The 72,089-nt window shown below is 38.6% G+C and overlaps 5 protein-coding genes across 5 annotated transcripts; 3 read left to right on the top strand and 2 right to left on the bottom strand.

Moving 5' to 3' along the window:
- Nucleotides 1-51,551: 51,551 nt before the first annotated feature.
- LOC149005307 (pectinesterase inhibitor 10-like) lies at nucleotides 51,552-52,061 on the top strand. The gene has a single exon (XM_089135843.1). The coding sequence runs from the start codon at nucleotides 51,552-51,554 to the stop codon at nucleotides 52,059-52,061; it is 510 nt and encodes a 169-aa protein (XP_088991969.1).
- Nucleotides 52,062-54,504: 2,443 nt separating this feature from the next.
- On the top strand, nucleotides 54,505-55,014 carry LOC149005306 (pectinesterase inhibitor 10-like). The gene has a single exon (XM_089135841.1). It carries the CDS (start codon nucleotides 54,505-54,507, stop codon nucleotides 55,012-55,014), a length of 510 nt encoding a protein of 169 aa, XP_088991967.1.
- Nucleotides 55,015-59,468: 4,454 nt separating this feature from the next.
- LOC149005305 (pectinesterase inhibitor 10-like) lies at nucleotides 59,469-59,969 on the top strand. The gene has a single exon (XM_089135840.1). The coding sequence runs from the start codon at nucleotides 59,469-59,471 to the stop codon at nucleotides 59,967-59,969; it is 501 nt and encodes a 166-aa protein (XP_088991966.1).
- A 4,979-nt stretch (nucleotides 59,970-64,948) lies between these two features.
- LOC149005304 (pectinesterase inhibitor 4-like) lies at nucleotides 64,949-65,458 on the bottom strand. The gene has a single exon (XM_089135839.1). It carries the CDS (start codon nucleotides 65,456-65,458, stop codon nucleotides 64,949-64,951), a length of 510 nt encoding a protein of 169 aa, XP_088991965.1.
- A 2,723-nt stretch (nucleotides 65,459-68,181) lies between these two features.
- LOC149005303 (21 kDa protein-like) lies at nucleotides 68,182-68,691 on the bottom strand. Its single transcript, XM_089135838.1, has one exon. It carries the CDS (start codon nucleotides 68,689-68,691, stop codon nucleotides 68,182-68,184), a length of 510 nt encoding a protein of 169 aa, XP_088991964.1.
- Between the last annotated feature and the right edge of the window lie 3,398 nt (nucleotides 68,692-72,089).

The raw sequence follows: 72,089 nt of genomic DNA, 5'->3' as shown, positions 1-72,089 counted from the left end.
GCAGTTCGTGACGATAGAAACGTTCGTGAAGGATGAGCTGTTCGTGATGATCGAGTAGCACGTGATGATCGTGTTAATCGAGGTCGTGATCGTATTGCTGAAGATCACCCGACCCAGATTGGTCAAGAATTGGCCAACATCAATGAGAAGTTAGGGCAATTGGCTAAGGGAAGGATAACTGAGGATATATACTCAGTCATTCGGAAGACTCCTTTTGCTGAGCCAATCGCGGGATATCGATTTCCCCATAACTTCCGTTTGCCTACCTTCTCAACATTCGATGGCTCCGGAGATCCAATAGCTCACATTGGCTATTACCAACAGACCATGGCGTTTCGTGGGTAATTTCGATGAAATTTTATGCGGGGTTTTTGGATCATCTCTAACTGGAGCGGCACAAAAGTGGTTTTCTAACCTCCCCTCTGGAAGGATCGTAAACTTTGACGAATTGGCACGCCAATTCATAGGGCGATTCCAGAGTGGGATACAGGTCAAGAAAACGGAAGAAACCTTGTTTCTTGTCAGACAGGGAAAGGACGAATCGATCAGAGAGTTTCTGAAAAGATTCAACAAGGTGACGATGGAGATAGAAAACTTGGATGAACAGGTAGCCAGAACCGCTCTATTCACGGGACTCACAAATCGGAAACTCCTGGAGTTATTACTACATGATATACCCACGACTTATGCTGAGTTGGTACAGAGATGCCGGAAGCGAGGCTGAAGTCATGGAGATTCTAGATGCGCGCCAAGGAGATAATAAAGTCTCCAATAAGGAACAAAAGGCTCCTGATCAGAAGCAGAAGCCAAGGAAGAATGTTCGTGATCGGGTTGGAAGATCCCAACCTTGGCGCCAAAGATCCCCCGGCAGAAGTGAGTACACTCCATTGAATGCTCCTTGGGCCGATATTCTGAATATCCTCAAAAGAAAAAATATTTTGAAGTGGCCGCCTAAAATTCTTTTGAAACCCGGAGAGCAGCAGGATCGGGAAAAGTATTGCCGATTCCACAAAGACTATGGTCATTACACTAATGACTGTCGTCACCTGAAGGCAGATATTGAGAGATTGATATCTCAGGGACATCTGTCCAGTTTTGTTAGCAGGAGAAGGGAGGAGCCAAGTGGGCCACGTGCGGCTGCCCCTAAAAGGAATCGTTCGGTCAGTTCAGAACGATCAAGGGAGGCCCCGAAGTCCAAAAAAGGTAAGGAGGTGATTGAAGCTGCTACTCGGTCACCGATCCTTACCATCTTCGGGGGTCCAGAGCCTGAATCATTCCTGAGTTTAAAATCCAAATCCAAACTTGTTGGAGCCGGAGAGGCGCAGAAGCGGAAGAAGCTGAATGGTGAAGATTCTATCACCTTTAGCGAAGAAGACGAGAGAGATGTTTGTTTACCTCACGATGGTGCTATAGTCATCAAGGTAGAGATTGCATGGAGAGAAATGTTTGCCTTTCTTCAAGGCACTTAAAGACCTGAAGGGCAGTAAGGAAGCAAAGTGGACTGAAGAGTGCCAGAAAGCTTTTGAGGAATTAAAAGCTGCACTTGGACAACCACCGATCTTGTCCAGGCCAGAGAAGGGGGAAATATTACAGCTATATCTAGCGACATCCCTTTCCGCGATCAGTGCAGTACTTGTTCGGGAGAAAGATAAGAAACAGTGGCCGATTTACTATGTAAGCCACGTGTTGCTGGATGCGGAGACGAGATATTCGCAGATTGAGAAGCAGGCTCTGGCTCTCATGATGGCCGCCAGGAAGCTAAGGCCATATTTTCGGGCTCATCCAATTGAGGTATTTACAACTTTTCCTCTTAGTAAAGTTCTTAACAAACCCGATTTGTCCGGAAGGATGGTATCCTGGTCGGTTGAGCTAAGTGAGTTCCAAGTGAGCTTTAAGCCCAGGACTGCAATAAAGGCTCAAGCATTAGCCGACTTTGTAGTAGAAACTACTGCACCAATGGAACCCACTATTGAAGATCCCATTATACCAACCACTTGGGAGGTATATGTCGATGGTTCGAGTAATAAAGATGGAGCAGGCGCTGGAATTCTATTAAAAAGTCCGGCAGATTCATTATTCGATATGCTTTGAGATTCGCATTTGATGCGAGTAATAACGAAGCGGAGTACGAGGCCCTAATAGCAGGACTTCGGTTGTCAAAGACATTAGCTATTGCAGATGTTACTATTTATAGTGACTCTTAGCTTATAGTCAACCAAGTCCAGGGGGAGTATGGCATTAAAGAACCACGCTTGCAAAAATATCGGGAGATAGTGCGGGCATTTCATAACCAATTTCGAATTTGAAGATATCTCGATTTCGAGGAATGAAAATTCAGTGGCAGATGAGCTATCCCGACTAGCCAATGCCAAGGAAAAGAATCTAGACCCTTCGGTCTATATTGAAGAGGTAACTTTTCCAAGTTATCATGAGAAAGAAATTTCTTATATTGAAGCGGAACGTTCTTTGGATGGATCCAATAATTGAATATCTAAGAGATGACAAGTTACCCGAGGATCCAATAGAAGCAAGGTTGATCAAGATTCGATCAGCTAGATTTGTCATTCGGAATGGGAGACTATATAAAAGATCTTATGCTGGACCCCTTATGAGATGTATAGGCCCCGAAGGAGCAAACTCAGCTTTGGCTGAGGTTCATGAAGGAATTTGTGGCGCTCACATGGGTGGCAGAGCCCTGGCCCACAAAATTCTAAGATTGGGGTTATATTGGCCTAAGATCCAAGAAGCTGCTATGGACTACGTTCGTCGATGTAGTAATCTGTCAAATTCATGCTACAAGATCGAAGCGCCCGGCGGAGATTATGACTTCAATTCTAAATCCCATTCCCTTTGCAATGTGGGGAATTGATATCATGGGCAAATTCACCAAGGCATCGGGCGGACGAGAATATCTGATAGTAGTAATTGATTACTTCACGAAATGGGTAGAAGCGATTAATCGGCGACAATTATCGAGAAAAAAAGTGGAGAAATTTTTGCTTGAATCAATCATATATCGCTTTGGGATTCCAAAGATAATTGTCATCGACCATGGTACTCGGTTCGACTGTCCACAATTTGAGCAATTCTGTGGAACATATATGATCGAGCATCGTATGTCCTCAGTGGCATACCCCCAAAGCAATGGCCAAGTAGAGGTTACTAACCGAACGCTACTGGAAGGAATAAAGAGAAGACTCGAAGTCGACAAAGCTTCTTGGGTCGAAGAACTATATAATGTACTTGTGGGCTTATAGAACTACGGTTCGAACACCTACAGGAGAAACTCCATTCAGGTTGGCATATGGATCCGAAGCATTGGCACCTGTGGAGATAATGGCAGGGACGTTAAGGGATCGTGAGTTCGAGGAAAAAGCAAATGAACAAGGACTGCTTGATAGTCTTGATTTGTTGGATGAAGTTCGGGCAAAGGCAATAGCACGAACTCAACATTATCAAAGAAGGATAGCGTCTCATTATAATACTCGAGTGAAGAATCGTCGGTACTTAGCCGGAGATTTGGTGTTAAGAAACACCCTAGCTTCCGACCCGCGTCAACAAAGAAAGTTGGACCCTTCCTGGGAAGGACCTTATATGGTTGTGAAACCGGTCGGTTCGGGAGCTTACAAGCTGAAGAACATTGATTCCCAGAAAGAATTGGATCGTTCGTGGAATGCTAGGCATCTCAAAAAGTTTTATCCTTGAAGATGATTTCAATTTTCAACTCAATCAATGCAATTTTTGGTTTTCAACAAACTATCTTTTGATTGGGGGGCATCATACACCACATTCAAGAACAAGATCCAACTATAAGGCATCGGATGAAAATTCATGTGGGTCCTTCAACACTTCAACACTTATGGAAAATCTTTCAAACTTTCTTAAGTCGGGGCATCGGATGAAAATCCGAGTGAGTTCCTTTTGCAAGGCGTCGGTTTAATACCCAAGTAAGTTCCTTCGAGACTTATTGAATTTTTGAATTATCCTTAAGTATAAGGCATCGGTTTAAAACCCGAGTGAGTTCCTTCTCAGACTTATTGTATTTCTCCGGAAATCCTTAAGTATAAGGCATCGGTTTAAAACCCGAGTGAGTTCCTTCTCAGACTTATTGTATTTCTCCGGAAATCCTTAAGTATAAGGCATCGGTTTAAAACCCGAGTGAGTTCCTTCTCAGACTTATTGTATTTCTCTGGAAATCCTTAAGTATAAGGCATCGGTTTAAAACCCGAGTGAGTTCCTTCTCAGACTTATTTATTTCTCCGGAAATCCTTAAGTAAAGGCATTGTTTCAGACAACTAAGACCTAATACAACGACGATTCAAGTGACTAGCAAAGTTCAAGATAAAGTAATTTCTTATTTCTCCGAAGATCCAAAGAGGCCAGCATCAAAACAATTACAAGAGCTGGATACAATCTCTCGATCAAAGAAGAAGGTCATTACGAGTGTTGTTAACAAGTTATACAAGATCGATGCGACTTTGCTAGAACAAACATATGAGTCAACCATTGAGAAGAGTCAAGGAAAAGAAGAGAAGCAATGAGGATTACAAAAATATTCCAATATTCAGAAAATCCTCTGCAATTTCATACTCTTTGCCCAGCTTGTCCAGGAGAAGAATGGTCCTCGACCAAACTCACATTCGGCACAAGCTCATCATAATTGACTTCTTCCAACGGAGAATAAACAGGAGAATCTTCCAGATATTGCATAATATCTAGATCGGAAGGTGGAGGATCAATCTTATCCTTGATCCAGTCAGGAGGAGGAATATCCAGGTTGGTAAATACTTCAGGATGGCAAACAAGACCGTAGGGAGTCGTATCAAAATGAGGATCTTTCCTTAGTATTGATTCCCATACTTCGTTCTCACCATCCCGGATCGCCTGCAAGTTGTAAGCATTCAACATATCAACAAAAGGCTTACTTGTGTAAATACTTGAAGACACAAAGCTCTGCGAACATCAGTTGGAAGGGATTCGGGCAAAGGAACGACGGCTTGCCTTTCGGGTAATGTTTCGGATCCTTTAGCTCCCGACTTTCCAACTGTCTGTTCCAGTCGCCGGATCTTCTCCTTGGCATCATCCAAATCTGACCGAAGACAACCAATCATCGAATTCTTTTCTCCTGCCACCTCCCAAGCTAGATTCGGAAGGCGAGCAATCTCAACATCTTTAGCTTCAGAGATTCCCCGAAGCCTAGAAACTTCATTGCCCAACCTACCGAGTCTAGTAACTGCTTCCACTTGGTTGTGGAAGTTACAGAGAAGACTCTTGCAAACAACTTTCGAGTTAGCAAGGAGCAGAAAAGTAATTTTTCCAAATCGGAGGAAAATGAAGAAAGACTTACATCACTAGTGACTTCGTAAAGACTTCATCCGGAAGTTTGGAAAGAACTGCGCTCTCGAAGTCATTCGAGCAGCAAGACACCATTCCAACGCTCTGTCAAACTCGTTTGACACTAATTCAGGCGAAGGATGAGAAGGATGAGCTGCATCACTTGTCATCCGACGGCGCTTCCTGGTGGCAAAATCCTCCAACTCAGAAGGAGAGGAGGAGGATGCCAAACAAGCATTGGAGTTAGAAATAGGAGCAGCACCTGCTGGGGCCACACCTTCATCAGACGCCAACATAGTTGCCTCAGATGCCCGAAGAGTCTCCTTCAGGGGTGCACCGACAGGCTCACCAACAGGCTCACCAGCAAGATTGCCGCCAGCACCATCGGCAACGGAGTGATCAGATCTTCCTGGGAAAGACAAGCGGTCACTTCGGGCAAAGAAGGCACAGGGACGGCATCAACAGAAGCTGCAGGAATCTGACTGGAAGATTCACCGCCAGCAGTCGCCTTATGCTTGGAGGATTCACTAGCTGAAACCACCGTACTGGCCCCAATCACCACCGACGGAACACTATTCTTGCGAGATTTTGCTCTGATAAAGTCTGGGTTGATCTTTGGAGCCACTATACAAAAAAACAAACAGCCGTATCGATGTAAATAAAACGACAAAGAACAATGGGGAAACCCTAGTTTTCTAAAGCTTCTGACAGACCAACAAACTAAACCCCAAGTATAACTACTGTGCAGTTTACTTCGGGGGGAAGAGGGGAAAGAGATGAGAAATCAAAAAACTCACTTGTTCAGAAATGGATAGAGCTGTCGTTGAAGTACGAGGAATACGGAGGCAGGCAAAAGGACGAAAGGTTGCTTTGGCACTTTAGCAAATCTATCTTGCAGAAGTCAGGATAGATGGAGGGTACCCACGAAGGCTTTAAATAGCCTCAGGTATAAGACGACGGTTGAAGGCTAAGGACAACCGACGACCCAGATCGAAACGACGCTTCGAAATCCGTAGAAAGCAAGATCAGCGGTGGAAGGGATGCCACATGGAAACATGTGGAAGCGAGCACCTGATGCAGAGAAACCTTCAATCGTTGCACTGCCATTAAAATAATGGAGGTATTTCCGATTCATTGGAAACAGTGAATGGAACACAAAACCAGGAAAACGTTTGAACTTCGCAGAAGGGAAATGTGCGGACTTTGCAATAAATGAAGTAGTGGGGAAGATTAACGCATCTTCCCGAAACGTATCTTCACAATATTTCTACAAGATCATTTTTCGGCGTGGAATGAAGAGTTAAGTGATAAGTTTTATCATTAATACTTTGATATTCAAGGCAATACTTCGGCAAGAGATGGGGAAATTTTGAGACCAATATGAGTAAAGAAATATCTATTCATTAAAATAAGGGTACATCTTTACAAAAGGACAACGCCCTAAGCCTTTTCTTCATTGTTGCCCGAAGGACCCTGGTCGGGATGACTTTTCTCAGGATCCTGAGAAGAGCCTTCCTCAAGAATGTCATCGGCTGAATCCTCTACAGCAACAACTTGAGACTCGGCTTGTGATTTCTCCTCTGGAAGTGCCGGCTCGTCATCTAGATATGCCTCATATTGAGGGTCAGCTGGAAAAGGATCTTCTACTCCCTGGGCCCAGTCTGGGAGATCCATACCAACTTTCCCGAAGACCTCTGGGTGGCATACCTCACGAAAAGGAGCAGTGTCGAAGTCAGGGATCGTTCCAAGGATCTGCTCCCAAACGTCATTACGCCCCCATGCGGTAAGCTCCGAATGTTGTAGAAACCTAGCAATTCGGAGAAAGGTACGCTGTTCAGGTATTTCCGGATGCACTCCTTCCGAAGGTTTGGCTTGATATGCTCAGGCTTGCTAGGGATTGCCAACTTCAGATGATCTTCGAGATCCCTACTCTTAACTTCAAGGCGGTCACCAAACAACGTGGCAGCTGCCTTTTGCTTCCTGGCCTCGCGCTCGGCAGCAGAGACGCGAATTCTTGAAGCTTCAAGGACTTCCTTGAGGGAAGTCACTTCTTCCTCATGCTTTTTCTGCAACTCTACAGTAACTGCAGTTAGCTGGTCTATTTCAGAATTGGCCTTGGCCAAATTCTCTTCACAAGTTTGCAGCAAGGAGCTGGTGCGACCAACATGGCTCAAAGCTTCCATGTGTTGATAAAAGCTCAACACAGCATTCCTGGGAAGACAGAAGATATCAGAAGAAGTCATAAGAAATTATGAGAACATAAATAAGCGAGAAGACCGTTACCTTGTAGATTGACTCACAAGAGAAGTGTCATCCAGGGCTTCAAACTCCTGGCGATCGGAAGGAGCAAGACTGAGAGAGCTCCACTCAGCAGCTTTCTCAGGATCCCGAGTGACCCTGTCGGTCATCTTCAGGGTCCACTGAGGGAGGAAGACTTCCTCACTATCCGTCGAAGCTTTGGATTTTTTGTTGGAGGGAGCATCAATTGTGTCATGCCTCCTCTTGGTTCGGACGGAGGAGGAGACGGTGGCCCTCTCCACCATTGGTTTCTTCCCTTTACCCGAAGCGTCGCCTACATGCCCGATATTCCCCGATACCCCCCGTAAGAGGGGTCGGGAGAGGGAAGAGAAGCCTCTTGATCTGCAGTCAAGACCCTGGGCGATCGTTGTTCAGCTGTCACAACGGCTCTAGCGGCCTTCACCCGCAGACTTTCAGGGTTCGTTCTGGGAGGCACTGCAAAGAAGAAGGACAAGAATCAGAATTCAAGACATTTCACTTCAGTCAAATCAAAGGATGATGGTTAGAAGCTCACAATGAGCCAAGCCCCAGTACTGAAGAATGGAGTTATACTCCATTTCATATCCATGTATCTCTTGATACCACGGAATGGATTTGATCTTCCTGATGGCCGCCTCGTCTTCTTTGGATAAGGGAAGGCCCCGGTTACTTTCGGACGAAGAAGTAAACCTCCTCCAGGTGGTCGGGAAGTTAAGATCTAATGGAGGCGCTCGACAGAAAAAATATCGTTCACGCCATCTTTTGTGGTTAGAAGGGCAAGTTCCTTTGGCGAGGATGCTGCCCCTCCAATCAAGTTCAGCCCTATTGCGTTTGGAAAGAAAGACCCATCCGGGAGGATGGGAGATAGAAAGAACATGAAAATGTACAAAAAGAGAAAGAGATGGCGTTATGCCAAGCTCAAAACACAAACCCAAGAAGCCGACGATGAGACGCCAGCTATTGGGGAGGAGCATTCCGGGACAAATGTTCCAGTGATTCAAAACTGCGGAAAATAAAGGATTAAAAAAGGGAAAGCGAACCCCGCTTTCCAGTGTATCTATATACAGGGAAAATTCACCCGGAAGGGATGAATCAACTCTCTCATCAGGGTGGGGAGCCCTAACCTGATATGAGGAAGGAAGGTCAAAATCTTGAACAGCAGAAAGAAGAGTTTCTCCATTATAAATGGAGGGAACAGAGCCAGGCCCACTATTTGACCCGGAGGTTTGAGGTTGCCTAGAGGAATCAACGATCTTGGAAGATCCAGACTCTACAAAGACAGGAGAAGTTTCGGTTTTTCTTTCAAAACCTTTTTGAGAAACTTCAGCGAACTCCTGCCAGAGGACGGTTAGGGTTTTGTTATCACTATCCGACTGTTCGGGGGCAGGAGAAGCAAAAGCATCACTGCTATCACCAGCATGGGGTACTAAAGAAGCCCTATCGTCCGCCATTACTCGTTTCAAGTAAACTACAAAAAGAAAAGATCAAGTAAACTTACCGATTCGGTGAGACGGAAGCTTGAGAGCAGGAAGGCGCGAAGCAGACGACAAAGGTTCAAATTCCAGACAGGAAGAATGAAACCTACGAAGACAACAAACCGCTTTTAAAACTCCCGCACGAGTGTTCGGGAATCTGAACGATCGAGATTGATTCAAAATTGACGATCAAGATTGCAAGACGTTTTGAAAGTTTGAACTCACGAATCCGAAATAGGCGTTCGGAAACCGTCGCTTGGATGACGTGAGCCACGACAGATCAACTGCAACGGAGACATGTGGCCTTACACTCACAACGCTCGAGGAAAAGTGACCACCGCATTAAATGTGATATGACATTTAATGAAGCACGCAGAGATCATCACTCGACGACGAACCCAGTTAAAAACCAAACCCTCGGGATCAACCGAACGCTTGGTATGGGGGGCTCGTGATATGGAGAGTTTATGATCAGACCGGGTTCACACCTGGTCCAACCCTCGACCCCGGTCGAGACGGAGAAAATCGAATCGCTCCCGAGCGAACCGGATCCAGAAGATGGCTTGCTGAAGAAGAAAGATTATTCTGCTGCAAGCGTGCCCTAATCTTACTTATGGATTAGGGTAATCACCCTGATGACAGCAGACTCAAACTGACGGCTGCGGATAATCATCATCAAAGGGATAACTATCGCATAACCTAACGGTTATCTCAGGAGTCCTCTACTAGCCCAAACTAGTAGAAGTCTATCGCTCAACGGGTCTTATTGATAAGATCCAACTAACTACCCGAAGAAGGCTCGAGTGCATCCAACAAAGGAGATTCGAAGGTACACTCTATATAAACCTCACTACTATACATGGTGAGAGACGGATCAATTGATCAAGGAGAATACTATCTGAAACTCAGGTTCAGATACATACTGATAGACCTCAACTATCAGCGTCCTGCTATCTAGATCACCTTTCCCGTTTCTTCATTCATTAGCTCTGTACTTCTAGCAGAGCCGTTTGTGATTAAGTTCATCAACTGACTTAGCCTTCGGAGGTGGACTCCCGACCCCAGCGGTCGGGCCACATCTGACGTTTTTGTTTTGCAGGACATTACGTGGAGATCCAAGGGCTGAGCAGATTTTGGACGCATCAAAACCATACCACTACCACGGGTCATTAGGTCTCAATACCCTTCCGATTCGGGTATGATACAACAGGGACATCCTAACCATACATCTAGACAAGTCCTATGTATGTCATCCAATAATTTGGGAAAGCATCGATGGACACCTTTGGAGAACATCCCATACTATTCCCTCCAATGTCCAAGGACAAAAACGTCAATAGGACATTCCTCAATCCCAAATCATACTTAAGCAATCACATGCTCAATTTCATCACATCATACTTGATTGACATATCATCATATAAAAAGATATACAATGTAACATGATTGATCACATATGTCATTATCAAAATAAGTAAGCATGGTAACTCAAAATGATATATAGCATGGTACTACTGTTACGAAAGGTATACAACAATCATATGATGTCTAACACATTACTAGGAAAAAATCTACCACAATTCAAAAATAGCGGTGAGATTCACATAATTCATGTAATTATGATCATAACCGTCCTTACCTTAATCGAATTGAAAATAAGAGCAAGTACCACTTAGAATAGTCTCCAACATAGTGCTTGAACCCTAGACAACATATATGCAACATTAGAGAAGGAAACAATCAAGTCGGAGATCAAACGGAGCAAAATGAGCAAGTATAGAGTTGCTGTCCTCATCTGGTCGACTGGCTGGTTGACTGACTCAGTCAACCAAGATGAACAGTAACGGACTGAATATTGAATTTGGCTCGAAATCGATCTTCTGGAGCTCGGATCAATCCGAAACTTGGAGGGAATGATTGTAACAGTATAAGGGCACTATACAACAAGTATTAACATGATCTAATGGTCGAATTAGGAATACCCAAATTGAAACCCTATGCTCTATATGCTAAACATCAAGAATTGAATTGTAAATTGTTGCAATGGCAAGGAATGATGGGGAATTAACTAAGGAAATGATAAGAACTAGATTAGAATCATAAACCAATAGTAAATCAGACCTAGCATACATCTACATATCAGTTTAGATCAAAGAATTAATTGAAATGAAAGGAATCAAGGAATTGCAATGCTAGTCATTGTAATGGAAGCATAACATAGCAAGAATGGAAGGAAAACAATGGAAATGAAAGGGGAAACACATGACCAAGTGTTTGCAAGGTTGTAGCACTTTAGCCATGGTCTCAATAGCAAGAAATAGTAGAGGAATGAGTAGAATAGAGGATGAGAGAGAGAAATCATACCTTGAGGAAGCAATGGAGATGGAATGCAATGATTGAGATCAAGGATCTTCACCAACTTCAAGGAATGGCTTTGGGAAGGTCACTCCTCATTCTATGGAGTCCCAATGATTAGAATAGGGTTCTATTCATGAGGTCCCAATAAGTAGGCTTAAAATAATCAAGAATTTGTGATTTTTGCATTTATTAATCTACTAGTCAACTGACTGGTCGACTGGGTCAGTCGACCAAGCCTGAACAACAACTTCAGACAAGGAATTGGAAGGCTAGACAGATCCAAATTGTGTTGGGTTTTCTCCTACAAGTCAATCAACAAGTCTAGATTATAGAAATACCTTCGGAACGAGATCGGAAACGCATCATGAACTTCAACTAAGCTTTCCCCTTTCTAGGTGCAGTTTCTCACTGAAAATTGACAGTGCATCCAAGTAAGGTGCATCATTGTCAATGTCCATAGGCTCTGAGTCATACACCGAATCTTCAACTATAAGGGCCCACAAGTCTCTTCTTCCACTACTCCGGGTCTTCGGACCTACAAACAACAAGGGATCCGGGTCGGGTCAGGGTTAGGATAGGGCTGGATTTCACATTAAGTCTTTGAGTGAATCTCCATTCACTCTATTCTTTCCGTGAGTATCACAATGTGATTTCGATAAAAGCCTAGCATGACTATCATGATTGTTTTCCCTTTTGATCTTATTGATTTCTAATCCATGCTAGGATCTATTCCTAGGTTATTTTCTTACCATGGTCTAATGTTTTCTTATTCCTAGAGTGAATTTCCATTCACTTTAGTCTATTTGTGAAATCTGCAGACTGATTTCAGATTAAGCCTATTATATGATCCATTTGATTTCTATTCCAATGACCATGTTAGATGCTTACATCATGATATATAGTTTCTTTATACTATTTTAGAATTTTTCCTATTAATTTTGGAGTGTTTCGAAGCCTGAACGATAAGTTTCCAATCAAAAATAGGGTTTTCTATCCGTACATAGAACACTTGGTCTCCCCATTCAACCAGCCCAAGCGACCAAAGGGTACAATGGCAGCAATTGTCCCTGTTTTGGTCATGTTTCATCTCCGATCCTTTAGGGTTTGTTCCTAATACTTAATCCTTGTGTGATTAGGATTTCTTTGGTACTTTGGACCTACCCTTTGATCTATTCTCTAGAGTTTTCGAATCAAGCTTAAGGTGAGTACGTTGACTTACAATTAACATTATTAGATTCTTCATTATGTTAAAACTTGTATGCATGATTTAACTATTGTCTTAGGACTTATTCATTATTGTTATATCTCTGTAATTTCAGAATGTGATTCATTTGTTGATTTGCATACTTGTAAGAATGTGATTGATTCTATTGTGAATGGACCACGACATGTGTTTCAGAATCATATTATGATCTGATTGCCTAGGTTGTAATTGTGGAATGGGGAATGCCACTTGGGTGTTTCTATCTTGGGACACCAATGGAGGTGGTATGGAATGCACTACTATGGTGCCCTTTAGCGCTTTTTGCGATTACTGAATGTCATACCTAAGACTTGAATAGATGTGTTTGGCTAGGAAAAATCCCATCATATCTCACCCTATCAGCGTGGGTATTGAGGCCGAGTGATACGTGGAAGTAATGGGGATTGTTGGATCTCAAGACCGGTATCTAATCTGTGAGTGGACGAAACCACATTGTGGAGGCCACTCATTGGTAGGTCACACATAATATGCTTGGGCTTATGGGTGCTCAAGACCGGTAGACAACGTGTGAGAGGAAATGAGAGATTCTCGTTCATTATATGTGGATGACCAATAGGGTTAAGAATCTATAGTCCAAGTTGGTTGGAGCCACATGATACAATGACTTTAGGGAGAAAGATACTGGAATGGACAGCCTAGGGTATGGAAGGGACGTATCCAACTCCAAGATTGATATGACTTAGTCGATGATGTGCATTGGGCTAGGTATAACCCTATCATGCGCCAATACTCATATAAATGGTGGAGTGAGAGAGTGGTGACCTAAATCCCAGCCATGGAAGGTCTAAGATGGATGCCCTGACCTAACTATCAAGGAGAACCCAAGATATAAAGATTGTTGAGGGAGAGTGACTGAGACTACCCAGAGGAGTATGGTGTTCTATCTTAATGCGTGTCTGCCACTTGAGACTAGCATCTATAGAGTTAGAAGCATACTTGCATTATTGTCTCATGTTATATTGCATCATGCTTGTTCCGAACTGTTTGTAATTGTTATTTGTGATTGAACTACTTGTTGAGTTTTTTTAAGCTTGCCCTTTGGGGACAATGTTTGTTAGATGACTTTATAGGTGAGGAAGAGATCCCCAGCTCTTGTGGTGAGGACTCTTCCCTATATGATGCAGCTACGGAAACAGTGGGAGAAGATAGTGGGTCATGTTATGTCCCGAGTACAAGTCTAGACTACTATGATTGCACCCATTAATAATTATAGACATCGTCTTGTTCGCCATTGGGAACGTGAATTGGATGTAGATCCTCAAATGCAAGTATTCAAGCCCAAGGAGAAAAAGGTGAAGGTCGAAGTAAAAGAAGATTGATTCTTAGATTTCTTTATTCCTTTATTTCAAACAGTTGTAATACATTACAGTTTGGACCTACCTTTCTGCATTTGATTTTAGAGTTTATTTCCGCTATACTCTTTCAGTGATTTATTATTGGTATCATTTATTCTGCGCTCTAATATTTGTTGTGATATTTCTTAAGATCCATACTTGATTGTTTCTTTAGTGATATTTATACAATGATTATTCTTTACTCTTAATTATACTGCTATGCTATGTGGGAGGATGATTGTAGAGAATTGATCTTTGGGGCTATGGATCACACCTTCGGGTATTGCAATTAGGGTACCGGATGGGGGGATGTGACAAGGGTTAGGTCAGTTTGGTGTCCCTTTCTAGGAAGAATATTCAGCTCAATGATGTGGCTGACAATCTTAGGTTGATGCTGGAACATGGTTTGCTTAATGTTTTTGGTTGGAGGCCAATTGTCAAGAATCACAATGTAATTAGACTTCATTCATGTCTATGTCTTGGGGTGGCTCTTCTTCGTAGGTCCAGAATTTGAGGTCATCTTCAAAGAAAATGCCAAAAAGGGTAGTAATGACAGGGATGGTCAAACAAATCATCTTCCCTTTCACATAGGAGGCGAGGGTTAGGTTATTTCCCTTCTCTTAATGCCTTAAGTTGGCAAAGAAGTGTTTGACTAGCCTGGATTTTCGGCCTTAAGGGTGCGATGCCACCCCATGTCCTAAAACAACGTCTAAATAGAAAGCTGAGCAAATGTAGCATGGTCAACGGTCTTACCACACTCCACATTTCTATGCTCGATTTTATCATAAAATTGTCGGGCTTAGTCATCCCTAAACCACTTGGTCCTTCATTGTTCAGTTGGAGGAGCCTTAGGTGGTGACTGGTCTGCAAACTCAGCAGGAGGAGGAGCTTTGGATGTAGAAGCACATGTACCTTGACCTCTAAAAGAAGGATTTTTGACCCGAGGAGTCATTATAACCTGTCAAACACATGAACGAATTACAAAGGTATGAGTAGTATGAAAATTACTGATATCAAAGGATAATTAGAACAATAGATGGGATTCCTAGAAGAGTGAATTAAACCTTGATTTCAAAAATCAGGACCCTCGAAATTAAATCATAAAGGTTACATCTAGGCTTTTGTTGAACAACAGAAAAGTTGATAGGGTGAAAAATATAGTCAAGAGAAACAAATTCAAGAATGAATGTGAAAATCTCCAGAATTTGTAGCCCTAAAATGTGAAACAGGTTTGGTTGTTTAGGTTAAAATCAGAAATGTGAAGAAGGAAAACAATCCAATTCGGTTTTGGGTTGTTGAAGAATCCAAAAAAAACCAACAATTATGGTTCCAAGAGTTGCAGCAATGGGTTGTAAGAACTCAAAACAAATGATTTTTCACCCAACCAACTAAGATTCCTAGATTGAGATTGAAGGGAAATAGGAGAGATTAGATCTGGGTACGGGTTTTAACAAAATCCAGAATTCAGTTTAGGCTACTGAGAATTGAAAGCAAATGGAGTTCATGAGTTTCTAAAGAGACAATAATAGAGTTGTAGAGATTAAATGCATATGATTTATCTTCAAATGCCTAAGATTTTCAGGTATTGAATCAAGAAAAAGGAGAAGCCAGCTTTGGTAGGCTTTTACAAAGAAGAAAAAAGAAATTAAATGTTACCGTGGAAGACAAACCAAGGATGAGACGATTTTGATCTTCTATTTGCAGAGGACTTTCGCCAATCGAAGATTTGAGAGGAACGATGTGGGGCTTGGGAAGATCCGACAAAACCATAGAGAAGGAAGAAGATGAAGTTTGAATGAAGAAATGGATTCTATTTCGTTCAAATCCCTTGATGGATCACCGTCTGGCTTGCTGAATTTCCTTTTGGCTCTAAACTAAGTACAAACAGGTGATGTTTAAGAAGTCTAGCTTATTCAAGGAGATCAATGAGCCCAAGTTCCCTTTTAAATTCAACAAATCTATCATCACTTAGGGGTTTGGTAAGTATGTCCACAAATTGATGCTTTATATCAATGAATTCAAGAACAACTTCACCCTTTTGGATACAATATTTAAGAAAGTGATGTCTTATGTCAATGTGCTTGGCTCTTGAGTGAAGCACAGGGATTTTTGTTGAGTATCAATAGTATTATCACATTTTATAACACATTCTTAAGATGACCTTGTAATCTAATAAAGTTTGTTTCATCCATAACACTTGAGTGCAACACTTCTCAGCCGCTATGTATTCCTCCTTGGTTGTAAAAAAAAACAACACAATTTTGTTTCTTGTTAAACCATGACACTAGGCATCGTCCAAGAAAATAACATGTTCCACTTGTGCTCTTCTAGTTAACATGACAACCGGTGAAATCGGCATTGGAAAAACTTAATAAGTTAAATTCTTGACCCTTAGGGTACCATAAACCAAAGTTTGATGTGCCTTTTAAATATTTGAATATTTTCTTTACGTCACAAGCATTGGATTGTTTAGGATCGGCTTGATATCTTGCTCAAGCGCAAGTACTAAACAATATATCTGGACTACTAGCCGTCAAATATAGAAGGCTTCGAATCATACCTCTATACTTGGCATCAAAAGGGTCCCTGTCCTAATCCTTTGATAATTTAAGGAGTTCCATTAGCTTTTTGAGAGGACATGTCAAATTTCTTTATAAGTTCCTTAATATACTTGGTTTGACTAATGAGTATTTAATTTTACATTGTTTAATTTGCAAACCAAAAAAAAAATTCAATTCACCCATCATGATCATTTTAATTCATTTCTCATACAAGTGCTAAAATCATAATATATAGATTCATTTGTAGCACTAAAGATAATATCATTCACATATATTTGCACAAAAGTAATATCATTAGTTTTATACTTTACCAACAATGTGGTGTCAAGCTTACCCATTATGAACCTTTTTTGGACAAAGAATTTACTTAACATTTCATACTAAGCCCTTGAAGTTTGTTTAAGTACATATAAAGCGTTTTTAAGTTTGAATACATGGTTAGAGAAGGTAAAATCTTCAAATCTTGGAGGTTGTATGATATACACCTCCTCTATAATGAATTCATTCAAGAATGCAATTTTCTCGTCCATGTGATATAGTTTGAAGTATTTATGACATACAAAAGCCAATAACATTCTTATGGATTCTAATTGGGTTACGAGTGCATAGTTTCATCAAATTCAATCCCCTCTTGCTGGTTTGCCCTTGAGTGACCAACTTAGCCTTATTTCTAACAATTTGCTCACTCTCATCAAGTTTATTCCTAAATTTTGTTCCTATGATGGTATAGTCTCAAGGTCAAGGAATAAGTTCCCAAACATTATTTCTTTGGAAATGATTCATCCCCTCTTGCATGGCTATAATCCAATAACTATCAGCTAAGGCCTCTTTGGCTATTTTGGGATCTATAGTTGACAAGAATGCAGCATAGTTGCAAATGTCATTTATGATTTGCTCAAGAGGATGGTCTTTCCATAGGATTATCCCTTTACAAAATTCTTAAGAAGTGCTCCCACTAGTCTCAAGATCATTTCTAGGTTCTTCTAAAACCATGTTATTCACCTTATCTCTAATTATTTATTCAACCCCCCCCCCCCCCATTATTATCATTATCAATTAGAAGTTTATATTTATCTTTAAGTGGAGACACATCACATTTTATATTCATGGATTCTTCCATAACCAAAATTCTTTTATTGAACACCCTATATGCATGCCTTACTATTTTGGAATATCCCAAAAATATGTTTTTATCTACTTTTTCATCAAATTTTTCCTTAGGATCCTTAGTGTTCAATATGGTGCATTTCTTAGAGTGATCTATTCTCTCTCTCTCTCTCTCTCTCTCTCTCTCTCTCTCTCTCTCTCTCTCTCTCTCTCTCTCTCTCTCTCTCCTATCATTCCATTTGATTGGGGGGGGGGTCCTAGAGACGAAGAAATTATGGGTTATCCATTCTATATCATAATACTTTGCAAAATTGTTATTATTATTAAATTCTTTTCCATGGTCACTTTGAATGGTGGTTGAGTTATCTCTTTTTGTTTTGAATTTTTCTAATAAGGACAGTAGATACTTCACAAGCACTATCTTTATGTTTTAGAAATAAAGTCAATGTGTATCTTGAATAGTCATCTACGATAACAAATGTATAACATTTACCATCAAAGTTAGTTATGAAAATAGGTTCAAATAAATCTATATGAAGAAGTTCTAGTAGTTTACTAGTTGATACTATATTCTTGGATTTATAAGACATTTTTGTTTGTTTTCCCTTTTGGCATGCAACACAAAAATAGCTTTTAACAAATTTCATTTTAGGAAGATTTCTAACTAAGTTCTTTGATGCAATAATCTCAATTAATTTCATGTTAATGTGACTTAATTTTCAATGTCAAACAAGAGATTCTTCATGTGACATAAGACAAATCATGTTAGTAGACCATTTATAAAAAACACAAGTATAAATCTTATCTCTCTAAATGCCTCTTAAGATCACTTTTTCATTTATATTTTTCACATAACATGAAACATCAAATATCACTTGATATCTTATGCTCTACAATTAACTTACACCAAGCAAATTATATATATATATTGTTATTTATCTCGAAGCTTTGTGAAGAGCTTTGGATTGAACGTCATGTGCTTAGAATAACCGCTATCAATGTATCATTCATTTGTTTGGGTGTTTATCAAGCAAACCTATGTAAGAAAGAAAAATACATGCATTAATTCCCACGCTTATGTGGGTCCACTTTTGTTAGATTTTATGGGTTCTTTAGGATACCATGTGAGTTGATATCTCTTGAGCTTTTGGAATCTAGTGTCACAAATGTCATAGGATTCTTTAACTTGAGGTTTTTTTATTACTTTGCCCTTAAAAATTTTGATTTCTTTGGTTTCCATTGTTCTTATTTTGATAGAAGTTTTGATTTGTTTTAGGTCTTTATTGATTAGACATTTTTGACCTAATACATGGTTGAGGCATGCACTCAAAATGAACATAGTAGGGATATTACCAAATATAATTGAACATCATATGATTTAGATTTGGCCTAAATTGGTGAAAATATTGATTTATGTTAGAAGTAATATTGATTGTGGCTATCCATCACCCCCAAATAGACAATACTTCCAATTGAAGATCTCAACCACCTCAACATGCAATCTTGGTGATTCACATTCCCATCTTAATTGTAGATTACAATGATCTCAACACACAATGTTGGCAGTCAATATTTTCATTCTATGCACCTTCTATCTTGAGCAGCAATCTATCCTTCCATATCAAGATTATCTTATTGTGTGTGAGAATCACATATTGTATTTCTTTGTAGACTCTGATATTACCATATCAAAGAAGATGCTAGTTCCATTATAAATATGTAATAACCAACTTAGTAGATGAGTTGAACTTATCTTGTCTTTCTTATTTGTATTCAATATATCTCATTTATTTTATAACACGTTATCAGCACAATTCCGCTTAAAGTAATTGTATTTTTTAGCACAATTCTGCCGAAGTAATTATGAACGACTTCGCTCAAAGTATTGCATTTTGAAAAAAAAAAAAGATAACAGACTATGTATCATTATGTTTTCTCTTTTAAGGTGAAAAGGACAATCTACCTCCTTGTGTTTGCTTTCTAAAACTAATAGAGTTTGTCTTACTATCTTGCAAGGTAAGTATATCATGATTATCATCTGTGATTTATTGAATCTTAGAATCAAACACATGATAAGATATTAGATCATTAAGTTTTATTGATACGATATGATTTATTTGAGAATTTTATCAATATTTGAACATGCTAAAAATAAATAAATAAATACTATAATACTTGTATGAATCATTTCTTCTTTTTTTTTTTTTTCTAATTAGTTTGACAATTGCCAGTATTTTTTTTTATTTAATATTTTATCGATAATATGTTTGGAAATTCAATTTTTATGAAAAGCTGAAAATATATGAATCTTCGATGTGACAATAGAAAATTCATTCGATGTGACAATAGAAAATTCATTAGATATGACTTATGATTCTAAGGTTTCAATTTTAAATTTTTCTGTAGCAAATAATGGCGTGCTATTTTTCTTTCTTACATTTTCTTTTATGTTTATAGACACTTGGGTTAATAATTACGTTAAGTGTCATAATAATTGTTAGTTGTGTATATGTGTGCACTTTTTGTCAAATAATTTATATATCGTGTTTTGTTTTATTATTTATTGATTCTATCATATTAAGTATGTATTAGCATGATATTTAATTTTTATTGGCATGGAATCTATATTGTTTATAGGTGTAATCATAACATTATAATGTTGTATTACTTATAGTAGTTTAGGTGTAACCATAACACTTTGGGTTGCTTTGACAATTGTTGTTTATCATTAATCAATTTCACATTATGGTTTTATTTATTATATATTGTGGTTGTGAATTTTGTATCACAAATGTTGTTGGATGTACCTGAAGTTGCAAGATTTAAAAATATAAATGAGTATAGTTTTGTAGTTTTTTAAATTAAATATCTATTGGAATTATGTGGAAAAAATATTATTGATGAAGATTTGCTAGCAAATTTTTAAGCCTCAAATGTGTTACTACAATAGCAATATCATGAAAAAGAGTTTTAAGAAATACTCTGAATAATATCATGCCTATTTGTGGCTGAGTAAAATAATAGATTATTAATGAAAAGTCATGAAGCTCGTCTTATTGGTTCCGCTCGATTCCCTAAAGTGAATGCAACAATTTATGATACGCCTGAAAGAAGACAAAGTTATAATTATGGTCATGACTATGGAAATGGACGAGGAAAAAGATAGAATAATTACCGTTATTATTATTGTAAATAAAAGAATAATAAAAATTCTCAATGTAACTCTTCAAGGAGTAAAGATAATATATGTCATTGACGTGGTATAAAATGTTATTGGGCACGAATCCATTATACTCCACATTATTTTGTTAAGTTCTGTCAAGCTTCAATTAAAGAAATGAAGATAATGTGGAGATGAATATGATTTTTCAAAATAATGACATTGAAGCAAATTTTGCCCATAACGTTGATGATTTTGATGGCCTTATAGATACTACAAATCTAGATGTTGCAGATTCATTTGAATATAATAATTGAATATTTGGTTATATTATTGGAATACAAATAAAAATAAGATTGATATTATGTTACTTTGTAATTCTTTTTCCCTCAAATCTCATCACATACGTTAATTTATCTAAAATTTAATCTTTTTGTTTTCTAATTTTTTTTACTAATTTCTATATATCTTTTAATGTATTTTGTTACATTTTGATAAAGAATATGAATATTCTCTAATATGCTACGACGCATAGTATAATAAGAGGAAAAAAATTTATCTTCTAACACGGAAGTCAATGTTCATCCAAAAATTGATAGTACAACATTGCTTGAAGGCTCTGGAATAGCTAATCTATCATTACCTAGGAGATCAATTGGCTATAGATAATGCATTATTTTGTAATAAGTCTCAAAGAAACTTATTAAATTTCGAAGAAATATGCCAAAATGATTGAAACTACAAATGATAGTAAAAGTAAATATTTATGCATTACTACAAAAGTGTTAGACATTTTCTCCCAATTTGTACTACACGAATATTCGCATGGTTGAAATACATGTTTGAAGAAATCCAAAGAACATTGATTCCTATAGTTTTATTATTTGGCATGACCGGTTTAACCATCGCGTATCAAGTATGATGTAAAAAATTATTGAAAATTCATTTGTCATCCATTGAAGAACCAAAAGATTCTTCAATTAAATGAATTTTTTTATGCTACTTGTTCTTAAGGGAAATCTATTATTAGATATTCACCAGCTAAAGTTGAGATTGAACATTCTGTGTTTTTGAAACATATACAGGGTGAAATATATGGGTCCATTCATCTATCATGTGGATCATTAAGATTATATATTATTTTAGTAGATGCATCTATAAAATGATCACATGTATGTTCATTATGAACTCGCAATTTGGTATTTGCGAGATTTTTTGTTTTAATAATTAGATTAAGAACACAATTTATGGATTATATACTAAAGACAGTTTGCCTTGATAATACTGGTGAATTTACATCTTAGGCTTTATGATTATTGCATAACAATTGAGATCATAATTGAATAGCCTGTTGCTTATGTTTATATCCAAAATGGTTTGGCAAAATTATTTATTAAATGTCTCTAAATAATAGTTAAACCATTGTTTATGAGAACAAAACATCATTTGTATGTATCAGGCCAACAAGTTATCATAATTTTTTCCCATTACAATTGGCTTATGGTTAGAAGTCAAATGTTTCTCATCTTAGAATTTTTTGTTGCGCGGCTTATGTTCCAATTGATCAACCATAACGCACAAAGATGAGTCCTTAAAAAAGTTGGGAATATATGTTGGATATGAATTTCCTTATATAATTCAATATCTTGCCAATGATAGGAGATTTATTTAAAGCAAGACTTGCTGATTATTATTTGGATGAATTAGTTTTCTAACATGAGGGAAAGAGAATAAACAATAGGAAAAAGATATTGATTAAAATACATTATCATTATCTTATTTAGATCCTCGATTGAGCAATGTGAACTTAAAGTTCAAAAGATAATGCATTTACGAATATTATGAATAAACTGCCAGATGTGTTAAACTACTAAGAGTTACTAAATCTCATATTGTAGTTGTAAATGCTCCAATTATGATTGATGTCCCAGCAAGACAATCTATCAATGCAAATGAAATTAAACCACGTTTAAAACGTGGAGATAAATCGGTTCTAAGGATAAAATCCTAGAAAAATAAAAGGAGCATATGATCAAGATGGTCATAATATGGAGACAATTAATTATGAAAATCTTGAAAACATAACTTTCTATAAAACCTCAAAAGAGATTCAGATACCTGAAAATAATGAAAAGATCTCGATTAGGTATGTAATTGCAGGAAAAATATGGAACCAACAACAACAACAACAACAACAACAATAAGCCTTGTCCCAACTAAATGGGGTCGGCTACATGGATTCTTGCCCTCCAATCATTTCTGTTCGAGGCCATGCTAGATACAAGGCCTAAGCTATACATATCCTTTCTCACCACTTCTCCTAAGGTTATCTTAGGTCTACCCCTAGCTCTTCTAGTTCCTTCAATATGGATTATATCACTTCTCCGTACAGGAGCATTTATAGGTCTCCGTTGAACGTGGCCGTGCCACCTCAAATGACTTTCTCTAAGCTTATCACTTATGGGAGCAACTCCTAGACCAACTCTAATATGATCGTTTCTTATCTTATCCATCCTAGTTTTGCCACTCATCCATCTTAGCATCCTCATTTCTGCTACACTGAGTTTATCTATATGATTCTTTTTAACAGCCCAACACTCTGCACCATACATCATAGCTGGTCGAACAACAGTCCTATAAAATTTTCCTTTAAGCTTTAATGGAATACGCCGATCACATAAAACCCCGGACGCACCTCTCCACTTCATCCACCCTATTTTAATTCTTTGGGAAACCTCATCTTCTAAATCACCTCTTTTACTTATGATTGAACCTAGGTACCTAAAACAATCACTCTGAGGAATCTCTTTATCGTCAAGTATCACCACCTCATCATCTGCCCGATCATGACTAAAGTTACAAACTAAATATTCTGTCTTCGATCTACTAAGTTTAAAGCCTTTTGATTCCAAAGCTAATCTCCATGATTCTAATTTGGTATTAATCCCCACTTGGGTCTCATCAATCAACACAATATCATCCGCAAAAAGCATACACCAGGGGACCTCATCTTGAATGTCTTTGGTTAATTCATCCATTACCAGTTCAAATAGATATGGGCTTAAAGTTGACCCTTGTTGTAGCCCAACTGTTATCGGGAATTCATTACTTTGTCCCCCCACTGTTCTAACACTAGTCACCGAACCATCATACATATCCTTAACTATATCTATATATTTACTTGCAACACTTCTTTTCTCTAGTACTTGCCAAATTAACGCTCTAGGGACTCTATCATAAGCTTTTTCTAGGTCAATAAATACCATATGAAGATCTTTCCTACATTCTCTATACCTTTCCATAAGTCTCCTAATTAAGTAAATAGCCTCCGTTGTAGATCTTCCCGGCATAAACCCAAATTGGTTCTCCGTAACTGTAGTTAAGTATCTCAAACGGGTTTCAATTATTCTCTCCCATAATTTCATCGTATGGCTCATCAATTTAATGCCTCTATAGTTATTACAACTTTGAATATCTCCTTTATTTTTGTAAATTGGAACCACAACACTTCTCCTCCAATCATCTGGCATTTTCCCTGTGCTCATAATCTTATTAAACAACTTAGTCAACCAAACTAGTCCATGGGTTCCTAAGCTCTTCCATACTTCAATTGGGATTTCATCAGGACCTTGTGTCTTGCCGAGTTTCATCCTCCTTAAAGCTTCTTTTACTTCGGACATCGAAATTCTACGTATATAAGTTCGGACATTGGTGCCTTGGTGAAAAGTGTAATCGTCCGAAACATAAGTGTTTGAAGAATGCTCATTTAGTAAACTAGAGAAATAGGTTTCCCATCTTTTCTTAATATCCTCCTCACAAACTAAAACTTTACCATCTCCATTTTTAATACATCTAACATGGTCAAGATCTCTACTCTTCCTATCCCTCATCTTAGCTATCTTATAAATAGATTTTTCCCCTTCCTTTGTGCCCAACTTATTGTATAACTCCTCATACTTCCTTTCCTTTGCTTTTCCCGCAATTTTCTTAGCTTCGTTTCTATCCAACCTATACCTTTGAAGATCCTCAACATCCTTAGTTCTTTGCCATGTCTTAAAACTAGCTTTTTTATTCCTAATGGCAGCTTGAACCTCACTATCCCACCACCACATCTCTCTATAAGAATGGATCTTTCCTTTTGATTCACCTAGAACATCTTTAGCCACCTTCTTAATACACATAGCCATCTCATTCCACATTGCATTGGTATCCCCTTTAAAATCCCATTTTCCTTGTTTGACTACTTCATTAACGAAGGATTTAGAGTACTCTCCTTTCAAATTCCACCATCTTATCCTGGGATAGTTTACCTTGGACCTTTTATGTGTTCTTGGGACTAAGCACATATCCAAGACCACAAGTCTATGTTGTGCAGTTAAGCTTTCCCCTGGTATCACCTTGCAATCCTTGCACAACAATCTATCAGTCCTTCTAGTTAGGAAGAAATCTATTTGGCTTCTATGCTGTCCACTTTTGAAAGTAAAAATGTTCATCTCTCTTTTTGAAGTAAGTATTTATAATAGATAGATCAAAAGCAATAGCAAAATCCAAAATTGAAATCCCCTCCTCATTCCTTTCTCCAAAACCATATCCTCCATGAACACTCTCATATCCCCTTTGATCTTTTCCAATATGTCCATTTAAATCACCTCCTATGATAATCTTTTCTCCTTGACGAATTCCTTGCATTAATCCATCCATATTTTCCCAAAATTCTAGATAAAATTGTCGACAACATTTTGTATATTGTATTATTGTTGAAATAATGCAATAAGAAGAGGATCTTGAATATAAATTTGTTGATGAATATAAATGAAGAAATGATTGGCCAAATGTAAAGACGTAATTCAAGCAGAATTGAATTTGCTTGAAAAAGTAAAGTTTTTGGACCTACAGTCCAACATCTGAAGATATAAAGCCAGTGGGGTACAAATGAGTTTTCATGCGAAAATGAAATGAGAAAAAGAATGAAATCGTGATATATAAAGCATGAACTATGGTATAAAAATTTTCGCAAAAGCCTGGCATTAATGATATGAAAATATATTCTCTTATGGTGAATGGAATCACCTTCAGATATCTTATTATTCTGGCAGTACATTAAAATTTTGACATGTGTCTAATGGATATTATTATAACCTATTATATGGCTCACTCGAGTGTGAAATTTATAAGAAAATCCTTGAAGGATTAAAAATGCTTGAAGCACATAAAAATTCCTAAGAAGATTGTTTAATAAAGTTTAAAAAATGATCAGTGCATATATGGTATAATCTCCTTAGTGGATATTTACCAAATGAAAGATATAAAAATGATCCTGATGCGTCCAAAATCTGCTCAGCCCTTAGATCTCCTGAGAATGACCTGTAAAACAAAGCGTCAGATGTGGCCCGACCGCTGGGGTCGGGAGTCCACCTCCGAAGGCTAAGTCAGTTGATGAACTTAATCACAAATAGCTCTACTATAAGCACAGAGCTAAGGAATCAATAACTGGAATACGATTTAGATAATAAGCATCTGAGTGTTCATGTCCAAGTGTGTGTGTCCTTCCCTTGTGGGGAGGTGATGTTTATATAGAGTGTACCTTCGAATCTTCTTCGTTGGATATATTTGAGCCTTCTTCGGATAATCGTTGGATCTTAATAGATAGATCCGTTGAGTGATAGACTTCTACTAGTTCAGACTAGTAGAGGACTCCTAGGATAACCCGATCGCTATTTGGTGGTTATCCTTTTGATAACGATAAGTGACAGCTGCCAAATTCTGCCTGCCGTCATTAGGTTAATTAACCTCCTCCAAAAGTATTGGATTAGGGCGTGCTTGTGGCTGATTTAGTTTTCTTCCTCAGCAAGCTACCTCCTGAACCTGGCTTGCTCGAAAACAAGTCGATTCCCTTCTTCTCGATCGGAGTCTAGGGTCGAACCAAGAATGAACCAAGTTCGATCATATTTTCTCCGTATCACGAGCCCCCCAGACCATGCGTTCGGTAGATCCCGAGGGCTTGGTTTTTAATTGGGTTCTTCGTCAAGTAATAGTCTTTGCACAACTCATTAAATGTCATTTCACATTTAATGCGGTTGTGTCGCTTTTTCCTCGAGCTTTGTGAGGGTGCCACTACGCATCCTCCAGCAGTTGAAACTATCGTGGCTCATGCAATCAAAACGACGATTTTTGAACACCTGTTTTGGATTCGTGAGTTCAAACTTTCGAACCGTCTTCAAATCTCGATCGTTGATGCCGAATTAATCTCGATCATTCACGTCCTCGAACACTCGTGCGGGTGCTTAAAAGCGGTTCGTTGTCTTCGTAGGTTTCATTCTTCTTGTCTGGAATTTTGAAACCTCGTCGTCTTCTTCGCGCCTTTACGATTCTTTCTTTCTCGAGCTCTCTGGCCTCAATGAATCGGAAGTCTACTGATCTTTTTGCAAAGTTTACTTTCTGTCTCCAGGTTTCTTTTTCTCTAGAAACCGCAATCAGACCTTTTAGTAATGGAAGATAGTAGGGTTTCCTCTGAGACTTCCCCTGTGCCAAGCGCCGGTAAAATCGATAGTGGCAATGAGGCCTTTGTTTCTCTCCCCTCCGAACAGTCGGATAGTGACAACAAAACCCTAACTGCTCTTTGGCGTGACTTCGCAGAAGTTAGCCAACAAGAGTAGAAGAAAAAACTGAGACATCTTCCGCCCTTCCTGGGTCTAGACCATCCATGACCCCTAAGGTGACTGCCGAGTCTTCTGGGCAGTCAAGACCACCTACCAAATCTGTTGGTGGACCTGATTCTGTTGCTTTATCCTATAACAAGGAAAATCTTCCCTTAGCCGTCCAGGGTTTTGACTTTCCCTCTTCGTACCATCTTAGGGCTCCCAAATTTGATGAGAGAGTCGACTCAACCCTTCCGGGTGAGTTTTCTCTATATATAGATACTCTGGAAAGCGGGGTTCGCTTTCCTTTCTTTAATCCATTGTTTGCAGCCATTCTGAATCATTGGGACATTTGTCCCAGAATTTTTCTCCCCAATAGCTGGCGTCTCATCGTCGGCTTCTTGGGTTTGTGCTTCGAACTTGGCATCATGCCTTCTCTTCCTCTTTTTGTAATTTTCATGTTCTTTCTATTTCCCATCCTCCCGGTTGGGTTGTACATTCCAAGCACAATAAAGTGGAGCTTAACTAGACGGGTAGCATTCTTGCCAAAGGAACCTGCCCTTCCAATCATAAAGGATGGCGCAAGCGGTATTTTTTCTGCTGAGTGCCTCAGTCAAATCTTAACTTCCCTGACCGTCTGGAAACAGTATACTTCATACTCTGAGGGTGGCCGGGTCCTTCCCTTATCCAAAGAAGACCGAATGGCCATCAGGAAGATCAAGTCAATTCCATGGTATCAAGAGATAGACGGATATGAGATGGAATACAACTCCATACTTCAGTATTGGGGGTTGGCTCAACATGAGCTTCCTAACCACCAAGTTTTACTTTCTTGATGATACTGTGAATTCTTTCAATTCTGACTCTCGTCCTTCTTTGCAGTGCCTCCAACAATGAATCCCGAAAGTCTTCAGGTAAAGGCTGCCAGGGCTGTTGTGACTGCTGAACAACGGTCCCCTCGAGCCTTAACAGCTGAACAGGTAACTTCTGTACCTCCTCCAGACCCTTCCTACAAGGGTATCAGGAATCTAAAGCCAGTGGTTGAGGCTTCAGGGAGAGGGAAGAAACCAATGGAATAGGTAGATATCCCCTCTCCCGCTCGAACTAAGAGGAAGCATGACTCAGCAGACGCTTCCACCCCGAAGAAATCCAAAAAGAATAACGACTCCGAGGAGATCTTTATGCCTCAATGGACGCTGACGCGTACTGATAGGGCAACACAGGATCCTGAGAAGGCCGCGAAATGGAGCTCTCTCAGTCTTTTGCCTGCCGATCGCCAGGCCTTTGAAGCCCTGGAGGATGACATTCTCGTTCGTCATTCCACCAGGTATTGTTTCTTTGATCTTCCATCAATTGCTTTGTAATCTTTTCATGAGCATTTCTGATAATCTCCCTGTCCTTCCAGGAATGCTGTGTTGAGCTTTTATCAACACATGGAGGCATTGAGCCGAGTTGGTCGCAATGGCTCCTTGCTGCAAACCTGTGAAGAGAATTTGGCAAAGGCCAATTCTGAAGTAGACCGGCTGAAGAAAGCAGCCGAAGAGCTGAAGGCAAAACATGACGAGGAGCTGAATTCCTTAAGGAATGAACTTGACTCGTCAATTACTCGTGCTCATGCTGCTGAACGTGAGGCCAGGAAGCATAAAAAGGAGGCTATTGCCTTTGGGGAGAGCCTTGAGCTTAAGTCCTTGGATAATGAACGTCTATCGAAAATGGCAGTTCCCGGCGAACCCGAACATATCAAGCCAGATCTTCGGAGGAAATGCATTCGGAAGTACCTGAATAGCGTTCCTTTCTCCAAGTTGTTGGGCTCCTTCAACCCTTAAGCTTACTGAGTGGGCCAAAATGACGTCTGGGAGAAAATTCATGCATTTAACCCCTCCTTCGACACAGCTCCCTTTAGAGAAGTGTGTCACAAGGAAATTTGCAAAAAGCTTAAGTTGGAATTTCCCGACTGGCCCTTGGAAGAGGAGGATCCCTTTCCAAAAGACCCGAAAATTGAGATATATCTTGCCGATTCATCGCCTCTTCTCGAAGAACCTCCACAACCTGCTTCAGAGAAGACCCTGATAAGGACTCCTCAGCTGATAATGAGGAAGAATCCTAGGAAATCATATTTTTCTTTCTCTTTGTAAGGGTTGGCCCTCCACGATCTTAATCAAATATTAATCGTCTTCTTTATCTCGAATTTTTTCAATGACTGCCTTAATACTTCCTTATCTCATATTCGTGAGATTGTTCTGGGAACAAAACGTAAATGATACAAGTTATCACGTAGATTAACTTGTGCCTTAATGGGGGATAACGTTCGGGATATCATGAAGATGCGTCTAGCCTCTGACTACCCCCAACCATTCCTTCATTTATTGCGAAGTCCAAATGTTTCCCTGCATTCCTATATCCATCACTCCTCCCAATACATTATTTAATGGTGGTGCGATGATTGGCAGTATCCTCGTATCAGATGCATATTATTCTTGTCACATCCCGCCCTAAATCCACCAAGGGGATACCCTATTTGGATTACCCGCCAATCAAGTTTAGGAACGATCATAGTCACTTAGCACAATAATATAATCAAAAGCAAGAACAATTCCTTGTTTCCAAATAATTTAATAATAAAAGTCGAGAAAGTACCTCAGAAGGATTCACAAATAACATCAGAGTGCGGAAAGGATTTCATTAGTATAAACAATCAAGTGTGAAAAGGAGGGAGGAAACCCATCCTATAATATTAACGGAAGATGAAACGACTAAAAGTAAAGGTTACAACCGATTCACCAAATAACAAGTGAAACAACTAAGCTATAGTCCCGACAATTCAAATAAAAAGGTTAAAAAGGGAATGAGGTGACATCCCATCCCTAACACACAAATATAAAACTGAACTGCTACAAACAAGTCCCGATCTTGGTCTACTCGTCTTTATCAACTGGTTCATCGCCACCAGTATGATACAAGTCTTCAACTCGGCCTCCAGAGGGTTGACTACCACAGTCAACAGTGGTAGTACCTACAGAAAAGTCTAACAAAATATGTTGCAAAAGGAGTGAGTTCGAAAGAACTCAGCAAGGTAGTCATTCCATAAAATATAAACCATATGATACAAGCCATAACATGATGCAATATGATATGGAACACATGATGCAAGTATGGTTCTAACTCTATGAATGCTGGTCTCTAAGGTATACATGCTTTAAGTCATAGCACCATACTTCTCTGGGTCGTCTGTCACTCTCTCGTTCCATATCTTGGGAATGCCCGGGGAAGATCGGTAAAGTCATAAAAAAAAACCGTGGTAAGGGGATCGGTCACCGCTCTCTCACATCACCATTTGGTCAAGTACTGGCGCATGTCACAGTAAAGCCTAGCCCAATGCAAGTCATCTACTCGGATCGGTCAAGTCGGATTCAGATACGTCCATTCCTCGCCCCCGGCGATCCTTTCCGGTATCCTTCACACTAGAGTCAGCGAAATCCCGGATTTCGGACTCATCAACCCTATTGGTCATCCACATATAGTAAATGGAAAGCTTTCACGTCCTCTCACGGATTGGTTACCAGTCTTGAGCGCCCATGAACCCAAGTCTATCCATATGCAACTCTACCAATAAATGGCCCCTTTCAGGTATCCGTAGCATTGTTTATGTCCCCTACCGGATTGGTTACCCGCCTAGAGCGCCCATCCAACCATACACTACCACGGGTTGTTCGGTCTCAATGCCCTTCCGATTCGGGTCTGACACGACAAGGATAAACCTAGCCACCCAACTAGACAGTCCTATGTATGTCATCCAATAACCCGGGAAAGAGTCGATAGGCACCTTCGGAGAACATCCCATACTATTCCCTCCGGTGCCCAAGGACAGAAGTGTCAGTAGGACACCCCCCAATCCCAAGTCATACGTAAGCAATCACATATCCAATCTCATCATTTCTCATGCATCCAATGCATATCCATAATAGTAATCAAATCATGATATTGAAATGAATCATTATAAACAAAAGCAAATCAAAATGATAAAGTAACACAACAAGAGTATAAAGATTTTAAATGCTATTGTTCTAACACATATGTAACAGTCTCATAATGATTGAAAGAAAATCAAGAGATTTCATTCTTTAAATAAAACACAATTCAATATTTGATGACTTATATGTTTATGGAGATAACCATCCTTACCTTAGGTTGAGTTGATGATGAATTGAGAATACCAAGAGTTAGTCCAAAAGAATTGTTAAGACCCTAAACAAACATCAATAATAAGTTAGAGAAGAAGTCGGGAAGATCGGATGTCAAACGGATCAAAACGGAGCAAGGTTGCTATCAGCAACAACTTTGGTCGATGGTCTTGGTCGATGGTATCGACCAAAATTGTCTTCGGGACAGAATAGTGGATTTTGGTCCAAAATGGGTCTTTCGGGGTTCGGATCGATTCGAAACTTGGAGGGATGATTAATAACAATGTAAGAACACTACCTAGCAAGTATTATCACAATCCAATGGTCCAAATGAAAACCCCCAAATTGAGGTCCTATGTTCTAAAGACAAGAATCCTAGCATTCATGAGAAATTGATGTAATTGAAAGGGAAGCTAAAGAATTAGTTGGGGAATAGGTTAGGAACATGATTACAATCATTTGCAAGCCAGAGATTAGACTAATCATACTCCACATCTCAGTTTAGTATAAAAAATCAAGTTGTTAAGCAAAGAATCATGGTAATGTATATGTAAGGATCAAGATGCAAGTGAAGCATAGCAAGAATGAAGGAAAAGCAAGTATAAATGGGAAGAGACGTTCATGGCAAGGTGTTTGCAAGGTTGCAGCACCTTGGCCATGGTCTCATCAGTAAAATAAGAAGGGAAGTGAGTAGAATAGAGAGCAAGAGAGAGAATCATACCTTAGAAGATGGTAGTTGGAGAAAAGAGACAATGATTATTGTAAAAGATCATCACCCAAGCCAAAGAAGAGCCTAAGAGGAGCCTTCCCACGTTCTCAGGTGTTGAAATGAGTAAAATATCGTTCTAGGTTCGAGGTTTCACATAAATAGAGGAAGGAATATCCAAAAAGCATCTTTTTCTCGATTCTGGGCAACTTTGGTCGATGGTCCTTGGTTGATGGCATCGACCAAAACAGGTAACAGATTTCAGCAGAAAATCCAGAAATAGTTTAGCAACTTCTAACAGGGATTCGGAGGGCTATACAAGGTCAAATTGAGTGAGGTTTTCTCCTACAAGTCAATAAAGAAGTCTAGTTTCCATAAATACCTTTGGATCAAGCATGTGAGGTCATTAGGTCTACTAACTAAGCTCACCTTCTTCGATGCGCAAGCAGGATTTGCCAGACATAGTTCAGCAACTTCGGATAGGGATTTGGAGGGCTATATGGGGTCAAATGCAGTGGGGTTTTCTCATAGAAGTCCATCAAGAAGTCTAGTTTCAGGAATTATATTCGTATTTAGCACAGGAGTTCATTTGGTATTTCAACTAATTCACCCCTCTTCGGTGCGCAGATTCATAACTAACACTGACAATGCTCTCAAGTGAGGGGCATCATCGTCAATGTCCACGGGCTTGGGTTCCGACACCAAATCATCAACCAAAAGGGTCCACAAGTCTCATTTCCCCCACTTTGGGTTTTCGGACCTACAAACATAATAGGTCCCGGGCCGGGCCAAGGTAGGATAAGGCCAAACATTACAGATCTACCCTAAGGGAAAGGTCTGACATGGCTTCCTAAGGTTTTCAAAGATAATAATATTGAAATTAAAGTCCAACTTTTAAGGTCTAACATTGAACCAGTCTTTCTTTATCCCAAAATAAATAGGGTGTCCGGGCTAGGTTTGGGCTGGATGTTACAATTCCACGTGGAAAACTTCATTTAATCTTTGAAGTGCCGTTTTCCCCTGACCGTTGATCTTGCTTTTTGAAGAATTTGAAGCGTCTCTTCGATCCAGTCCCTTGGTTGCCTTAGGCTTTCAACCATCGCATCCTTCTATGAGGCTATTTAAACCCCTCAAGGGTACTTCACCCTTATCTCATTATCTGCAAGTTATTTCTGTCTAGTAGATTTGCAAAACGACATTCCGTCTTCTTCTGTTGTGTCCGTACTCTTGTCCTCCAACACTATCTTCGATCAGAATCTGAACGAGTAAGTCTTTTTTTCTGTTAATGTTACTAACCTTTTCCTCTCCTTGAGTGAGCTCCACAGTATTCATACTTGGGGTTTACTTATAACGGAAGTTCAGAGTAGTTCACGCTTAACAGAGATCTAGGGTTTTCCCTTTTGTGTATATTTGTTGGATTCTCATACTGACACTGCTATTTTGTATTTGCAGTGCCTCCCAGAATTAACTTGGACTTTATTAGGGAAAATTCCTGCAAGAAAGCACCAACAAGAGTTGCTGCTGAATCTTCTAAACGTGAGGAGACTGTTGTTGGTGAATCTTCAGATCAGATTCCCACAGTTTCTACTGATGTTTCTCCTACGCTTCCTTTGCCTGAAGAGACCGTTCGGTCTTCCAAGGAGGATGTTGCTCCCTCCGTCGCTGCTTGTACTGCTGATGCCCCTGCCACAGAGACCGTTCAGTCTTCCCTGATGAAGACCCTTCGGGCATCTGAGGCAACTATGTTGGCATCTGAGGAAGATGCGGTCCCTGTAGGTGCTGCTTCTATTTACAACTCTAGAGCTTGCTTGGCATCCTCCGTCTCTCCTTCTCTGGAGCTGGAGGATTTTGCCACCAAGAAGTGCCCTAGGTTGGCGGATGATGTAGCTCATCCTTCTTGTTCGTTGAAGAGGTCTGACTTGGTGTCAGGATATTTTGACAAGGCACTAGAATGGTGCACTGCTATTCAAATGCCTACCGAGAGTAGAGCCCTCTCCACGATCCCAGACAGTGATTTTACAAAATCACTGGTGATGTAAGTTTCTCTTCATTACCTTTGTTTTTTGTCCTGAAGACTCTTCTTTTGCTCATGACTAACTTTGAAGTTGTTGCAGGAGTCTTACTGGTAACTTTCACAACCAAATGGAAGCAGTCTCTAGACTCAGTGAATTGAGTGATGAAGTTTCCAGGCTTTGGGAAGACTCCAAAGCCAAAGACGCTGAGATTGCTCGTCTTGGAAACTTAGCTTAGGAGGTTGCAAAAGAGAAGAATTCCATGATCGAGCGTCTTCGTTTGGATTTAGATGGTGCAAGAGATAAGATTCATCGGCTGGAACGGGAAGCAGGGAAGTCAGGGGCAAAAGAGTCTGAAGCGTTACCCCAAAGGCAAGCTATTATCCCTTGGCCCGAGTTCCTCCCAACTGATGTTCGCAGGGCCTACATCTTCAAATATTTGCACAGTAAGCCTTTTGTTGATATGCTGAACGCTTATAACTTGCAGGCATACCGGGATGGCGAAAACGAAGTATGGGAATCGATATTAAGGAGAAATCCTTATTTCAACACGACTCCCCACCTCACCAATTGTCATCCTGAAGTGTTTGCCAAGCTGGGACTTCCTCTTCCTACCTGGACCAAGGATGTGATAGACCTTCCACCTCCAGATCTGGATATCATGCATTATCTTGATGATTTTCCTCCTTATGCTCATCTCCAAGGATTCAGTTATGAAGAGCTTGCCTTGAATGCAGGTTTGATCAAGATCAAACTTCTTTCGGTCAAGCTGGATAAAGAGTATGGAATTGCAAAGGATTTTGATACCATGCGCTTTCCCGACTTTGTTCTTCTTCTTCTTCTTGAATCTATGCTGCTTCTTGACTCTGTGTTACTTCTGGCAAAGCTCCTTCGATCTTGTTTAACTTCTTAATGATCACTGATGATGACTTTCTTTTTTGACCGAGCAAAGATTGTACCCCAACACTTGTTGTTTCATATGTATGCTTGATGTAAAGGTTGGCCTCTTCTGGTCGTTTAAAGAAATAAAGAATCAACTTCATCTTTGAACTTTGTCAGTCACTTGAGTCATTGTTGCAGTAGGTCTTAGTTGTTCAATACAAATGCCTTTACTTAGAGATTTCCGTAGAAATTCAATAAGTCTTAGAAGGAACTCACTTGGGTTTTAAACCGATGCCTTTACTTAAGAATTTCCTGAGAAATTCAATAAGTCTGAGAAGGAACTCACTCAGGTTTTAAACCGATGCCTTTACTTAAGAATTTCCAGAGAAATTCAATAAGTCTGAGAAGGAAGTCACTCGGGTTTGAAACCGATGCCTTGTGGAAGGAACTCACTCGGGTTTTAAACCGATGCCTTTTGATTTCGTTGCTGAATCTGTTGTTGTGTGATGCCCCCAATCAAAAGACAGTATGTTGAAAACTGATAATTGTATTGATTGAGTTGAAATTTGTTACATCGTGAACGAAAACGATAATCTCAGGGATAAAATTTCTTCAGATGCCTGGCATTCCACCAATGATCCAACTCTTTCTAGATTGTCATGTCCTTTAGCTTATAAGCCCCTGAACCGACCGGTTTAATAACCATATATGGTCCTTCCCAGGAAGTGTCCAATTTCCTTTGATGGCGTGGATCTAAAGCTAAAGTATTTCTCAATACCAAATCTCCTGCTAAGTACCGACGATTCTTCACTCAGGAATTATAATGTGACGCTATCCTTCGTTGATAATGTTGAGTTCGTGCTATTGCTTTTGCATGAACTTCATCCAACAAATCAAGGCTATCAAGCAGTCCTTGCTCATTCGCTTTTTCTTCGAATTCTCTATCCCGTAGTGTTCCAGCCATTACTTCCACAGGTGCCAATGCCTCAGATCCGTATGCCAGTTTAAAAGGAGATTCTCCTGTAGGTGTCCGAACCGTAGTTCGGTAGGCCCACAGTACATTCTGCAATTCTTCGACCCACAAGGCTTTATCAGCTTCGAGTCTTCTCTTTATTCCTTCAAGTAGTGTTCGGTTTGTAACCTCTACCTGACCATTGCTTTGGGGGTATGCCACTGATGACATACGATGCTCGATCAAATAAGTTCCACAGAATTGTTCAAATTGTGGACAGTCGAATTGGGTGCTATGATCGATAACGATTATTTTTGGCATTCCGAACCGGTATATAATTGACTCGAGCACGAATTTCTCCACCTTTTTTTCAGTGATGGTTGCCAAGGCACTAGCCTCGACCCATTTGGTGAAGTAATTGATTTCTACTATAAGATATTCTCTTCCGCCAGACGCCTTGGTGAATTTGCCCATGATATCGATTCCCCACATCGCGAAAGAGATGGGATCTAAAATCAAAGTCATGGTTTCAGCTGGGCGTTTAGATATTGTAGCATGGATTTGACAGTTGCTACATCGGCAAACATATTCCATAGCAGCTTTATTGGAGTTTAGGCCAGTATAATCCAAGTCTTAGAATTTTGTGTGCCAAGGCCCGACCGCCCATGTGAGCACTACAAATTCCTTCATGCACCTCAGCCAGGGCTGATTCTGATCCCTCGGGACCCAAACATCTCAGGAGGGGTCCAGAGTAAGATCTTCTGTACAGCCTCCCATTCTGCATAATGAATCGCGCTGATCGCAATTTGATTAATCTAGCCTCTTTCGGATCCTCTGGTAATTTATCATCTCTCAAATATTCAACTATTGGATCCATCCAAACAATGCTCCGCTTCAATATAGGAAATTTCCTTCTCGTGATAGCTTGGAAATGTTATTTCTTCGATGTAGACCGATGGGTCTAAATTTTTCTCTTTGGCATTGGCTAATCGGGATAGCTCATCTTCCATTGTATTTTCTTTTCTTGGAATCTGACATACTTTTAGATTCCTAAACTCTTTCTGCAATACTTGCACAATTTCTTGATATTTCTGTAACTGGGGTTCCTTAACACCATATTCCCCTTGTACCCTGGTTGACAATAAGCTGAGAGTCACTATAAATAGTTACGTCTGCTATTGCCAAAGCTTTTGACAATCTAAGTCCAGCTATTAGGGCTTCATACTCCGCCTCATTATTACTTGCTTCGAATGCAAATCTTAGTGCATATCGAATAATAAATCCTGCTGGACTCTTTAGGAGAATTCCGGCTCCTGCTCCATCTTTGTTACTTGAACCATCCACATATACCTCCCACACTGTCGGGATAGTGGGCTCGGTAACTTCTTCCATGGGTGCAGTAGTCTCTACTACATAGTCGGCTAGTGCTTGAGCTTTGATCGCCATTCGAGGCTTAAAGCTTAATTGGATTCACTGAGTTCAACCGACCATGCCACTATTCTTCCAGATAAATCAGGTTTACAAAGAACTTTACTAAGAGGAAAAGTAGTAAATACATCGATGGAATGAGCTTGAAAATATGGCCGTAGTTTTTTGGCTGCTATCATAAGAGCTAGAGCCTGCTTCTCGAACTGAGAATATCATGTTTTCGCTTCCAGTAGTACGTGACTGACATAATAAATTGGCCATTGCTTCTTGTCCTTTCCCTAACAAGAACTGCGCTGACCGCTGAAGGGGATGCTGCTAAATATAGCTGCAAGACTTCTCCCTTCTCGGGTCGAGATAATAGCAGTGGTCTTCCTAGTGTCTCCTTCAGTTCCTCGAAAGCTTTCTAACATTCTTCAGTACATATTGCCTCCTTGCTTCCCCTCAAGTCTTTAAGAGCCTTGAAAAAAGGTAGACACTTTTCTCCTAATTGTGAGATGAAACGGTTCAAAGCGGCTACTCTCCCCGTCAAGCATTGTACATCCCGAATAGTTTTGGGGGCCTTCATGTCAATCAAGGCTTGTATTTTGGCTGGATTAGCCTCAATACCCCTTTGTGATACCATGAAGCCCAAGAATTTTCCTGACAAGACTCCGAAGGCGCATTTCCCTGGATTTAGCTTCATCTGGTATTTTCGTAGTACCGAAAATACCTCTGTTAAATCTTCAATATGTTTCGTTCTTGCGATGCCCTTTACTAGCATATCGTCAACATAAGCTTCGACATTTTTCCTGATCAAATCCTTGAATATTTTGTTGATGGCCCTTTGGTAAGTAGCCCTTGCATTCTCCAGGCCAAATGGCATGACTTTATAATAAAAACTTTCACGATCAGTCATGAAAGCTGTAAACTTTTCATCCTCCCTACTCATGAGGATTTGATTATACCTTGAGTAAGCATCCATGAATCTCAAGGTTTCATATCCTGCAGTTGCATCTATCAACAGATCAATCCTAGGCAACGGGTAACAATCTTTAGGGCAAGCCTTGTTGAGGTTTGTGTAATCTGTACACATTCTCCACTTCCCGTTTGCTTCTTGACCATCACGACGTTGGCCAACCAGATGGGGCATTCAATTGGTTCGATGAAACCATAACTTTTCAGCTTCTCGACTTCGCCCCGAACGGCTTCATATTTTTCCATGGAGAAATTTCTCCTTCGCTGAATAACTGGTTTCACCTTGGGATCTAGCCAAAGTTTGTGTTCTGCAATATGCCTATCGATTCCTGGCATATCATCTGCAGACCATGTGAACACGTCACTATTTTGTTGAAGAAAAGACTTCAACTCCCCTTTGAATTCTTCCAGCTGCTCAGACCCGATATAAGTAACTCTTTTTTCATCACTGGGATACAACTGGATTTGCTTCAGTTTTTCTACTAGCTCAGGCCTTTGCATTTCTGCTTCATCCTGATCATCTAGTACTTCAATCGGTAACGCCGTTATCTTTCTTGGCCCTTCCTTATCTTTTAAATATGCAACATAACATTGCCGAGAAATTCTCTAGTCAGATGAAACTTGACTGACTCCCATCTCAATCGGGAACTTTATTTTAAGGTGCTTCATTGAAACGATAGCACCTAATTTTGACAACGATGGTCTCCTAAGAATTACATTGTAAGCAGGGAGATCCCAAACCACCAAGAAATTTACTCGAACGGTGGCTTCCTTAGGGAAGCTTCCAATTGATAGGTACAACTGGACCGATCCTTCCGCAACTGCAAATGATCCTGCAAAGCCATATAGATGTGTGGATGATGGCTCCATCAAGTCTTCACCCACCTTAATTTTTTGATAAGCTACATAAGATAAAAGATCTGCAGCAGATCCGGTGTCAACTAACACCCTGTGTACTTCGCGGCGTGCAATCTCTACCTTGATGACTATGGCATCATCATGAGGCAGACAAACGCCTCTCTCATCTTCTTCTCCAAAGGTGATCGAACCCTCACCATTTGGTTTCTTATGCTTCTACGTCTCTCTGGTTTCAACAAATTTTGATTTTGCTTTCAGCCTCCGGAGTGATTCGGGCTCGGGGCCTCCAAATATTGTAAGGATCGGTGACCGAGTAGCATCAATCACCTCCTTACCTTTTTTAGACTTTGGGGCCCCCTTCGGTTGGTCTGGGCTAACCGAACGGTCCCTTTTTATTGCTGCATCGCGTGGTTCCTCTCGCCTTCTATTGACGAAACTGGACAAATGTCCTTGAGATATCAATACCTCGATATCTGCCTTTAAATGTCTACAATCATTGGTATAATGACCGTAATCTTTATGAAAATGGCAATACTTTTCTCGATTCTGCTTCCTGGTTTTGAAGGAAGCTTCGGAGGCCACTTCAAGATATTCCGCCTCTTGATAACATTCAGAATATCAGCCCGAGGAGTATTTAATGGAGTATACTCACTTTTGTGGGGAGATCTTTGCCGCCATGCCTGGTGAGGCTTTCCAACTCGATCACGAATATTCTGCTTCGGCTTCTGCTTGTTCTCAAGAGCATTTTGTTCTTTTGCGGATGCTTTATTGTCTCCCTGGCGGGCATCCAACATTTCCGTGACTTCCGCCTGTTTTTGACATCTCTTTACTAACTCGGCATAAGTTGTGGGCATATCTTGAAGTAATAACTCCAAGAGTCTTCGATTAGTGAGACCAGTGAACAAAGCAGTTTTAGCTACTTGCTCATCTAGATTCTCTATCTCCATTGTAACCCTGTTGAATCTTTTCAGATATTCCCGAATTGATTCATTCTTCCCTTTTCTAATAGTAAACAAGGTTTCCTCGGTCTTCTTGATCTGAATCCCACTTTGGAATCGCCCTATGAATTTGCGTGCCAACTCGTCAAAATTTACTATCCTTCCTGATGGGAGATTCGAGAACCATTTCTGGTGCCACTCAGTTAAAGATGAATGAAAGACCTTGCAAAGAATTTCATCAGAATTACCTACAACTGCTATAGTCTACTGATAATAACCAATGTGGGCCGTGGGATCTCCGAAGCCATCGAATGTAGAAAAAGTTGGCAGACGGAAATTGTGAGGAAACTGGTATCCGGCAATGGGCTCGGCAAATAGAGTCTTTCAAATAACTGAATAAATATCATCAGTTATCCTACCTCTCGCCAATTGCCCAAGCATCTGATTGATGTTAGCCAATTCTTGACCAATATGTGTCGATCGATCCTCAGCAACACGATCACGACCTCAAACAACGCGATCATTATCACGAACAGCACGATCATCACGAACAGCACGATCATCACAAACAGCACGATCATCTCGAACAGCACAATCATCATCTCGAACAACACGATCATCATCACGAACAACACGTCTAATAGTTGGTGAGTGAGTTCTTACTCCTGTAACCAACCTTGTATTTGAATCAGTAGTACTCCCTTGCGGTCCGTCGAATCGATCATCACACCTAGGGAGATTTTCCATTCTCCTAGGTATTCAGTCGTCTTCACGGAAGTTCTGACCGACATTTTGTTCGTCAATTAATCTCCGCTGCGATGGGCGTCTTCCTATATCACAACGATCAGGCTCTGGTGGTATCACCACCTGTCTGGTCAGTGCACGGAGTGCCTGACTTACCTCCAGCATCTGGAGTTTCAGTTGATCCAGTTGATGCTGGAGTGAATCTGGAGGATTATTACCTCTTTGACCGCCATCTATTTCGAGTGGTTGACTTCCCTAAGGAATATCTGGATTGTTTACTCCAGGAATTTGGATGCCAGCATCTCGCTGTGAAGCAGCTGCTGCTGCTGCCGTTGATCTAGTCACCATAGCTTTCTGAAACGTTTCCCACAGACGGCGCCAAATGATGCGTCCAAAATCTGCTCAGCCCTTAGATCTCCTGAGAATGACCTGCAAAACAAAGCGTCAGATGTGGCCCGACCGCTGGGGTCGGGAGTCCACCTCCGAAGGCTAAGTCAGTTGATGAACTTAATCACAAACGGCTCTGCTATAAGCACAGAGCTAAGGAATCAATAACTGGAATACGATTCTGATAATAAGCATCTAAGTGTTCACGTCCAAGTGTGTGTGTCCTTCCCTTGTGGGGAGGTGATGTTTATATAGATTGTACCTTCGAATCTTCTTCATTGGATGTATTTGAGCCTTCTTCGGATAATCGTTGGATCTTAACAGATAGATCCGTTGAGTGATAGACTTCTACTAGTTTGGACTAGTAGAGGACTCCTAGGATAACCCGATCGCTATTTGGTGGTTATCCTTTTGATAACGATAAGTGACAGCCGCCGAATTCTGCCTGCCGTCATTAGGTTAACTAACCTCCTCCAAAAGTATTGGATTAGGGCGTGCTTGTGGCTGATATAGTTTTCTTCCCCAACAAGCTACCTCCTGAACCTGGCTCGCTCGGAAACGAGTCGATTCCCTTCGTCTCGACCGGAGTCGAGGGTCGAACCAAGAATGAACCAAGTTCGATCATATTTTCTCCATATCAGATCCAATTATTATTGTGTCTTTCTTAAAGGATATGAATCTAATTTTAATAAGTGTATATGATGATGATTTAAATATCATTAGAACTCCTGAAAAGCTTCCAAAAGCAGTAGACTATTTGAAGAAAGAATTTGAAATGAAAGATCTTGGAGAGACAAAGTATTGTCTTGGCTTACAAATTGATCATTTGATGAATAGAATATTCGTTCATCAATCAACTTCTATAGAGAAGGTTTTGAAGTGATGTTATATGAATAAAACACATCCATTGAGTAACCCAATGGTTGTGAGATTGCTTGACATAAAGAAAGATTCATTTCAACCCTAAGAAAACAATGAAGAATTTCTTGGTCTTGAAGTATCATATCTCAATGCAATAGAGGAATTATTGACATTATATCTATATTCAGTACATTCGAGGAATTATTGACCTTATGTAATTTTATGAATGTGGATATTAACTTCTTGTTATGCAGATGCGGGATATTTATTTAATCTACATAAAACTAGATCTCAAACAGGCTATTTATTCACAAGTGAAGGTTAGCTATTTCACGGCGTTCAACAAAACAAACTATAGATGCCACTTCTTCAAATCATGCAGGGATAATAGCAATTCATGAAGTAAGCTGAGAATGTGTTTGGTTAAGAACAATGACTCAATACATCCAGGAAACATGCGGTCTTCCATAGGAAAAGATATTTCAACAGTATTATATGAAGATAATATTGCATGTATAGCTCAATTAAAGGGAGGATACATCAAAGGAGATAAAACGAAACATATTTCACCGAAATTCTTCTTCATTCATGATCTTCAATGAAAAGGTGAAATCGATGTTCAACAAATTTGTTCAACTGATAATTTGGAAGATTTATTTACTAAGACATTACCTACTTCAAATTTTGAGAAGCTAGTATATGATATTGGAATGTGCGCATTCAAAGATACTCAATGATGTTATCATCAGGGGGAGTAAAATATGTACTACACTCTTTTTCCCTTCACCAAGGTTTTGTCCCACTGGGTTTTCTTGGTAAGGTTTTTAATGAGGCAACTTCCAATACATATTACTCAGATATGTATAATCTTTTCCCTTCACTAAGATTTTTTCCCACAGGGTTTTTTTCTTAGTAATGTTTTAACGAGATACATTATCTATTGATGGACATCCAATGGGGAGTGTTATAAATAATATTGATTGTGGATATCCATCACCCCCAAATATACAATACTTCCAATTGAAGATCTCAACCACCTCAGCATGCAATCTTGGTGATTCACATTCCCATCTTAATTGTAGATTACAGTGATCTCAACACACAATGTTGGCAGTCAATATTTCCATTCTATGCACCTTCTATCTTGGGCGGCAATCTATCCTACCATATCAAGATTAGCTTATTGTGTGTGAGAATCATATATTGTATTTCTTTGTAGACTCTAATATTGCAATTTTTTTTTCCTCTAAAAGGGTCATTTTATAACGAAAAGAAGAAAAGGAAAAGAAATACAGCAATTAGTACCTACTTTGCTCACCCGCAACAACAGTTGCCCCCAATACACCCTTCCTCACTGGTTCCTACTCATAATTGACAACAACTAACCCATCAGAAACGATATCTAGGACGTCTAGATTGATTCACATTTTTGCCTTTTATTTTAATAGTGTAATTTTCTTTTTCCATTTTTGTCTTTATTTGTTTGATGGTTAGCTTTATTTTCACTTTAAATATTTTCTTTAGTGTTTGTGAGTTTTGGTGAAGGATTTTTGCTAAATGATCCATTTTCAAGTTTCACTTGTCTTTTCTAGGGGTAGTAGTTTCACCATTAAATCCAAGTCTCTCTTTTTATCTTGAGGACCCTTTTAGGGCGTTCTTAGCAGGTTGTCTAGGTTCTTTTACCCATTGGTGAACATGATAACAACATTGTTTAGATCAATGTTTTCATTTTCTATACTCTTGATGTATTGATGTAGATCATTGATGGTATTGTTGAGTGAAGATACTTCCTCTATTAAGACTTTATTCTCCTTTTCAAGTTTCTTACTTATATTATATAAGATTTGTAAGCCTCTAACAAGATCTTCCTCATCAATTTCATATTCATTTTCATTGGAACCGAAACTATTACATGTCGAGTTTACCTCAAGGTCTTCATCTGATTTTGCCATTAAAGCTAAGTTGATATTCTCTTTATCAGATTCCTCATTCTTTCCTCATTGTCACTGCAGCACTTACGAAGGAGGATACATGTGAGGAGGGATTGGAATCAGTGAAATCGGATTTACTTGGTCTTGTGGTGGAAGGCAAGAAGTTGATAAGCATTACCCTTACCTTCATCAATAAGTTAGCTTGATTTTAGTTTATCTCTCGTGTCACATCCACCCAACCGGTACTTTATCTGGCATACACGAGTGTGTGATCCACATCCACAAGATCCCAGTATCTAGTAAATCAGCCTCCCACATTCACAACAATATAATCAAGAACAAGACTAAATCAAGGTTAACAATATTATTCAAATGAATCAAAGTAAAGTAACGAGATAATCATCAGAGTGCGGAAATGATACCAATAGATATATAAAATCAAATGTAGAGTGAGGCGGAATCTCACTCCACGAGTACAGCGGAATGTAGATTGAAAGTCAAAGGAAATTACAATTGGTTCTAAAGACAAGAAGAAAGATATAATCTAACTAAGATAGAGTCTATTCTACTTTGTAAAGAACGTCTTCGTAAACATAGACTTCATCAATTATGCTCAGATTCTCCCACTCCACAGTAGGGCTAATCTTGGTAACAAGTGAGACCACTCGAGGAATCCTCAATGTAATCTTCATAGTTTCCAACACCTTGCGTATTGTATACTTCTTCATCTTGCGCTTCTTCATATTGCGCTTTATAGTCATCAAGGCCTGCAGAATAATCTAACAAAAGATGTTGTACAAAAGGAGTGAGTTTCAAAAGAAACTAAGCAAGGCAAGTTATTCCATAATAGCATAAATAACATGATAACATAAGCAAAGCATAATGTAATATGATATGAGACAGACAATGCATGTATGAATCTAACTCTATGTATGCTGGTCTCTATAGGTAGACATGCTTTAAGTCATAGCACCATACTTCTTTAGGAAGGTCAATCACTCCCCCTCAGCCATCTTGGCATCTTGGGTCTGCCGGTGGTAGTTGGGTCCTGCATCCCTCATGGACATTCCTTGGTAAAGGGTTTAGGTCACCTCTCTCTCACATCACCATTGGTCTAAGTATTGGCGCATGTTAGGGTAAAGCCTAGCCCAATACAAATCTTCTACTTAGTCATATCAACTCAGATCGAGATACGTCCATTCCTCGCCCCTGGCGATCCTTTCCGGTATCCTTCAAACTAGAGTCAGCATAGTCCCAGACTACGGACTCATCAACCCTATAGGTCATCCACATATAGTAAACGGGAAGCTCTCATGTCTTCTCACGGGTTGGTTACCGGTCTTGAACGCCCATGAGCCCAAGTCTATCCGTATGCAACTCTACCCATAAATGGCCCCCACAATGTGATTCATGTCCCCTCACGGGTTGGTTACCGGTCTTGAGCGCCCATAAATCCCCATTGCTACCACGGGTCGTTCGGTCTCAATACCCTTCCAAATCGGGTCTGATATAACAGGGAATATCCTAGCCAAACACTGCTAGACAAGTCCTAGGTATGAAAACCAATAATCCGGGAAAGTGACAAAGGGCAACATTGGAAATATCCATACTATCCCCAATGAGGTCCAAGGACAGAAATGTCAAAAGGACATTCCCCAATCCCAAATCAGACCTAAACAATCACAATCATAATTCAGTCATATCATCCACAACAGATATCTCATCATATGAAAGAGGATAATAAGATAAGATTAAATGAATAAGCAACATACATGAATAAGTATTCATACATGATCCAAGTACATAAAGTAAATAAGGAAATAAGATCCTACTGTACTTGCAGCATTCATATCATAATAGAAACTAACATAACAGTAGCAAATCTAAGTAGTTCCCAAATTTGAAACTAAATCTATGCAATCTATGTTAATATGGTAACAACTTTCCTTACCTTAAATAGATTCGAATATATTCCGGACGAACAAGAGGATGAATCCAAAGTTAGCAAATAAACCCTAGAATAGCATCACACAATCATTAGGAAGTAGTCCTAAAAGAATAAGCATCAATCGAATCGAAACGGACGAAGAAATCCAATCTGTTCTTGCGGGTTGATTGGATGGGTTGACTGAGTCAGTCGACCCAGGCAGTCTGCCCAAGAGCAAATCCGAATCCAAAAAGAGAATCTTGAACCGAAACCTATGCTACACAATCCGGAATGCGACGAAACTTGGAGAGAACTTCTAATACAGTAGTCAAAGACTAAAAAGCATAATTTAGACATCAAACAACCATTAAAACCATTACTTACTAATTTGAAATCATAGTTTCTATTTTGGTAAAAATCATGGTTTTCATTGGAAACATGCTATGAATGAAAGAGATGAACTAGAGATGATAAGGTCTCATTCTAGTACAAGAACAAGGTAGATCAGAGGTATGAATTGTGAAACCCAGACCTAACCTTGACCCGGAAACCCTGTTGTTTGTAGGTCCGACAACCCAAAGTAAAGCAAGAAGTCAGCTATGGGCCATCCTAGTGGATGACTTGGTGACTGGCTTTGAATCCATGAGTGTTGATGACAGTGTTCTATTTATGGAAACTGAATCTTGATGAAGATCGGATTCGTTGATGGACTTGGAGTGATCTCTATCATGGTTCGAAGGAATTTCTACCTATTAGGTAAGCCACTTGGTGTATGTGCAAAACCCCTTTATGTTTGGATTTGATCTGAGCCTTCAATTCCCTGTTTTGGACTTGCTGTTCTGATTGGTCGACTGATTGGTCAACTGGACCAGTAACCAATCCATGAGAAGACAGGAATCACATTGTGGGGACCATTTATCGGTAGGGTTGCATATGGTTAGACTTGGGCTCACGGTTGCTTAAGACCGGTAACCAACCCGTGAGAGGACGTAAGAGCTTCCCGTTTACCATATGTGGATGACCTATAGGGTTAATGAGTCTGTAGTCAGGGACTATGAGGACTCTAGTGTGAAGGATACCGTAAAGGATCGCCAGGGGCGAGGAATGGACGTATTTGGATCTGACTTGATGTAACTGAGTAGGAGACTTGCATTTGGCTAGGTTTTGACCCTGACATGCGCTGGTACTTCGACCAATGGTGATGTGAGAGAGTGGTGACCTATACCCCCAGCCATGGAATGTCCCGAGGGATGCCGGACCCACTACCAAAAGGCGTTGTGTGATGAGACCTTCCTAAAGAAGTACGGTGCTATGACTTAAAGCATGTCTGCCAATAGATTCCAGCATACATAGAGTTAGAGTCATATTGCATCATGTGTTTCATATCATATAGCATTTTACTTTGCTTTGAAATCCTGCTATATATGTTGTTATGGATTAACTGCCTTACTGAGTTTCTTTGAAACTCGTTCCTTTTGTACAATGTTTTGTTAGACTACTCTACAGGTTCTGAGTATCATGATTGCTCGTATGAAGAAGCGCAAGGAGAAGAGGCATATCTCCAGGAAGGTGATTGCGGTTACGACAATTACACTGAAGATTCTACGGGTGGTTATGCTGCGTACGATGCTTAGTCCGACCATAGAGTGGAAGCGCCCTTGTGCCATTTTTGAGATTTATACTTATAGAGATGTTGTCTATAAGATTGAGAACAATTTAGTTACCTATTGTACCTGCTATTGGGATTATATTTCCTTATGTTTCTTTTCTTTTAGAACTACTATTCCGCTGGTTGTAGAGTGGGATTCCGCCTCACTTTACTTATTGATTTAGACACTCTGATTATCTTTCGTACTCTGATTATATACATGGTGTATTCTTTCCTTATTTGGATCTTTGGTTTATCTTTTGCACATTGATTATTATTGTTCATGATTATGTTATTGTCTATGTGGGAGGTTGATTACTCGATACTTGGTCTTCGGGGCGGTGGATCACACACTCGGGTATGCCAAGTAGGGTACCGGCTGGGTGGATGTGACATGAATAATCATGGAGAGGCATCTACAATGCTAGAATAAATCAAAATAAGAATATGATCATAGTTTAAGAAGAAATCATAAAATCATATTAAGAATGAATGAGATGATCATGGCATAAGAGAATGAAAAGAGATTGTAAGCATCTTCATCATAATCTCAGTTCGGAGATGAGAGTGATCATGGAAAGAATGAATCAAGAACACAAAAGAAATACTAACCTTTGATTGAAGAACAAGAGAGAGAACTAGCAAGTTTGCAAGGTTAGATCTTCTTCTACACTTTTGGAGGCTTGGAGATGGTTTCCCTTCGTTCTCTAAGTGTTTTGGAGGCTAGGGAAACTAAAATCACGAAGTCATGGGGTATATATAGCAAGATACCCTAAACAGAAGTTTATGCTCGAGTTCAGCAACTCTGGGTCGATTGGCTGGGTAGCCTGGCTCAGTCAACCCAAGCAATCGACCCAGGCAGACAACAAAGACAAGATCAGGAATTGAGGGCCTTCACTACTCGAAATCAAACGAATCTTTAAACACATATTCTATAACTTACCGAGCATGGGAAAATGGCTTTAAATCATATCCCACCAAGCTCTAAGATCATCAACCAATCTTCTCTTCATCAAGGCGTAGTCTCTTTTCTATATCCAACACTATCTTCAAGTATGGGGCATCATCTTCAATCTCCACAGGTTCAAAGTCGAACACTATATCTTCTACTGATATGGCCCATAGTTGACTTTCACTTCTACTTTGGGTCTTCGGACCTACAGACAAAAGAATATCTGGGTTAAGCTTAGGGCCGGGTTTCACATCTCGAGTCTAGGCTATTTCGCGTGGTGCTTCTCGATAAAATTGGTTTTCTAACAAAAAAGAAAGAAGGAAACACCTTATAGGGAAGATTCTAGCCATATGATTTCATTGTGGTATCTGATATCGTATTAATTATAAATTTAGTTGAGGTTTTGAAAAGCGAAGTGTAGATTCCTCAAATGGACTCTTTATGGATATAATTGTCTCAATTCTTTATTGTGTAATTTATTTTCAAATATAAGAAATAAAATTGCAATACAATTAGAATTTGAAGATCCTTAGCTGATTTTGAGAACATAATGTAGTAGTAGCACAAATCTTCGATAGAAAAGGTGTAGTCACACCGTTAGTGTTGCCTTTATTTAGGTTACTGATGCACCATACCGTCAAGGGTTGTTTATTGGCACCACCACCAACAAGATAAAAACCTCCAACTAGAAGATGAAGCATTTCTTGTACTCCCTCCAAGAGAGCAAAAAGTTACAGCACAACACTAAAAAAAAAAAAACCAAAAGTTAAAAGAGACATTGCAAGAAAGTAAATAAGAATGCAATGCTTGTGTGTATAGTATGAATTACATACATCCATTTCCTTTTATGGTTAATCCTTCTCTACTTCCGGGTAATCATTAGATTTTCTCTTCATCTAAGATTTGATGATAGTTCGCACCTTTCTCCATTCTAATACTTCCCTTTTATCCTCTAGATAAATTTTATAGCGTGTTTAGTTTAAGCTTTTCTTTGACCAAAAAATTATGATTTTTATGATAGGGTTATGTACCAAAGCTAAAATAAGGCCCAACGTGAAAAAGGCAGCGATAACTTTGTCTGAGTTTGCCTAGTTACAAAGTCCAGACAACCCTATTAAGCCACGAGTTGGGAAGTTGGATGCACACTAACTGAAAAACTGCAAGACAAGCCCAAAAATCAATCCATCATGACAAAAAGTTATATGTTGACCTGTCATGTCAAATTATTTTTTTGCCACTTCTATTAGCCCAATTATTCTATTTTGGAGTGTCATGATGTTCTTTCATCGGAACTTTTATTCATCAAGGCCAATTTATGTGTACATTGACAAAATCATTAGGGTAGTTTTATAATTGTTTAAATATATAGCAGGACTTCACCTCAGACACAAGATGATTCGAGCTCTACATTTAATATTATGAGGTGGTGATCTCGTCAAACTGGGTCAACCCCTGAGGTTGAGTGTCATGATATTGTTAGCGTAAATATTGACCCAAAAATAAGATGATTAGCCTCATTCTTTGGGCTTTATTTCATCATGGATAGCTAGTTGCGTAAGTTTTGGTCTTAATGATGCCAAGTCATTATAATCCATCTTGTGCCTAAATGACGGAGCTTTTAGACATGGAAATAGGAACAATTGTATAAAATTATCTACTCCTATTTCTCTATCAAGATCAAAGTATTGGTTAGATGTCTTACTAGCTTGACTGATTTCTCCTACAAAGAAAAGAGAGAGAGAAAGAGACCCAAGATTGAGTATTTAACATTAATATCAGAGTTTTATGAAACTCACCACAACTCGATCAATTATAACTCCTTGAACAAATCCCATTTCTAAAAAATTCTATGAAATGCAACGTTTTCCAAGACACCTTGGAGTTGATGTTTGTATTTTCTATTTTCTTTCCTCCTGGATATCTTAATGACTTGGCCCATTCACTTACACAGGAGGTTGCATCCATCACAAGCTGGAATTACAAGTCGGTATCAACCTCTTCATTTATTACTAGCTGGGACATTAAAATTGATACAAAATTGATATATGATCCTAAGAACTAGGCACTACTCATCGATTAAATTTCAGTATAATTCAGAGAGATATGCGGCATATCTTGATGCCCATCAAAGCCCCCCCCCAAAAAAAAAAAAACATACAGAAAAAGCCTAATGAAAGTTTTCCAACGTATGCTGAGTACCTCCACCTCTTTTTTTCTCTTTTTTTTTTTTTTTTTGTTAATCCCATTTTGTTTCAGTGTACTCATTAAATTGCTTCACCCAAAAAAAAGGAGCAACCAATGAGTGCCAAACAATGTGCAAGAATGATTGTGAAAGTCGTAATCAGACAACCCTCATTTCAACCTCAAACACTGCCCTTCCGGTTAATCTTAAACCCACGGATATTTAACAATTCAGTTGCACTTCTTGCCCATCCTCACTAATTAGAAGAAAACTGAATTAAATGGTTGAATAGAGTTTCAACCATTCCTTGTAATAGTATTCAAAGCATCCCCGCTTTTGCCTCCTATCATTAAGATCCCAACCAAAAAGGCAAACAAGATCAGAAGCCCATGTATAAATAATACCCTCACATCAACTCCGTGCCCATCTGTTTTAATTCCATATTAATAATAACAACAGAACTTTAAAACCATCAGTGTTTCTTTCTTTGAAAAAACAAAATGGTTGCCATGGCAACTACAATCTCTACAGCCGTCCTCCTCCTCCTTCTTCCACTTGCAATCTTAGCAGCCAGCAAGAATTTCATCATTACCAACTGCAAGATAACATTGTATCCTGACGTGTGCATTGCCAAACTCCTCCCCAGTGCCCTCATGATCGAAGAAAGTCCATCCAGTCTAGCTAGGGTGGCCCTCAAAGAGAGCTCTTCTAGTGCAACAATTGTCAATGGTCTCCTTTCAAAGAAACCCAGATCTGACAAGGTTATAAAGGACTGCATGGATACCTATGGAGACGCCATTTATCAGATGCGCAAGTCAACTACGACAATGAATGGAAAGCTTGACATTGTAGCCATTGACAACTTGAAGACATGGATGAGTGCAGCACTTACGAACGAGGATACATGTGAGGAGGGATTGGAATCAGTCAAATCTGATTTACTTGGTCTTGTGGAGGAAGGCAAGAAGTTGATAAGCATTACCCTAACCTTCATCAATAAGTTAGCTTGATTTTAGTTTACCTCTCGAGTCTAGGCTACTTCGCGTGGTGCTTCTCGATAAAATTTGTTTTCTAAAAAATAAAAAAAAGAAGGAAACACCTTATACGGAAGATTCTGGCCATATGATTTCATTGTGGTATCTGATATCGTATTAATTTATAAATTTAGTTGAGGTTTTGTAAAGCGAAGTGTAGATTCCTCGTATGGACTCTCTATGGATATAATTGCCTCAATTCTTTGTTGTGTAATTTATTTTCAAACATAAGTAATAAAATTGCAATACAATTAGAATTTGAAGATCCTTAGCTGATTTTGAGAACATAATGTAGTTGTAGCATAAAGCTTCGATAGAAATCGTGTAGTCACACCATTAGTGTTGCCTTTATTTAGGTTACTGATGCACCATACCATCAAGGGATGTTCCATGTAACGACCACCAGCAAGACAAAAACCTCCAACTAGATGATGAAGCATTTCTTGTAATCCCTCCGGGAGAGCCAAAAGTTACAGCACAACTCTAAAAAAAAAAAAACCAAAAGTTAAAAGACACATTGCAAGAAAGTAAATAAGAATGCAATGCATGTGTGTATATGATTAATTACATCCATCCATTTCCTTTTATGGTTAATCTTTCTCTACTTCGGTGTAATCATTAGATTTTCTGTTCATCTAAGATTTGATGATAGTTCGCACCTTTCTCCATTCTAATACTTCCCCTTTATCCTCTAAATAAATTTTATAGAGTGTTTAGTTTAAGCTTTTCTTTGACCAAAAAATTATGATTTTTATGATAGGGTTATGTACCAAAGCTAAAACAGGGCCCAACGTGAAAAACGCAAGTGATAGCTTTGTCGAGTTTTGCCTAGTTACAAAGTCCAGACAGCCCTATTAAGGCACGAGTTGGGAAGTTGGATGCACACTAACTGAAAAACCGCAAGACAAGCCCAAAAATCAATCCATCATGACAAAAAGTTATATGTTGACCTGTCATGTCAAATTATTATTTTTTTGCTACTTCTATTAGCCCAATTATTCTATTTTGGAGTGTCATGATGTTCTTTCATCGGAGCTTTTATTCACCTGGCCAATTTATGTGTACATTGACTAAATCATTAGGGTAGGTTTATAATTGTTTAAATATATAGCAAGACTTCGCCTCAGACACAAGATGATTCGACCTCTTCATTTCATATTTTGAGGTGGTGATCTATGCCAACTGGGTCAACCTCTGAGGTTGAGTGTCATGATGTTGTTAGCGTAAATATTGACCCAAAAATAAGATGCTTAGCCTTATTCTTTGGGCTTTATTTCATCATGAATAGCTAGTTGCGTAAGTTTTGGTCTTAATGATGCCAAGTCATTATAATCAATCTTCTGGCTAAATGGCGGAGCTTTTAGCCATGGAAATAGGAACAATTATATAAAATTATCTACTCCTATTTCTCTATCAATATCAAAGTATTGGTTAGATGTCTTACTAGCTTGACTGATTTCTCCTCCAAAGAAGAGAGAGAGAGAAAGAGACCCAAGATTGAGTATTTAGCATTAATATCAGAGTTTTATGAAACTCACCACAACTCGATCAATTATAACTCCTTGAACAAATCCCATTTCTAAAAAATTCTATGAAATGCAACGCTTTCCAAGACACCTTGGAGTTGATGTTTGTATTTTCTATTTTCTTTCCTCCATGATATCTTAATGACTTGGCCCATTCACTTACACAGGAGTTGGCATCCATCACAAGCTGGAATTACAAGTCAGTATCAACCTCTTCATTTATTACTAGCTGGGACATTAAAATTGATACGAAATTGATATATGATCCTATGAACTAGGCACTACTCATCGATTAAATTTCAGTATAATTCAGAGAGATATGCGGCATATCTTGATGCCCATCAAAGCCCCCCCCCCCCAAAAAAAAAACATACAGAAAAAGCCTAATGAAAGTTTTCCAACGTATACTGAGTACCTCCACCTCTTTTTTTCTCTTTTTTTTTTTTGTTAATCCCATTTTGTTTCAGCGTACTCATTAAATTGGTTCACCCAAAAAAAGGAGCAACCAATGAGTGCAAAACAATGTGCAAGAATGGTTGTGAAAATCGTAATCAGACAACCCTCATTTCAACCTCAAACACTGCCCTTCCGGTTAATATTAAACCCACGGATATTTAACAATTCAGTTGCACTTCTTGCCCATCCTCACTAATTAGAAGAAAATTGAATTAAATGGTTGAATAGAGTTTCAACCATTCCTTGTAATAGTATTCAAAGCATCCCCGCTTTTGCCTCCTATCATTAAGATCCCAACCAGAAAGGCAAACAAGATCAGAAGCCCATGTATAAATAATACCCTCACATCAACTCCGTGCCCATCTGTTTTCATTCCATATTAATAATAACAACAGAACTTTAAAAATCATCAGTGTTTCTTTCTTTGAAAAAACAAAATGGCTGCCATGGCAACTACAATCTCTACAGCCGCCGTCCTCCTCCTCCTTCCACTTGCAATCTCAGCCGCCAGCAAGAATTTCATCATTACCAACTGCAAGATAACATTGTATCCTGACGTGTGCATTGCCAAACTCCTCCCCAATGCTCTCATGATCGAAGAAAGTCCATCCAGTCTAGCTAGGGTGGCCCTCAAAGAAAGCTCTTCTAGTGCAACAATTGTCAATGGTCTCCTTTCAAAGAAACCCAGATCTGACAAGGTTATAAAGGACTGCATGGACACCTATGGAGACGCCATTTATCAGATGCGCAAGTCAACTACGACAATGAATGGAAAGCTTGACATTGTAGCCATTGAAAACTTGAAGACGTGGATGAGTGCAGCACTTACGAACGAGGATACATGTGAGGAGGGATTGGAATCAGTGAAATCGGATTCACTTGGTCTTGTGGTGGAAGGCAAGAAGTTGATAAGCATTACCCTTACCTTCATCAATAAGTTAGCTTAATTATAGTTTATCTCTCGAGTCTAGGCTATTTCGCGTGGTGCTTCTAGATAAAATTTGTTTTCTAAAAAAAAAGAAAGAAGGAAACACCTTATTGGAAGATTCTGGCCAGATGATTTCATTGTGGTATCTGATATCGTATTAATTTATAAATTTAGTTGAGGTTTTGCAAAGCGAAGTGTAGATTCCTCGTATGGACTCTCTATGGATATAAATGCCTCAATTCTTTGTTGTGTAATTTATTTTCAAACGTAAGTAATAAAATTGCAATACAATTAGAATTTGAAGATCCTTAGCTGATTTTGAGAACATAATGTAGTAGTAGCATAAAGCTACGATAGAAATGGTGTAGTCACACCATTAGTGTTGCTTTTATTAGGTTACTGATGCACCATACCGTCAAGGGATGTTCCTTGTTACCACCACCAACAAAACAAAAACCTCCAACTTGAAGATGAAGCATTTCTTGTAATCCCTCCGGGAGAGCCAAAAGTTACAGCACAGCACTAAAAAAAAAAAAAAAAAACCAAAAGTTAAAAGAGACATTGCAAGTAAGTAAATAAGAATGCAATGCTTGTGTGTTTAGTATGAATTACATAGTATACAAGGATGGCGTTACATTTATATTGGCCAAAAACCACACTCTACACCACATGATCTCCTCATGTTGATAAATTAGGCCATTAAACAACCTACCCCACTTAAGTAAAGAAAGAATTCCCACTAATAAGGTCATTGAGAATTAGATTTATTCCTTTTTTTTATGCAAGAAAACTTGGCTGCCCTTGGCGAGAATACCAAATAAAAAGTTGTATATGGTGTGGTGTGTACATCCATCCATTTCTTTTAATGGTTAAGCATTCTCTACTTCGGGGTAATCATTAGATTTTCTCTTCATCTAAGATTTGATGATAGTTTGTACCTTTCTCCATTCTAAATACTTCCCTTTTATCCTCTAGAGAAATTTTATAGAGTACTTAGTATAAGCTTTTCTTTGACCAAAAAATTATGATTTTAATGCTAGGGTTATGTACCAAAGCTAAAACATGGCCTAACATGAAAAAGGTAGCGATAGCTTTGTCTGAGTTTTGCCTAGTTACAAACCCCAGACTGCCCTATTAAGGCACGAGTTGGGAAGTTGGGTGCAGCTAATTGAAAACCGGCAAGACAAGGTCAAAAATCAATGCATCATGACATAAAGTTATATGTTGACACGTCATGTAAAAAAAAAAATCGCCACTTCTATTAGCCCAATTATGCTATTTTGGAGTGTCATGATGTTCTTTCATTGGAACTTTTATTCATTCTGGCCAATTTATGTGTACCTTGACTAAATCATTAGGGTAGTTTTATAATTGTTTAAATATATAGCAAGACTTTGCCTAAGACCCAAAGATGTTTCGAGCTCTTCATTTCATATTATGAGGTGGTGATCTCTGCCAACTGGTTCAACCCCTAAGGTTGAGTGTCATGATATTGTTAGCATAAATATTGACCCAAAAAAAAGATGCTTAGCCTAGTTCTTTGGGCTTTATTTCATCATGAATAGCTAGTTGCATAAGTTTTGGTCTTAATGATGCCAAGTCATTATATTGCATCTTGGTTCTAAATGGCAGAGCTTTTAGCCTTGGAAATTGGAACATTTATATAAATTTATCTTCTCCTATTTCTTTGTCAAGATCAAAGTATGGGTTAGATGTCTTACTAGCTTGACCTAGACACCCTGATTTCTCCTCCATAGAAGAGAGAGAGAAAGAGACCCAAGATTGAGTATTTAGCATCAATATCTGAGTTTTATGAAACTCACCACAGCTTGATCAATTATAACTCCATGAACAAATCCCACTTCTGAAAAATTCTAAGAAATGCAACATTTTCCAAGACACCTTGGAGTTGATGTTTATATTTTCTCTTTTCTTTCCTCCTAGATATGTTAATGGCTTGTGATGAGCACATTTATGTGTGAAATCTTAGGGCATAAAGAATGCATTTTACACACTTATAGTGGAGCTACCTTGGGTTTTATGTTGTTTTTGCAAATTCTTGGACTTTTCAAAATTTAAGCAAATATTTGGAGTTTTTGGTACAAATCATGCAATTTTACTCGTCAAGAGGTCCATTCAAACTCTCAAATGCGAAAATGGGCTTGATCTGGAGCATGATGGGCTCGAGATGTGATTATGGGCCAACTCCGAAATATTTAAGTGATAAAGAAGGTAAATTTGATCTACGACTGAGATTATAAATTATCAATCAAATCTACAGAGATATTATTGAGAGAGTCCAAAAGGAGAAAAGAGTCCTTGCATACCTCAATATCTTATTTCCTATTTGTGATTTGATTAAAGAAAGAAAAAGAGGAAAATGAATTATATTCAGATAAGGGAAGGGAAAATCCCGTTTTTGAATGTCTCTGTTCAATTTCAATCAAGCCCTTCATTGAACGGTCATTCCGTGTCTGATCGAGCTGATTTTTGGAGGAGAGCTTCACGACTTCTTGATCCTCAAATCCAACGGTGGAATTATTCATTTGATCTCTCTAATTCAGTCCGATTAGTACGTCAAAAACCTAATTGGTTGAGTCAGATAAGAACCCTGAGTTTGATTCAAATTCTGTCAAGATTCATATTCCATGTAAACTCTATAAAAGGAGAGCATACTCTATCAAAGGAGAACGTTTTCTATAGCTTAGTAGAAGTACTCTTTCTTCTCTCTTTAGTTTATTTAGGCTTTCTTTAGGTTTCTTTGCTTGCATTTGTGAGATTTAAATTTCTAGATTGAATGTTTTGGTCTAATTTTTCTATGTAATGCAATTCAAGTTCAAGTTTCAAGTTTAAAGGTTCATTTTTCTCTGGGTCTAGCAATTGCAAATCTAGATCATTCTAGATCTAGATTTGGTTGTTAGGGTTGGTGGAGATTCGAATCGTTTGTTCAATTCGCAAGTAAGTAACCTTCTTCAATAATCTTCTCTCCTCCCTCCATTCCCGCTTCTATCTACCCCTCCATATTCTTAATTTAGGATTTACTTTCAGCATTTATTTATTGTTCTCCCTTCCCCCTAGGTCCTTGATCAGAGATGCCTAGAGTCGTGCATCTCTTTGGTTAAGGTTTCCCTTTCCTTTTTTTTACTCGTTATTTACTTTCTGCAATTTACTTTTAGCATTTATTTATTGTTCTCCCTTCCCCTGGGTCCTTCATCAAAGATGCCTACAGTCGTGCCTCTCTTTGGTTAAGGTTTCCCTTTCCTTTTATTGCTTTAATTATTTCTTTTCTACAATTTCTTTTTCTCCAATATCCGTTCCCTCGATCAGTGGACTGTAAGCTATGGCAAAGGATCCATGGTCAAAGTCATTATAATTATACTCCCCTCCGTAGATCCAGAGCTGATACTCGGATCACATCCCTTTTTATTTTTATTTATTTATTATTCGCATTTTTTTTGCCTTTATTAATTATGCGTTGATTATGTTTGCTTTAGTTTTCGATTCAATTCGATCGCATTAGATGTATGGATTAAGACCGTTCGTTTAGTTTAATAAAATAATTAACAAATTTTAATCATTGTACTCTCACATTATCATTAAGAAGTTAATTTTAAAGTGGCATATCACCTAGAGATCAACCTGTTAGCTAAACGATACCGTGCGCTTGCGGTTACTTTTAATTTCACAAGCATAGGAGGTGGCATCTGTCACAAGTTGGACATACGAGTGGGTATCAACCTCGTCATTTATTACTAGCTGAGACATTAAAATTGATACAAAATTGATATATGATCCTAAGAACTAGGCACTACTCATCGATTAAATTTCAGTCTAATTCAGAAAGCTATGTGGAAAATCTTGGTGCCCATTGAAGCCCACCCCCACCCCACCCCCCACCCCCAACACACACACACACACAAAGAAAAAACCTAATGAAAGTTGTCCAACATATGGTGAGTACCTCCACCTCTTCAGTTTTTTTTCTTTTTTTTTCCCCTTTTTTTTTTTTCTTTTTTTTTGTTAATACAACTTTTTTTCAGAGTACTCATTAAATTGCTTCACCCAAAAACAGGAGCAAACAATGAGTGCCAAACAATGTGCAAGAATGGTTGTGAAAGTCGTAATCAGACAACCCTCATTTCAACCTCAAACATTGCCCTTCCGGTTAATCTTAAACCCACAGATATTTAACAATTCAGTTGCACTTCCGCCCATCCTCACTATTTAGAAGAAAACTGAATTAAATGGTTAAATAGCATTTCAACCATTCCTTGTAATAGTATTCAAAGCATCCGCTTTTGCCTCCTATCATTAAGATCCCAACCAGAAAGGCAAACAAGATCAGAAGCCCATGTATTAATAAAACCCTCACATCAACTCCGTGCCCATCTGTCTTCCTTCCATATTAAAAATAACAACAGAACTTTAAAAACCATCAGTGTTCTTTTTTTGAAAAAAAAAAAAGTGGTTGCCATGGCAACTACAATCTCTACAGCCGTCCTCCTCCTCCTTCTTCCACTAGCAATCTCAGCCGACAGCAAGAATTTCATCATTACCAACTGCAAGACAACATTGTATCCTAACATGTGCATAGCCAAACTCCTCCCCAGAGCTCTCACAATCGAAGAAAGTCCATCCAGTCTAGCTAGGGTGGCCCTCAAAGAAAGCTCTTCTAGTGCAACAATTGTCAATGGTCTCCTTTCAAAGAAACCCAGATCTGACAAGGTTATAACGGACTACATGGACACCTATGGAGACGCCATTTATCAGATGCGCAAGTCAACTGTGACATTGAATGGAAAGCTCAACATTGTAGCCATTGACAACTTGAAGACGTGGATGAGTGCAGCACTTACAAACGAGGATACATGTGAGGAGGGAGTGGAATCAGTGAAATCGGATTTACTTGGTCTTGTGTTGGAAGGCAAGAAGTTGATAAGCATTACCCTTACCTTCATCAATAAGTTAGCTTGATTATAGTTTATCTCTCGAGTTTAGTCTATTTCGCGTGGTGCTTCCCGATAAAATTTGTTTTCATAAAAAAAAAAAAAAAGAAGGAAACACCTTATAGGGAAGATTCTGGCCATATGATTTCATTGTAGTATCTGATATCGTATTAATTTATAAATTTAGTTGAGTATTTGTAAAGCGAAGTGTAGATTCCTCGAATGGACTCTCTATAGATATAATTGCCTCAATTCTTTGTTGTGTAATTTATTTTCAAATATAAGAAATAAAATTGCAACACAATTAGAATTTGAAGATCCTTAGCTGATTTTGAGAACATAATGTAGTAGTAGCACAAATCTTCAATAGAAAAGGTGTAGTCACACCATTAGTGTTGCCTTTATTTAGGTTACTGATGCACCATACCGTCAAGGGATGTTCCTTGGAACCACCACAAAGAAGACAAAAACCTCCAACTCGAAGATGAAGCATTTCTTGTACTCCCTCCAAGAGAGCGAAAAGTTACAGCACAACACAACATAACACAAAAAAAAAAAAAAAAAAAAAAAAAAAAAAAAAAAAAAAAAAAAACAAAAACAAAAACAAAAAAAAACAAAAACAAAACAAAACAAAACAAAACAAAACAAAACAAAACAAAACAAAACAAAAAAAACAAAAAAAAAAAACAAAAAACAAAAACAAAACAAAACACCAAAAGTTAAAAGAGACATTGCAAGAAAGTAAATAAGAAGGCAATGCATGTGTGCCTAGTATGAATCACATAGTATACAAGGATGGCATTACATTTCTATTGGCCAAAAACCACACTCTACACCACATGAGCTCCTCATGGTGATGAGTTAGACCATTAAACAACCTACCCCACTTAAGTAAAGAATGAATTTCCACTGATAAGGTTATTGAGAAGTAGATTTGTTCCTTTTTTTTATGCAAGAAAACTAGGCTATGCTCTTGGGAGAATACCAAATAAAATGTTGTATATGGTGTGGTGTGTACATCCATCCATTTCCTTTTATGGTTAATCCTTGTCTAATTCAGGGTGGTCATTAAATTTTCTCTTCATCTAAGATTTGATGACAGTTCGCACCTTTCTCCATTCTAAATACTTCCCCTTTATCCTCTAGAGAAATTTTATAGAGTGCTTAGTTTAAGCTTTTCTTTGACCAAAATATTATGATTTTTTTGATAGGGTTATGTACCAAAGCTAAAACATGGCCCAACGTGAAAAAGGCAGAGATAGCTTGTCCGAGTTTTGCCTAGTTAAAAAGTCCAGACATCCCTATTAAGGCACGAGTTGGGAAGTTGGGTGCACACTAACTGAAAACCCGCAAGACAAGGCCAAAAATCAATCCATCATGACAGAAAGTTATATGTTGACCTGTCATGTAAAATTTGTTTTTTCGCCACTTCTATTAAGCCCAATTATGCTATTTTGGAGTGTCATGATGTTCATTCATTGGAACTTTTATTCATCCTGGCCAATTTATGTGTACCATGACTAAATCATTAGGGTCGTTTTATAATTGTTTAAATATATAGCAGAACTTCGCCTCAGACCCAAGATGATTCGAGCTCTTCATTTCATAGTATGAGGTGGTGATCTCGCCAAACTGGGTTAACCCCTGAGGTTGAGTGTCATGATATTGTTAGCATAAATAAAATTGACCCAAAAATAAGATGCTTAGCCTCATTCTTTGGGCTTTATTTCATCATGAATAGCTAGTTGCGTAAGTTTTGGTCTTAATGATGCCAAGTCATTATAATCCATCTTGTGCCTAATTGGCTGAGCTTTTAGCCATGGAAAAAGGAACAATTATATAAAATTATCTACTCCTATTTCTCTGTAAAAATCAATGTATTGGTTAGATATCTTACTAGCTGGACCTAGACACCCCGATTTCTCCTCCAACGAGAGAGAGAGAGAGAGAGAGAGAGAGAGAGAGAGAGAGAGAGAGAGAGAAAGAGACCCAAGATTGAGATTGAGTATGTAGCATTAATATCAGAGTTTTTTGAAACTCACCACAACTCGATCAATTATAACTCCATGAACAAATCCCACTTCTCAAAAATTCTAAGAAATGCAACATTTTCCAAGACACCTTGCAGTTGGTAATGATGAAATTCTTGCTGGCGGCTGAGATTGCCAGCAGAAGGAGGATGAGGACGGCTGTGGAGATTGTAGTTGTCGTCGCAGCATTTTTTTTTTCAAAGAAAGAAACACTGATGGTTTTTAAAGTTCTGTTGTTATTATTAATATGGAAGGAAGATAGATGGGCAAGGAGTTGATGAGAGGGTATTATTTATACATGGGCTTCTGATATTGTTTGCCTTTCTGGTTGGGATCTTGATAGGAGGCAAAAGCGGATGCTTTGAATACTATTAAAAGGAATGGTTGAAACACTACTCAACCATTTAATTCAGTTTGCTTCTAAATCAGTAAATAGGGAGGACGGGCGTGAAGTGCAAGTGAATTGTGAAATATCCATGGGTTTAAGATTAACCAAAAGGGCAGTGTTTGAGGTTGAAATGAGGGTTGTCTGATTACGACTTTCACAACCATTCTTGCACATTGTTTGCCACTCATTGTTTGCTCCTTTTTTTTGGTGAAGCAATTTAATGAGTACTCTAAAACAAAGTGGGATTAACAAAAAAAAAAAAGAGGTGGAGGTACTCACCATACGTTGGACAACTTTCATTAGGTATTTTCTTTGTGTGTGTGAGTGTGTGTGTTGGGAGGGCTTCGATGGGCACCAAGATTTGCCACATAGATTTCTAAATTAGACAGAAATTTAATCCATGAGTAGTGCCTAGTTCTTAGGATCATATATCAATTTCGTATCAATTTTAATATCTCAGCTAGTAATAAATGAAGAGGTTGATACCAACTTGTAACTCCAGCTTGTGATGGATGCCACCTTCTGTGCAAGAATTGGCCAAACCATTAACATATCCAAGAGGAAAGAAAAGAGAAAATACAAACATCAACTCCAAGGTGTCTTGGAAAATGTTGCATTTCTTAGAATTTTTCAAAATTGGGATTTGTTCATGGAGTTATAATTGATCGAGTTGTGGTGAGATTCATAAAACTCAGATATTGTTGCTAAATACTCAACCTCAATCTTGGGACTCTCTCTCTCTCTCTCTCTCTCTCTCTCTCTCTCTCTCTCTCTCTCTCTCTCTCTCTCTCTCTCTCTCTCTCTCTCTCTCTCTCTCTCTCTCTCTCTCTCTCTCTCTCTTATGGAGGAGAAATCGGGATGTCTAGGTCAAGCTAGTAAGACATCTAACCCTTACTTTGATATCGACAGGAGTAGATAATTTTATATAATTGTTCCTATTTCCATGGATAAAAGCTTCGCCATTTAGGCCCAACATGGATTATAATGATGTGGCATCATTAAGACCAAGACTTACGCAACTAGCTATTCATGATGAAATAAAGCTCAAAGAATGAGGCTAAGCATCTTATTTTTTGGGGTCAATATTTATGCTAACAATATCATGACACTCAACCTCAAGGGTTGACCCAGTTGGCAGAGATCACCACCTGATAATATGAAATGAAGAGCTCGAATCATCTTTGGGTCTGAGGTGAAGTCCTGCTATATATTTAAACAATTATAAAACTACCCTAAAGATTTAGTCAAGGTACACATAAATTGGCCGGGTTGAATAAAAGTTCCAATGAAAGAACATCATGACATTCCGAAATAGCATAATTGGGCTAAAAGAAGTGGCGAAAAAACAAATTTGACATGACAGGTCAACATATAACTTTTTGTCATGATGGATTGATTTTTGGCCTTGTCTTGCGGGTTTTAAATTAGTGTGCACCCAACTTCCCAACTCGTGCCTTAATAGGGCTGTCTGGGCTTTGTAACTAGGCAAAACTTGGACAAAGCTATCACTGCCTTTTTCATGTCGGGCCAAGTTTTAGCATTGGTACATAACCCTATCATAAAAATCATAATTTTTTGGTCCAAGAAAAGCTTAAACTAAGTACTCTATAAAATTTCTCTAGAGGATATAAGGGAAGTATTTAGAATGGAGAAAGGTGCGAATTGTCATCAAATCTTAGATGAAGAGAAAATCTAATGATTACCCCGAAGTAGAGAAGGATTAACCATAAAAGGAAATGGATGGATGTACACACCACACCATATACAACTTTTTATTTGCTATTCTCCCAAGGGCATAGCCTAGTCTTCTTGCATTAAAAAAAAAGGGAATAAATCTACTTCTCAATGACCTTATTAGTGGGAATTCTTTCTTTCCTTAAGTGGGGTAGGTTGTTTAATGGCCTAATTCATCACCATGAGGAGCACATGTGGTGTAGAGTGTGGTTTTTGGCCAATATAAACATAACGCCATCCTTGTATACTATGTAATTCATACTATACACACATGCATTGCATTCTTATTTACTTTCTTGCAATGTCTCTTATAACTTTGCTTTTTATTTTTTTTTTATTTTTTTTTTTAGTGTTGTGTTGTAACTTTTCGCTCTTTCGAAGGGATTACAAGAAATGCTTCATCTTCTAGTTGGAGGTTCTTATCTTGTTTGTGGTGTTGCCAAGGAACAACCCTTGACAGTATGGTGCATCAGTAACCTAAATAAAGGGAACACTAACGGTGTGACGACACCTTTTCTATCGAAGATTTGTGCTTCTACTACATTATGTTTTCAAAATCAGCTAAGGATCTTCAAATTCTAATTGTATTGCAATTTTATTTCTTATATTTGAAAATAAATTACACAACAAAGAATTGAGGCAATTATATCCATAGAGAGTCCATTCGAGGAATATACACTTCGCTTTGCAAAACCTCAACTAAATTTATAAATTAATACGATATCAAATACCACAATGAAATCATATGGCCAGAATCTTCCCTATAAGGTGTTTCCTTCTTTCTTTTTTTGTAGAAAACAAATTTTATCGAGAAGCACCACGCGAAATAGCCTAGACTCGAGAGATAAACCATAATCAAGCTAACTTATTGATGAAGGTAAGGGTAATGCTTATCAACTTCTTGCCTTCCTCCACAAGACCAAGTAGATCCGATTTCACTGATTCCAATCCCTCCTCACATGTATCCTCGTTTGTAAGTGCTGCACTCATCCATGTCTTCAAGTTGTCAATGGCTACAATGTCAAGCTTTCCATTCAATGTCGCAGTAGACTTGCGCATCTGATAAATGGCGTCTCCATAGGTGTCCATGCAGTCCTTTATAACCTTGACAGATCTGGATTTCTTTGAAAGGAGACCATTGACAATTGTTGCACTAGAAGAGCTCTCTTTGAGGGCCACCCTAGCTAGACTTGATGGACTTTCTTCGATCGTGAGAGCTCTTGGGAGGAGTTTGGCGATGCAGACGTCAGGATACAATGTTGTTTTGCAGTTGGTAATGATGAAATTCTTGCTTGCAGCTGAGATTGCTAGTTGAAGAAGGAGGACGAGGACAGCTGTAGAGATTGTAGTTGCCGCGGCAGCCATTTTTTTTCAAAGAAAGAAACACTGGTGGTTTCTAAAGTTCTGTTGCTATTATTAACTTGGAAGGAAGACAAATGGGCAAGGAGTTGATGAGAGGGTATTATTTATACATGGGCTTCTAATCGTGTTTGCCTTTCTGGTTGGGATCTTAATGATAGAAGGTAAAAGCGGATGCTTTGAATACTATTACAAGGAATGGTTGAAACGCTATTCAACCATTTAATTCAGTTTGCTTCTATATAGTGCAGACAGACGTGAAGTACAACTTAATTGTTAAATATCCATGGGTTTGAGATTAACCAGAATGGCAGTGTTTGAGGTTGAAATGAGGGTTGTCTGATTGCGACTTTCACAACCATTCTTGAACATTGTTTGGCACTCATTGTTTGCTCCTTTTTTTTGGTGAAGCAATTTAATGACTACTCTGAAACAAAGTGGGATTAACAAAAAATAAATAAATAAATAAAAGAGGTGGAGGTACTCACCATACGTTGGAAAACTTTCATTATGTTTTTTCTTTGTGTGTGTGTGTGTATGTGTTGAGGGGGAGGGGTGGGGCTTCGATGGGCACCAAGATTTGCCACATAGCTTTCTAAATTAGATAAAATTTAATCGATGAGTAGTGCCTAGTTCTTAGGATCATATATCAATTTTAATGTCTCAGCTAGTAAAAAATCAAGAGGTTGATACCGACTTGTAAGTCCACCTTGTGACGGATGCCACCTCTTGTGCAAGTGAATGGGCCAAGCAATTAACATATCCAAGAGGAAAGGAAAGAGAAAACACAAACATCAACTCCAAGGTGTATTGGAAAATGTTGCATTTCTTAGAATTTTTGAGAAGTGGGATTTGTTCATGGAGTTATAATTGATCTAGTTGTGGTGAGTTTCATAAAACTCAGATGTTGATGCTAAATACTCAATCTTGGGTCTCTTCTCTCTTCTCTCTCTCTCTCTCTCTCTCTCTCTCTCTCTTCTATGGAGGAGAAATCGGGGTGTCTAGGTCAAGCTAGTAAGACATCTAACCCTTACTTTAATCTTGACAAAGAAATAGGAGAACATAATTTTATATATTGTTTCTATTTCCATGGCTAAAAGCTCTGCCATTTAGGCCCAACATGGATTATAATGACTTGGCATCATTAAGACCAAAACTTACACAACTAGCTATTCATGATGAAATAAAGCCCAAAGAATGAGGCTAAGCATCTTATTTTTTGGGTCAATATTTATGCTAACAATATCATGACACTCAACCTCAGGAGTTGAACCAGTTGGCAAAGATCACCACCTCATAATATGAAATGAAGAGCTCGAATCATCTTTGGGTCTGAGGCGAAGTCCTGCTATATATTAAACAATTATAAAACTACCCTAATGATTTAGTCAAGGTACACATAAATTGGCTAGGATGAATAAAAGTTCCAATGAAAGAACATCATGACACTCCAAAATAGCCTAATTGGGCTAATAGAAGTGGCAAAAAAACAAATTTTACATGACAGGTCAACATATAACTTTTTGTCATGATGGATTGATTTTTGGCCTTGTCTTGCGGGTTTTCAGTTAGTGTGCACCCAACTTCCCAACCCGTGCCTTAATAGGGCTGTCTGGGCTTTGTAACTAGGCAAAACTTGGACAAAGTTATCGCTGCCTTTTTCACGTTGGGCCATGTTTTAGCTTTGGTACATAACCCTATCATAAAAATCATAATTTTTTGTCAAAGAAAAGCTTAAACTAAACACTCTATAAAATTTATCTAGAGGATAAAAGGAAAGTATTAGAATGGAGAAAGGTGCAAACTATCATCAAATCATAGATGAAGAGAAAATCTAATGATTACCCCGAAGTAGAAAAGGATTAACCATAAAGGGAAATGGATGGATGTACACACCACACCATATACAACTTTTTATTTTCTATTTTCCAATGGGCATAGCCTAGTTTTCTTGCAATGAAAAAATGGAATAAATCTACTTCTCAATGACCTTATTAGTGGGAATTCTTTCTTTACATAAGTGGGGTAGGTTGTTTAATGGCCTAATTCATCACCATGAGGAGCTCATGTGGTGTAGAGTGTGGTTTTTGGCCAATTATAAATGTAACACTATCCTTGTATACTATGTAATTCATACTATACACACATGCATTGCACTCTTATTTGCTTTCTTACAATGTCTCTTTTAACTTTTGGTTTTTTTTTTTTTTTTTTAGTGTTGTGCAGTAACTTTTGGCTCTCTCCGAGGGATTACAAGAAATGCTTCATCTTCAAGTTGGAGGTTTTTGTCTTGTTGGTGGTGGTAACAAGGAACATCCCTTGACGGTATGGTGCATCAGTAACCTAATAAAAGCAACACTAATGGTGTGACTACACCATTTCTATCGAAGCTTTATGCTACTCCTACATTATGTTCTCAAAATCAGCTAAGGATCTTCAAATTCTAATTGTATTGCAATTTTATTACTTATGTTTGAAAATGAATTACACAACAAAGAATTGAGGCAATTATATCCATAGAGAGTCCATTCGAGGAATCTACACTTCGCTTTGCAAAACCTCAACTAAATTTATAAATTAATACAATATCAGATACCACAATGAAATCATATGGCCAGAATCTTCCCTATAAGGTGTTTCCTTCTTTTTTTTCTTTTTTTTTTTAGAGAAAACAAATTTTATTGAGAAGAACCACGCGAAATAGCCTAGACTCAAGAGATAAACCATAATCAAGCTAACTTATTGATGAAGGTAAGGGTAATGCTTATCAACTTCTTGCCTTCCATCACAAGACCAAGTAAATCCGATTTCACTGATTCCAATCCCTCCTCACATGTATCCTCGTTCGTAAGTGCTGCACTCATCCACGTCTTCAAGTTGTCAATGGCTACAATGTCGAGCTTTCCATTCAGTGTCCCAGTTGACTTGCTCATCTGATAAATGGCGTCTCCATAGGTGTCCATGCAGTCCTTTATAACCTTGTCAGATCTGGGTTTCTTTGAAAGGAGACCATTGACAATTGTTGCACTAGAAGAGCTCTCTTTGAGGGCCACCCTAGCTAGACTGGATGGACTTTCTTCGATCATGAGAGCTCTTGGGAGGAGTTTGGCGATGCAAACGTCAGGATACAATGTTGTCTTGCAGTTGGTAATGATGAAATTCTTGCTGGCAGCTGAGATTGCCAGTGGAAGGAGGAGGAGGAGTATGGTTGTAGAGATTGTAGTTGCCGTGGTAGCCATTTTTTTTTCAAAGAAAGAAACACTGATGGTTTTTAAAGTTCTGTTGTTATTATTAATATGGAAGGAAGACAGATGGGCAAGGAGTTGATGAGAGGGTTTTATTTATACATGGGCTTATGATCTTGTTTGCCTTTTTGGTTGGGATCTTAATGATAGGAGGCAAAAGCGGATGCTTTGAATACTATTACAAGGAATGGTTGAAATGCTATTCAACCATTTAATTCAGTTTTCTTCTAATTAGTGAGGATGGGCGTGAAGTACAACTGAATTGTTAAATATCTGTGGGTTTAAGATTAACCAGAAAGGCAGTGTTTGAGGTTGAAATGAGGGTTGTCTGATAACGACTTTCACAACCATTCTTGCACATTGTTTGGCATTCATTGTTTGCTCCTTTTTTTGGGTCAAGCATTTTAATGAGTACGCTAAAACAAAGTGGGATTAACAAAAAAAAAAAAGGGGGTGGAGGTACTCAGCATACGTTGGACAACTTTCATTAGGTTTTTTCTTTGTGTGTGTGTGTGTGTGTGTGTGTGTGTGTGTTGGGGGGCCTTCGTTGGGCACCATGATTTGCCGCATAGCTTTTTGAATTATACTAAAATTTAATCAATGAGTAGTTCCTAGTTCTTAGGATCATATATCAATTTCGTATCAATTTTAATGTCTCAGCTAGTAATTAATGAAGAGGTTGATACCGACTTGTAAGTCCAGCTTGTGATAGATGCCACCTCCTATGCAAGTGAATGGGCCAAGCCATTAACATATCCAGGAGGAAAGAAAAGAGAAAATACAAACACCAAGATCCGTCATTCTTGGAGTGGCAGCTGGACTTGAAGTAATGAGCTGTAAAATGCTTTTTATAATGTCAGTGATCAGTTTTGGGGTTCTTGTGGCTTCATATGCGGAAATTGATATTAACTGAATTGGTGTGGTCTACCAAATGGGTGGTGTTGTTGGAGAAGCTTTGAGGTTTATTTTTATGGAGATTCTGGTGAAAAGGAAGGGTCTCAAGCTGAACCCTATATCTGTCATGTACTATGTTAGTCCTTGCAGGCAAGTATTTTAACCCCTCTTGAAATATGATTGCATCATAAGCTCCTGAAGGCATTTCTTCTCAAGTGCAGCCTTTATAGGTAACCAATCATTTAATTTTTTATTTCTTTTATGATAAAAGACAGCTTAAAAACATTGACATATGGGAGTTTGTGACTCCATACAGACAAGACTACTATAGATGTTACTTTAGCAATAATAGCAAATTTCACCTGGAGCATGGTAGATTGAAACCAAGAGTAGTTAACATGTTTTGTTGCCTCCGCAATCATAGTTAAAATATTAATAAGATTAACAGGCCAAGGTTTCTTAGGTCTAGGTAAAAAAGTAAAAAAGTCAAAATGCTAGGCCTATTGCACCAAATGGTCTTGATTTGTAATCCCAATTGTCTTGCTTTGTTCAATCCTGTTCAGATTGCCACCAAAATCGCCTCAGCTTCGTTTGCATTTTCTATGCTTCGATAACTAAGATATTGAATATGACCATGTCTATAGATACCCATGCTCCAGCCTGCACTTTCTACCCGTTTGTTATATATCCCTACACAATACAACATAGAAGAATTAGTATTGGATATACGAAGGTTAGTTTTATACTGAGCTTGTAGTCCTGTATCTTAATATTCTCTTATTCCTATTGTGTGAACCCAGTTGACAATTAGGAATAGTCAATATCTACTTATTTCCACCCTCTATGAGTAGGTTGAATTTGGGTAATCTTCATTGGCAAACTAACAACCTTACTAAACGTGACAATCCCATAATTTTATGCTTATAATATGCATATATGTTGTTTTTGAATTCTTTTTTCTTTTGCTTACAATTCTGTTACTAGTTTAAAATTGTTATAAATAATATTGATTGTGGATATCCATCACCCTCCAATAGACAATACTTCCAATTGAAGATCTCAACCACCTCAGCATACAATCTTGGTGATTCACATTCCCATCTTAATTGAAGATTACAGTGATTTCAACATGCAATGTTGGCAGTCAATATTTCCATTCTATGCACCTTCTATCTTGGGTGGCAATCTATCTTTCCATATCAAGAATATCTTATTGTGTGCAAGAGTCATATATTATATTTCCATATCAGAGTAGATGTTTCTTCTACTATAAATATGTAATGCACTCAACTGAATGAATTACTTTGATTGATCTTGTTCTAGTTTTCTTCTTTGTCTCTAATATATTCTCTTTATTTTATAACACGTTATCAGCACGATTCTGCTCGAAGTATTGCGTTTTGAGAAGAAAGACAACAGACTATGTAACATTACGTTTTCTATTCCAAAGTGAAAAGAATGATCGACCTCCTCGCACGTTTTTGTAAACAATGGAGTTTACGTTGTCCATCTTGAAATGTAAGTGCCTCATGATAAAAAGGTATGTGTTTTATTGAATCTATGAATCAAACAAATAATTAAATATTAGATTGCCTTAACAATTGTGGTTTGTCATTAACAATTGGTTTTATTTATTGTATATAGTGGTTGCTAGCTTTGCACCACAAATATTGTTAAATGCACTTGAAGTTGCAAGATTTGAAACTGTAAATGAATACAGTTCTACAGATGCACATGAAGTTGCAAGATTTGAAACTGTAAATGAGTACAGTTTTGCAGATGCACTTGACGTTGCAAAATTTGAAATTGTAAATGAATACAGTTCTACAGATGCACATAAAGTTGCAAGATTTGAAACTGTAAATGAATACAGTTTTCTAGTTTTTGAAATTAATTCTCCATTGAAATTCTAAGGAGAAAATATTATTCATGAAATATGCCAGCAAATTTTCAAGTTTCAGATTTGTTGTTACAATAGTAATATTGTAAAAGGAGTTTTAAGAAATACTCTGAATTATATCATGCATTTTTGTGGCTGAGTAAAATAATGGAATATAAATGAAAAATCATGAAGCTCGTCCTATTTCTGCTTCATTCCCTGAAGTGAATGCAACAATTCATGATAAGCCTGAAAGAAGGCAAAATTTTAGTCCATGGTCATACTATGGAAGTGGATGAAGCAAAAGACAGAATAATTGCCGTTCTCATGATTGAGATAAATAAGAGAATAATAAAGATTCTCAATATAACTCTTCAAGGAGTGGAGATAATATTTGTTATCGATGTGGTATAAAAGCCATTAAACATGTATTTGTCGTACTCCACAATATTTAATTAAGCTTTGTCAAGCCTTAGTTAAATAAATAGAAATAATGTGGAGATAAATTGGATTTTCCAAAATCATGATACTTGAGCGATTTTTGCCTATAAGAGGGATGATTTTGATGGCCTCATAGATACTACACATCTAGATGCTGCAAACTCTTTTGAAGATAATA

The sequence above is a fragment of the Hakea prostrata genome, chromosome 9 (genome assembly GCF_041222555.1).
Source record: "Hakea prostrata isolate BN-2017 chromosome 9, UWA_Hpros_2, whole genome shotgun sequence".
NCBI lineage: Eukaryota > Viridiplantae > Streptophyta > Magnoliopsida > Proteales > Proteaceae > Hakea > Hakea prostrata.
Note: the sequence above shows the minus strand (reverse complement) of the source record. Positions and strands in the feature narration are given on the sequence as shown.

Excerpts from the sequence above, each read along its gene's own strand:
- LOC149005307 (XM_089135843.1), top strand. The coding sequence starts at position 51,552 with ATGGTTGCCATGGCAACTACAATCTCTACAGCCGTCCTCCTCCTCCTT.
- LOC149005303 (XM_089135838.1), bottom strand. The coding sequence starts at position 68,691 with ATGGCTACCACGGCAACTACAATCTCTACAACCATACTCCTCCTCCTC.
- LOC149005305 (XM_089135840.1), top strand. The coding sequence starts at position 59,469 with ATGGCAACTACAATCTCTACAGCCGTCCTCCTCCTCCTTCTTCCACTA.
- LOC149005304 (XM_089135839.1), bottom strand. The coding sequence starts at position 65,458 with ATGGCTGCCGCGGCAACTACAATCTCTACAGCTGTCCTCGTCCTCCTT.
- LOC149005306 (XM_089135841.1), top strand. The coding sequence starts at position 54,505 with ATGGCTGCCATGGCAACTACAATCTCTACAGCCGCCGTCCTCCTCCTC.